Source organism: Candoia aspera, chromosome 3, assembly GCF_035149785.1.
Source record: "Candoia aspera isolate rCanAsp1 chromosome 3, rCanAsp1.hap2, whole genome shotgun sequence".
Lineage (NCBI taxonomy): Eukaryota > Metazoa > Chordata > Lepidosauria > Squamata > Boidae > Candoia > Candoia aspera.
The window spans coordinates 875,983-943,120 of record NC_086155.1 but is presented as its reverse complement, the minus strand read 5'-3'; the positions used below and the strand labels follow the sequence as shown (position 1 = coordinate 943,120).

The following is a 67,138-nucleotide window of genomic DNA, read 5'->3' as shown; positions in this document are numbered from 1 at the left end:
TTGCTGGCATCAAAGTGCCTCTCCAACTGGTTGGTCCACACCAAGGCAGGCAAGCAGGAGACCAAATTAAGCTTGTGCTTCCTGGCCGCATCACTGCTTCCTCCTTCTCCACTCTGCAGGGTTCGTTAGTTCCAACATCCAACCTGCTCACCTGGAATCCAGCGTGCCCACTCCACCCCCTGCTACTCTTGCCCAGCAGCTGCTCTCGGGTGGGCACCGGCCACCCCTTTGGCCCTCTCCGCATGCAGCAGGAGACCCAGGCTCAGAAACTCACGGCCTTGCTCTTCCAAGCCCTCCGTCAAAGACTTTGGTCCTCGGGGACACAGTAGAACAGGAAGCCCTTTCTCAACCCTCCTTCCCCATCTCAAACCCCACTTTGAAAAATGAGACCTGTCAGGAGGCCAACCATACCTGGGCCTGCAAAACTCTGGATCACCACTAGGTGGCAGCCAAGATGGATTTTGCAGCCAGGTCTGGTCACCCAGCCACCACCACCTCTCAGGGCAGCACCTGCCATTCTTTGTCCATTTTGAATCAGGGAGCTTCATGGATAACTGAAGATGCAAACTTGAGTTTTACATTCTTCCTCAGCCCCCTTCACTAGGTCTGCCCCCGAAGCTGCTGCTTCCAGCCAGGATCTCTGGCCTTTGGAAACACCGCCTGGCAACCTGTCAAAGCGAGGCTGAGCAAGAGGACAGGCGGCCGGGCAGTGGCGGCACTGGCGCCTTCCCGCTGAGCTGGCCTGGCAGTCTTGCTTGGGTTCCCTCGCTCACCGGGGCACTCTTTCTTTCCTCTGGTGTTTAATACTAGGTCTGCCTTTTTCGTTTTCTGCCCACCCAGCCACCCCTGGCTTGCCATTCAGCTGTATTGTAAGAGAGGTGATAAAAATGTCATCTGTTTAATGGCAATAGTCACTGGAAGCCCAGTGGTGAACAGATAAATAAAATAAAATAAATAAAATAGTAAAATAAAGTGAAATGAAATGAAATGAAATGAAATGAAATAATAAAATAAAAAATGAAGTAAAATAAAATAAAAGATAAAAGATAAAATAATATAAAAAATAAATAAAAATAAAATAAAAATATTCTCTTCCTGGCTGTTCAGGCTGGAGGCAAACCACGCAGCTAACTGGCAGGTTGATACCAGGGGGAGCATCACGGCTGCCTTTGACCCGTGCCCCAGCTTCTACGGGCTGGGCCTGGCCCACTCCAAGGCAAAGCCAAAATGAATGGGCAGAGCACGGTGGTATAATTATTCCTTTTAAATTGGTTTGCAAGGTTCCTTTCTGAAATTATTAGGAGTCTCTGTCAGCTAAACATTTGACTACTGTAGTTTGAGTGTGATCCTGGCAATCCTGCCTTCAGGGAGGACAAGGGAGCCGAAGAGCCGATGGACTGCTCCTAGGAGACTATCCCCAGAGTCTAGGTATTTCAAGGGTCATGTGGGATGTCCCAAATCCCCCTGCTCTGATGGGCCTTTTCGTCTCCTTAATTCCTTGATGGCTCTGTAATTGTCACCCTTCTGAGGTTCCCTCCAGGGCCCACTGTTCCTATGTGTACAGCCCCAAGTGGAGAGAATCTTGTCAGGGGTCACTTTGTCCTGGGCTACTTCCAGTGTCTCAGCAGACAGCTATGTCATGTCTCAGCCGGTGCCACACCTGAAACCCAGCTGGGCACATTCCTGAAAGGGCTACCCCCCCTTCTGGGCCAGCCAGGTCTCAGTGATACACGCCAGGTCTGCCCCCTCCTCTGTGATCAAGTCACATATGAGGGGGGGCTTGTTGTTGACTGACCTGGCATTAAGCAGCACCAGTCAGAGGCCGGGCCCTCAAGGATCCGCTGACCAGGGCCTGGGTCTGAACACGGAGGGCTTGAACATGCCACTGATAACAAACACCGGGGGCGTCTTCCCCAAAGATAGTCCGCCCTCTAGTTCCCGTCATAGCATCCCCAGCCCGTCACCACCTCAATGGGGTAACCTGCCCTGCAGCCCCCAGAGTTTCCGGGCCCAGGTGCCTCCATTCCCGGACCTCCGGAAACCCTGGATTGAAACAAGGGTCCCCTCCCCCATGCACACATCCTCCCGCACTCAGTCGACCTCGGGTAATGGCAGGGCCCCCAGCATGCCAGCTTCCGCTCTCGGCACTGTTAGGGCCTACCCCCCATCCACGCACTCACTGTGCCCCCCCTTAGCCTCACTGGTTGCAGGGGGGCACCCCACCCACTCCTACCCACCTCCTGTCTCTCATTCAGGGGTGGGTACTCTTACATACGACCATGCAATCCTGGGCTCCCTCCACATCTCTCACACCCAGAGGGAGGACCCGCACTCACCCCAAGGGCTCCCAATAACTCTCTGCCGCCTGTAAGTAAATTGGGGGGAGTGACCAGTCCTCCACTCCAAAACTCCCTTCTCCCTACCGCTGGGGCCTGCCCCATCTGCATCCCCTGGGTCCCCTGCGCTGTCAAGATCCACGGGGGTGTCGCACCAGACCACTCCACCGCCCGGATCACATGCACCATCAAGCTGGACCTCTGCCCCGACAAGCTCTACCGCACCTCCAAACCCCACTCCTGACTCGTTGCTGCTTCAAGGCCAGACCTCCATACAGGGGTTCACCGTCTCCCCAGGCCCCCAAACACTGTTGGAAACACCCAACAGCCCCCAGGGTCCACTGAGGTCCAAAGGGGATCCTCCGGAGTCTGCCGCCACAAGGCCCGCTGCTCCACCTCTCCAAACGGGGGGGCTCCACCCACAAGGCCCATCACGCTCCACTGCCTTGCCGAGACCGCCAGGGTCCATCAAGGCCACCAGGGTCCGCCGGGGTCTGCAGGGGTCCACCGGGGTCTGCAGGGGTCCACCGGGGTCTGCAGGGGTCCACCGGGGGGGGGGCCCTCAGCCGTCTCCGACACCAGCACAAGATGTCAAGGCTGGAGAACCCGCAAATTTGATTTAAAAAAAGTGTTATCCCATACAATCAGATTCAGTCCGTGAGTTATGCAGCCCACTGGGATGTTGGGGTAACCTTTGCATGTTTGGCCCACTCTTTTGGACCGTGTAGCCATGGTTGAGATGTGGCTGCCCAGACTGCCCATCTTGACCATGCAGCTGAGAGCCATCAGCCCTGCGAGCCGTGTCCAGTACCAGGGCCCTGCATAACCAGAAGTTGTAATGATTGCCCTACTCAATCCAAATCTAAGTTTAAGGTCTGGTTTTATTTAGAATAAGGTGCAAACAGAGAGAAAGCTGAGAATGAGAAAAGCGTGCCTAAACTCAAACTAAATAGCTCCGTTTCCAACAACGACCCCCCCCCCGCATACAGAACAATCCCACATTCCCAGGTGCTCCTAACGAGCTCTGCTGATCGACGGGCAAAAAGACCTTGACATTTAAGAGATAACCCAAACACATTCCTTCCTGGCACAGCCCCACACATCTCCCTGTACAAGGTTTATCAGCAGCACCCTCCCAGCCAGGAACAGGCATCAACACTCTGGCATGCGAACCGTTACGATGGAGCGAACATCGCAACGGTGACCATGACAAAAGTGCAAAGCTTTCAGTGGCAGACCGCCTCTCGTTCTCCTCCCACCATCATCAGGGCATTCATGGGAGAGGTCCGAGGCAGGCCCTCCCCCTCGGCTGGTCCAGTGCCTGAGATGAAGCGGGCAGGAGCACTGGTTCTCCACTTGCAGCAGAGCCCCCCACTTCCTCCCTGCATAAGTGACCCTGTGAAGGGGCACCTGCCTGCCAAAGGTAGTGCATGAGGCCATCTGGAAGCCTGATGTTGGCTGGCACTTCTTGCCCAAAACTGGAGCCAACCATCCCCCCACCTTCCTCAGCCAGCACAAAACTAAGTATAACCATTAACCTCAACTCGTCCTGAGATTTCACTTTCCTAAAACCTGCTCTACAGTTCCAAGTTCCCTGTCTGTCTGTCTGCTTCCTTTGTGACCTGGACATCTTCCCATTTCCTGCCTGTTCTTTTTTTGGTTTAAGTTCTTCACTAAGCCTTTTGTGTAGCCATATTGGCTTCTGGTGTCCTCACTTTTTTCTCCTCAATGGGACTGTTTGCAATTAAGTTTTTAACGTCTCCTTCTTCAGGAACTCCAACCTGAGATCCTTTTCCCATGACCTTCCTGTTGGAATTTCTTTGTTTTTGCTCGGACAAGCCATTAAGGTTACCACGGTAATTGAGTACTTCCTTAAGTATCGGCAGGGTGAAGAGGCCGAATTTAATTGTCCTCAGTTTGGGTGTTAATAGCTGCATTGCCTGGGGGAGGGCAGCTTGCTTGTTACTTGTTTAGTTTCGCTTTTGCAGCCGTCCATCTCAGTAAGCAGCCCAGTTCTTTCTGAGCACGTGTGTGAATGCACAAGCCTGTAAATATGTTTTTGTGCTTTCTGTAAATAAATTTATTTTTATAGAAATGCCTGGTGTGTGATTTTTCTGATCTCTCTGGGCCAAAGGGTTTCTAGCACTCTGACACTTCCTAGGCCAAGGGATCCTGCTTATCATTGCTCTATTAAAAGCCACTTAATACCCAAGAGGCATGTTTGACTACAAATGTAGTATTTAATTTAATTTATTATTTAATTAATAAAATTAATTAAAAAAGATTTTAAAGGAAACTAAAACCAAATGGTTTCCTTTAAAATCTTTTTTTAATTAATTTTATTACAATTTTAAAATACAAAGGTAAAACACTAATACAAACTACAAGAAATATAAAAAATAAAGAAAAAGACAAAGAAGTAAAAACAGATAGACAAAAGGAAGTGAGATAAAAAGAAAAGAAAAAAGAAAAAAAAGACAGATATATAAAAGATGACTGCCCCTTCCCTCCAGACAAGTAGACAGACACTGTAACTTAACACCTTCTCTAGTAATTCAATAAAAAAGCAGAAAAAAGGACTCTTCCTCCCATATCTCATCCCTTAACAATAATCAAATTATAAAAAATAATCTTTCAATCTTAATCAGCAAAAGTCTATTAAGGGCTACAAGAGATAGTAATACCCTGTTGGCTTTCGTAAGGCCGTGAAGACCTGGTTATGGGCCCTGAGCATGGTAATCGTCCTGTTTCTTGGTTGTATTAACATCTTACATTGTTTACATGTATACCGACATATACATGTCGGTATACCTTCGGAAGATGAGACCCCCAGGTCGGAAGACGGTCAAAATGCTACTGGGGAGGAACAGAGGATGAGCTCAACTAGCCCCAGACGTGATGACGCAGCTAGCTCAAAGCCGAAAGGACGGCTAGCGGCCGACGGTGCTGGTGGTGAACGGCGAACCCGATGTTCTAAGGATCAACACGCCATTGGAACCTGGAATGTAAGATCTACGAGCCAGGGCAAATTGGATGTGGTTCTTGGTGAGATGTCAAGATTAAAGATAGACATTTTGGGCGTCAGTGAACTGAAATGGACTGGAATGGGCCACTTCACATCAAATGACCACCAGATCTACTACTGTGGACAAGAGGACCACAGAAGAAATGGAGTAGCCTTCCTAATTAATAGTCAAGTGGCTAAAGCAGTGCTTGGATACAATCCAAAAAACGACAGAATGATCTCAATTCGAATTCAGGGCAAGCCATCTAACATCAAGTGATCCAAATATACGCCCCAACCACAGATGCTGAAGAAGCTGAAGTAGAGCAGTTCTATGATGATCTGCAGCACCTACTGGACAACACGCCTAAAAGAGATGTTATTTTCATCACAGGAGACTGGAATGCTAAGGTGGGCAGTCAGACGACACCTGGAATTACAGGTAAGCATGGCCTGGGAGAACAAAACGAAGCAGGACATAGGCTGATAGAATTTTGCCAAGACAACTCACTCTGCATAACAAACACTCTCTTCCAATAACCTAAGAGACAGCTTTATACATGGACTTCACCAGATGGACAACACTGAAATCAGATTGACTACATCCTTTGCAGCCAAAGGTGGCGGACATCTGTACAGTCGGTAAAAACAAGACCTGGAGCTGACTGTAGTTCAGATCACGAACTTCTTATTGCACAATTTAGGATCAGACTAAAGAGATTAGGGAAGACCCACAGATCAGCTAGATATGAGCTCACTAATATTCCTAAGGAATATGCAGTGGAGGTGAAGAATCGATTTAAGGGACTGGACTTAGTAGGTAGGGTCCCAGAAGAACTATGGACAGAAGTTCGCAACATTGTTCAGGAGGCGGCAACAAAATACATCCCAAAGAAAGAGAAAACCAAGAAGGCAAAATGGCTGTCTGCTGAGACACTAGAAGTAGCCCAAGAAAGAAGGAAAGCAAAAGGAAACAGTGATAGGGGGAGATATGCCCAATTAAATGCAAAATTCCAGAGGTTAGCCAGAAGAGACAAGGAATTATTTTTAAACAAGCAATGCGCAGAAGTGGAAGAAGACAATAGAATAGGAAGGACAAGAGACCTCTTCCAGAAAATTAGAAACATTGGAGGTAAATTCCAGGCCAAAATGGGTATGATCAAAAACAAAGATGGCAAGGACCTAACAGAAGAAGAAGAGGTCAAGAAAACGTGGCAAGAATATACAGAAGACCTGTATAGGCAGGATAACAATATCGGGGATAGCTTTGACGGTGTGGTCAGTGAGCTAGAGCCAGACATCCTGAAGAGTGAGGTTGAATCGGCCTTAAGAAGCATTGCTAATAAGAAGGCAGCAGGAGATGACGGCATCCCAGCTGAACTATTCAAAATCTTGCAAGATGATGCTGTCAAGGTAATGCATGCTATATGCCAGCAAATTTGGAAAACACAAGAATGGCCATCAGACTGGAAAAAATCAACTTATATCCCCATACCAAAAAAGGGGAACACTAAAGAATGTTCAAACTATCGAACAGTGGCACTCATTTCACATGCCAGTAAGGTAATGCTCAAGATCCTGCAAGGTAGACTTCAGCAATTCATGGAGTGAGAATTGCCAGATGTACAAGCTGGGTTTAGAAAAGGCAGAGGAACTAGGGACCAAATTGCCAATATCCGCTGAATAATGGAAAAAGCCAGGGAGTTTCAGAAAAACATCTATTTCTGTTTTATTGACTATTCTAAAGCCTTTGACTGTGTGGACCACAACAAATTGTGGCAAGTTCTTAGTGGTATGGGGATACCAAGTCATCTTGTCTGCCTCCTGAAGAATCTGTATAACGACCAAGTAGCAACAGTAAGGACAGACCATGGAACAACGGACTGGTTTAAGATTGGGAAAGGAGTACGGCAGGGCTGTATACTCTCACCCTACCTATTCAACTTGTACGCAGAACACATCATGCGACATGCTGGGCTTGAGGAATCCAAGGCTGGAGTTAAAATCGCTGGAAGAAACGTTAACAACCTCAGATATGCAGATGATACCACTTTGATGGCTGAAAGCGAAGAGGAACTGAGGAGCCTTATGATGAAGGTGAAAGGAGAAAGTGCAAAAGCTGGCTTGCAGCTAAACCTCAAAAAAACCAAGATTATGGCACCCAGCTTGATTGATAACTGGCAAATAGAGGGAGAAAATGTAGAAGCAGTGAAAGACTTTGTATTCCTAGGTGCAAAGATTACTGCAGATGCTGACTGCAGTCAGGAAATCAGAAGACGCTTAATCCTTGGGAGAAGAGCAATGACCAATCTCGATAAAATAGTTAAGAGCAGAGACATCACACTGACAACAAAGGTCCGCATAGTCAAAGCAATGGTGTTCCCCGTAGTAACATATGGCTGCGAGAGCTGGGCCATAAGGAAGGCTGAGCGAAGGAAGATCGATGCTTTTGAACTGTGGTGTTGGAGGAAAATTCTGAGAGTGCCTTGGACTGCCAGAAGATCAAACCAGTCCATCCTCCAGGAAATAAAGCCAGACTGCTCACTTGAGGGAATGATATTCAAGGCAAAACTGAAATACTTTGGCCACGCAATGAGAAGACAGGACACCCTGGAGAAGATGCTGATGCTGGGGAGAGTGGAGGGCAAAAGGAAGAGGGGCCGACCAAGGGCAAGGTGGATGGATGATATTCTAGAGGTGACGGACTTGTCCCTGGGGGAGCTGGGGGTGTTGACGACTGACAGGAAGCTCTGGCGTGGGCTGGTCCATGAAGTCACAAAGAGTCGGAAGCGACTGAATGAATAAACAACAACAAACCACTTTGATGGCTGAAAGCGAAGAGGAACTGAGGAGCCTTATGATGAAGGTGAAAGAAGAAAGTGCAAAAGCTGGCTTGCAGCTAAACCTCAAAAAAACCAAGATTATGGCAACCAGCTTGATTGACAACTGGCAAATAGAGGGAGAAAATGTAGAGGCAGTGAAAGACTTTGTGTTTCTAGGTGCAAAGATTACTGCAGATGCTGACTGCAGTCAGGAAATCAGAAGACGCTTAATCCTTGGGAGAAGAGCAATGACCAATCTCGATAAAATAGTCAAGAGCAGAGACATCACACTGACAACAAAGGTCCACATAGTCAAAGCAATGGTGTTCCCCGTAGTAACATATGGCTGCGAGAGCTGGACCATAAGGAAGGCTGAGCGAAGGAAGATAGATGCTTTTGAACTGTGGTGTTGGAGGAAAATTCTGAGAGTGCCTTGGACTGCCAGAAGATCAAACCAGTCCATCCTCCAGGAAATAAAGCCAGACTGCTCACTTGAGGGCATGATATTAAAGGCAAAACTGAAATACTTTGGCCACATAATGAGAAGACAGGACACCCTGGAGAAGATGCTGATGCTGGGGAGAGTGGAGGGCAAAAGGAAGAGGGGCCGACCAAGGGCAAGGTGGATGGATGATATTCTAGAGGTGTCGGACTCGTCCCTGGGGGAGCTGGGGGTGTTGATGACCGACAGGAAGCTCTGGCGTGGGCTGGTCCATGAAGTCACGAAGAGTCGGAAGTGACTAAATGAATAAACAACAACAATTGTTTACATGGCAGCCATGTATACTTATTTTGTATTGTAACTATTTTAATTGTAATTGTTGAATTGTTTTATGGCTTTTATCGTTGTAAGCCGCCCAGAGTCACTTGCTGAGATGCACAGCTATAGAAATCGAATAAATAAATAAATACTGTGGAGTCCTTGGTGCTTTCTGAGCTTGGTTATTTTCTTGCAGACATTTCGTTACCCAACTAGGCAACATCTTCAGTGCTAGAAAGGGGTTTGCTCCCTGTTTATGTACAGCAGCTTGCCCTGCCAGTGGTGGTGGGTGTTGTTTTCTCCTTGATAGTTCCTTGATTAGGCTGTTGTTTATTGCTTGTTTATTGCTTTCCTGGTGTTAATCCTGTGTTAATCTTCGCTTCTCTGGGTGTGGGCTGCTGGAGAGGACGTGTTCTGATCTTTCTGTTTCCTTTTTAGCTTTTTTACTGTCTCTTTCAAATGGTGTGTAAATGTTGTTTACCTCTGTGTGCCTGTTGATGGCTGAGTTGGCTGAGTGCCAAGCTGCCTTGTGTTTTTGGATTTAGCTTGGTCTAGGACAGTGTTTCTCAACCTTGGCAACTTTAAGCGGTGTGGACTTCAACTCCCAGAATTCCCCATTGCTGGCTGGGGAATTCTGGGAGTTGTCGTCCACACCGCTTAAAGTTGCCACGGTTGAGAAACACTGGTCTAGGATGCTGACAGTTTCCCAGCTGAAAGTATGGTTGAATGTGTCCTTGTGTTGTGAGATTAAGGAGTTGTCATCGTGTCTTCTGACTGCTAGTTGGTGTTCGTGGGTGTGCTCTGCTCGCCTTCTGCCCGCCTGTCCTACATAGTGGCTGCTACAGTCCTTACACTGTATATCAGGGTTTCTCAACCAGGGTTCCATGGCACCCTCGGTTCCAAGAGAAGTCATGAGGGGTTCCTTGTGAGATCACAATTTATTTCAAAAATTATTTCAAATTCAGGCAACTTCACGTGAAAGCAGTCAGTTTCATTCTTTATTTTCAGTTTAAGAACACTGCTAATGCATTTGGCTTACCCATGAAACGAATATATTAATCCTGTAACTCGTGGCCTGTATTGGAGTCTGAATGGGCAGGGATTCCCTGAGGCCTGAGAAATATTTCAAGGGCTCCTCCAGGGTCAAAAGTTTGAGAAAGGCTGCTGTATAGGCTGACCGTATTTCCTTGAGACAAAAACGGGACATTGGGATGGCAAAATGGGGCAGGGCTGGGCAATGGGCTGGATTGGCAGGCAGGAACTTCTCCAGTTTCCCGGACTGGGAATCTTCGGATTCCTTCATTTGCGAGAGGCAAGGCTAGGCTTGAGAGTCCAGTGAACGGTTGTCCCCAACAAGCCGTTCCTTCTCTGGCCATGCTTTTATATTCTTTTCTTCCCGCTGTTTCAAAGCAGGAGCCAATCAGCTCGACCTCTGATCACCGCCTATCAGCTGATCCTGTTTTTTTCTTTTCAGGTCTCCCACCGGGTTGAGCTTCACGGCTTTTTTTCCCTGCCGTTTCTGCTGAGTTCCCCTCCTTCCACTCAAAGTCAGACTGCATTCTGACAGGTTCGCAGGAACTTTCACATTTTTAAGTGAGGTTCTTAAGAAAACAGGGCAAAATGGACATTTATATTAAAATGACAGGATGGTCTGGAAATGTTAAAAAAATGGGACTGTCCCGTTCAAAACAGGACATATGGTCAGCCTACTGCTGTATATCGTAGATGACTCCTCTTTTTCCTTCTTGGGCTACAGGTCTTTTGGCTTGTTTAAGATGTTCTGGATGGCTTTGGTTGGTTGGTGTGCTAAGGTGATGCCGTGTGGTTGTACAGATGCTGTGTGGTTGTATGGTGATGCCGTGTGGCAACAAAACAACCAAGCTCAGAGTGCACCAAGGACTCCACAGTTCAACCCTGAGTTACAGATATTATCTTCTATAGTAATATACGTATTTTAAGCTTAATCAAAAAAATCCATTTGTATAAACCAACTTAGCCCTTACTCCAAAAAGTAAAACAAAAGAAATCACTCCCCATATTCAAATCCTTAGGACCTCATCATTCAATCCTGGCCAAATAAAAGTCCCATTAATGACTCCCAGGAACCACAACATATATTTGAACCCTGGTCGAATAAGTTCACTTTATAAATCATCGGTTTACTTTCAAAAGTAAAGTTCTTTAATCCTACCAGGGAAGGACCCACAGATTGATTTCTTGTCATTTTCTCTTTATCTGCTTTCAGGAACAGTAGTTTCCCTTTATCTCCTCTCAAAAAACATCTCCACTGATCTAAGACAGTCCTTTTGTAAATCCAAAATAGAAAGGTTTTCCAAGTCAGTCTTCTGATTTATTACTTGTATGTTCTTTTTGATTATTAAGGTATCAGCTCTTAATCAAATGGACTCTTTTTTAAGTCCATTTTAGCATCTTCTTCCAACTTGGACTCTGGCATTCTTACTCCATTTTGAAATCAACACCATCCGTTTCTGTCTCACTTTTGTAATCCAACTTTTTTGTGGCTCCAAATCCACATTCAAATCAGCTCCGATTTGCAAATCTAAGTTAGCATCCCTTCTGGTATCACTTTTGTAACCTAATTTCTTTAAATAGTTTCATTTGAGACCTCCAACATGACATCATCATTCCCAACATTTCTGATACTTCATTTCCTCTACTAAACTTCCTTATTGATTAGTGTCAAGTCAAGTCAAGCCTGTGCTTACATCTGTGCTCTGAAGGAACTGTCAGCGAGACAGGTCAGGAATTTCTAGGAAGGACCGTGCTTGGCAGAACTTGTTTTCTGACAAATGTCAAGGAAACTAAAGTCTCCCATCACTACAGCTAAATGCAGCCATGTCTGTAACAAGCTATGATGATGACAAATGAGGACTTGCCATCATCACACATGTCACAATTATGTACATCCATCACAACCTCTGATGCAAATATGTCAGTCACGGCATTTGCATGATCACATCATCATGCACGGGTCAGCATTTGCTCCCCTTTCCCCCCCTCCCCACACACCCATGACTTGTGTCTTTTTGGAAGATCTGCCAGCTGCTTTTGGGAGGCATCATCCATAATTTCTCCTTAGCTGAGCAGCTGATAGCTGGTATTAGCAACAACATGGTGTTCACCGGTTCCTCTGTACTTTTAACCTGGATGCTTTTTACAGGGTTGTCAAATTCTTTCATTCAGATTTCTGATATTTTTAGCAAACAGTAACTGCTCCTCCCTCATTATAAATTCTCTTTTAACCAGTTGTATCTGTCATTGCTATGTTTCCCTTAAGGGAATCACCTCACCAGTTCTTTGTTAAACCTATTAACGTTGTACGAAAGTTTGTGCCCTAACAGCGCAAGACCATGCTCTTTATCTCCCAAATTCTGAAGGCCATAAACTTTATGAGCCAGCATCCTTTCGTATTTTCACCGAATGGTTAAGCAACCCCATTTCATCAACATTCTCTCTGCCTTCACCAGCATCCTGGTCTTTCTCTGAGATCCTTCCTTCAGATTCCCATCTCCAATCTCAATTCAGTTTTAGGGCCTCATATTCAAGCTCACCACACTTTGGTTAAAAACAATTGTATCAGTCCTTGTGGGGAACATTTTGGGCCAACCGTCCATCATCCAGATAACTCAGTGCACAATCCCAGAAATTAAGTATCTCTTGCTAACACCACAGTGCAGCCAGTTTTCACTTGTGGTGCTGCTCTTTCACCCGCCAGGCTTCTTCCACTGATATCACCTGAGCCCCTGGGATCTCAGGATTCCTTCGTAGGTCTTGGTGATATGATTGTGGCTCTTCTTTCTATTCTCTTCTTTCCTCACAGGGATTAGCAGAAAGGGATAATTGCCAATGGACATGATATATGGTAGCATGGACATTCTTGTAATGTCATAGGTATTTGCTCTCAGCAGATGTAATACTTCATAGAGTCATACATTTGAAAGGGACCTTGGAGAACCTCTAGCCCAACCCCCTGCCAGGGCAGGGATCCTCAGTCCCTCCCAGACAATGGCTGCCCAAGCTTCCTCTGAGACCCTCCAGTGATGGATCCCTCGTGACTCCTCCAGGAGGCAGCCTGTTCCACTGCTTCATAGCTCTCAAGGACAGGAAATGCCATCTTATTTGGAGCTTGGACTTCCCTCTGTGAAGCTTCCCCTAGCTCTTGTCCTACCCTCAGGTGCCAAGAGAATAAATCGATCCTCTCTTCCTGGAACAGGAAAGCTTCTCTCTGTTGGCTGATCTAGGGGATCCCTTGGCTCCCTGAGGACCTCCAGCAGCAGAAGCAGGGCCAGGAGGCCTGGGGGAGGGAGCAGAAAAGGGCCAAGCAGGGGTTCAAGCTCACCTTCAACCTTCACCTGTGGTGACCACAGGGACAACCTCCCCATTCATGTTGCATCAGCGTGGTTTGCCACCCAACAGTTTTGCTTAAGGTTGCCCGGTCCCTGCGATGGGAAGGAAGAGCCGCCACTTGGCCTCTGTGGCCTGTTTGCATAACATTTGGCTAATGGAGTTGTTCACATTCACTGTGGTCTGAACTCTGGGTGGAGTCTGAAGCTGTGCCTGCAACAATGCCTCACCGTGTTATCTGGGCTTCCTTTTGGCCTGTGGACTGCACTGAAGTAGATCGGGTGCTGTCTGACGTGATCGCAGGGTTAGGGCCATGCCCATCTAGGCTCCTTCTGGTGCCTGGAAGTGGTGCATGTAGCTGGTTCTGGGAAGTCGCCAACACCTCTTTGAGGGATGGGGTGATGCTAGCCACCTTGAAGAAGCAGGGGTGTGTCCCTTCCTTAGGACCACAGCTGCTCCGAACTCCAGACACTTTCCGTAATTATCATTCCATTACCAACCTTCTCTTTGGTGGGAAGATTGTTCAGGAGACGGTGATGCACCAGTTACAGAGTGCCCAAAAGCAAGCGGATGATCAGTCTGGATGAAAAAAGGATGGGTCTCTCCGACCGATGAACTTCCTTGTAAGCTGAATGGGGCGAGATGTACTCATTGTGGCCCTATTGGGCCTCTCGCAGGCACTCAGCACAATCAACGAGGGTGTCCTTCTGGACCATCTGCGCTGGCGGTGCTGTAGTGGGCCGAGTGGTCAGGCATCTTTTGATACAAGTTGCGTGAGTGTCCATTTTGCTGGAAGATGCTGTATAGGCAGCCTGTTTCCTTTTTTCTGGTGTTGTGGGTTGCAGCAGTGCGTTTGTGCTCGTCTGGATAATGTTCTCACGCAGCTCCTCTTGTGGGAGGCTGGGTTGTTGCTTTGGGAATGGAGCACTTGGTTGGCGTGGGTTGTTTTTCGATGGACCTGTGTTCCTAGTTTGCCATCATTTCCTCTGCTGATGAGGATGTCCAGGAAGGGGAGTGTGGTGTTGTTTTCTCCTTCCCTTGTGAATTCCCAGCAATCAGCACCCAGATAAGCAGTGATTAACACCAGGATTAACACCAGACGGGCAATCAAGCAGCGACAATACCCCAATCAAGGAACTACCAACAAAGACAAACAAACAGTAAACTATTCCTTTTGGATTTTATATTTATTATCTTATTTATGTTTTTAAAGTGTGACTGAAGCTCAGGTGTTTTTATTATTGTTTTTATTGTAAACTGCCCAGAGTCCCCCATCGGGGGAGATGGGCAGCAATATAAATTTAATAAACAAACAAACCGCAGCCTAATCAAGGAACCACCAAGGAGAGAACCCCACCCCCGCCCAATGCTGGCAGGGCGAGCTGCTGTATACAAACAGGGAGCAAAACCCCACCCTCTCTCGCACGGATGATGTTCCCTAGTTGGGTAACAAAACATCTGCAAAGAAGCAACCAAGCTCAGAGGACGCCAAGGACTCCACAGTTCAACCCTGAGCTGCAGAGAATCTTCTTTATTGGTACAAATACAATAAGCAAAATGCTGGTACCTCTTTCTGTTTGCTCACTCAGTTCACTTGCTCTTTGGAAACTATCTGCATTATATTCCTCCCACAGTCCCACAGCAACCTCTGCTTACTCAACCGGAAGCATTTCTCAATCACTCACAATGGGCAATCAGCAGCTATTAGGGAGATGAGGGCTAAAAATTCATAGAATTCCAAGCCAGGATTGTATTAGCTCTTGCTAAGGTAGATTTATGAAACTAGTAAGGGAAAGGGGGCAGACAAGAAACTCTCTTTCATTGTTTTACATTCCTCAAATGCCCCATAGTTTGAAAACTGTCCACCATATCTTTGTCCTTTGACAATTTGCCTACTTTCAAAGGTGGGGCTGCAACTTGTAGCTTCAGTTCCATCCAAGTTGCTGCACCAGTTTCGGTGCTCCAGGTGACTTCTGACTTCTGAGCTCAGGTATCAGCCATGCTTGTAGGTTGGGCAGGAAGCAAAACAACAAATGAGGTGGATGAAATCTGTAGAACTGGAGGCAGGAGGGAGTAGTACTCTTCAAAGGAGTTGTTGCATAATTGCTAGAGGACAAAGACCTGGTGTCTGTCTTAGTGCAGGAGGAAAGAGTCCCCTTTCTTTCTGGAGCTGCCAAGGACAGAAGGAAGTATTGTCAGTACTGGCTCTCCAAGACCATGTTGAGGGTCTCCTTCAGATCAGTGAGTTGCTAAGATAAGATTTGCCCAATGCTCCAGCACTTCCTTCTGGGCAAAATTTTAAGATGGGTTTCCACTACAGTTTGTAAAAGCTGGAGCCTTCATGCCTGAAGCACAAAGCGCCCCCCCCCGCCCCCCTGTCCTGTTAGTCTGTTTCTGGGCCAAATTTACAAAGTCTGTAGAAAGAGGGGCACTTGGAATGGCTGTCACTGCCCACAGACACACTGTGAGGCTGTTCACCTTTTGTGGACCTTAGTAGCAAGCTGTGGAATGATGGGGAAGAAATTCGCCATAAAAAGGCTGTTGCTTGGCATCCTGGTCCTGTGTTTCACCATGCGAGGGCTGTATTCCCACTGGAAGGACTGCCTCACTCTCCCCACCTCCTTGTCAGACACCATCTCCTGCTTTCCTGGTGAGAACGACTCTCCTTTTGATGGCCTTCAGATGATATGCATGAAAAGTCAGCATTCTAAACTTCGCTGCATCTTTCATGAGTTAAATTATTATATTTTGACTAGGAGAAGGGGCCTTTCTGATGCAAATGCTTCACTGAGTCTTGCAGCCCCAGCCCCAGAAGGCTCCTTAAGCCCCCTCACTCCAGACGTTCTTACTTTGAAGGGACAATTTGGGCTCCTGTCCAGCCAGGAGGGTTGGGAAGGTCATTGTCCCGATCCGTTAAGCCCCTTGCAAGTTTGGAAATCGCTGAGGGCCAAACTGCCCTGTCCCATGAGGGATCTGGAACCCTTCCCAGCAAGATTTCAAGCGGGCCTTGAACGGGTTGAAGCCAAAGTACAGTTTGGCTAAGCTCATTCATTACCGGAATATGGTTGATAAGCTAGCAGCGTCCCCGGTCCGTTTTGCAACACTCAGCTGTCTCTAACTGACAATAAGTGACTTAAAATCAAATGCAAGGATAAGATGTGAGAGAAGGGATAAGCAGAAGGGGTCCGTTCGTAGATAAGATTAAGGGAATGGTATCATTTATTCCATGGCAAAAGTCATGTGACCAGAACTTTCTTTTGTATGTTCTGTCATGTTTAGATCAAAGTACTGAAGCTTGGAACAAAAAGCCATCTTGCATTTTGAGCTCACCCACTTTCTCCTCGCATCCCCCATAGGCAGTCCCAACATTTTCCATAAGGCACAAATGGCCCTTGAGCCAAAAATGATGGGCCATTCGTATTGTAGTCTGCTTGGAAAACTTGTTTCCTTTATGGCAATTAATGTTATGTTTCTCAGCACAACGTATAATTCGGTTTTAAAGCGCTCCTGATGCCTTGGGATTCCAAACAAAGCACACCACTTGCAAGGAACTTGTGATGACACAAAGTAACCTGGGCCAAGCCACAGCCTTACTGGAGAGGTTCCAGTTTCAGAAGTATTTCAGTTTTTATAATAGGGTAACTGCAAATTGCTATTTTCTTTGGGTTTTCCCTTGAAAATGATAGAGACTCCACCCATTTTGTGTAAGTATTATAACATTAAATGCAGCTCTCAAGACTCAAAAAGCAAAATAGACCCAAACATCTGTAACCACAAAAACTTTAGTTCCACCTTAGTTCTTCCTTGGCTATTGTGGATTGATGGCGGCAGCAAAATCCCCATAATTTACAAAACTCCAGATAGCAGCTGTGCTCCAGGAGGCACTTATAAAACCCATTTTCTGGGCTCACTCAATAGCATGGACTGGAAACAAACTGGCTTTGCACAGTCCGTTAAGGCACAAAGAGTGAATTAAAAGACCAAGCCAAGTTTAATACTAACCAAGCTTAGCAGGGAATGAGAATGCATCTGTTTGGTTAAGTGTGAGCTATCTGAGAGGATCCCAGGGCAAGTGGCATCAACCCCCGCCCCCCAAGGCCTAGATGAGGAACAAACCATGATGAAGTCTTCAGATGGAACAAGAAGACTTCACTTGCTCAGAAGCCTGAACTGATGTAACCACCAATGGTGGTTGATCACCAGATCATGTATTTGCACAAGAGAGAGTGTTCAGTCAAGCCCACCAAAGAGGGAGGCCCCATGATCCCTATTCAGGACTTTCCTTGGGGGTCAGAGAACAGCCTGGGCCAAGAAGGCTGTGCCCCACTAAAACTCATGGCCCCCGTTGCTGAGGGAGAAGAAGAGAAGGCAAAGTATGGCCAGATGTGCATAACCTCTTAGACTAGGCCAAGATGGGAAGTGGGTGGGGTAAGGTGGTCTTCCTGTCACTCACCCCACCGCCAGCCTTGCCCCACCCACCCAAGGCAACCAGCAGGGAACGCAGCAGTGACGGCTATCACCGAGTCCCCGGCCCCCACCTCCCCCGGCCATTTTCCTTCCCTCGGCCACGGGCATCACAGCCAGGCGGAAGGGGGGAAAGCAGAGCTGAGCTTCTGCTGATGAAAGTGAACCCAGTGCCCCTGCAGGAGCCTGGACCGGCTGAGGCATGGATCAAGATGACCACCCAAAGACCCCAAAGGGCACCCAAATGCCATCTAAAATGCTACTTCGCTCACCAAGACGCACTGCAGCAGAGGGAGACGTGGGAGGCGCCACCGGGCTGAGAGAGAAAGTTCTGAGCCTTCCAGAGGGAGCGCAAGCAGAGGGGAGGGCGGTCGACCCACCCAAGAGGCCGGGTGCCAAGAAGGCAGCTGTGAAAGAGGTCGGGCTCTAAGCGCATCCCAAACGGAATGGCCCATGTAAAGGGACACAGCCCTCTTTGCTTCCTGCCACAGCTAGGGGCCCGGTGTAATGGTTGCCTACCCCAAACACTCAGACTCACAAGAGGTTACTTAAATGAAATCTGGTTTATTAGGGAAATTATGGCAGATACAGAGAAAGCTGAGAATGACTAAAAGCGCGCCAAATACAAACTAAAAACCCTCGGCTCCAAACGTAATCCCTCCCCCCTACCAGCCATAGCACCCACCCCTCTCCCAGGTGCTGGTAACCGTTTTCCAGACATCCTGGGAAAGCAACCTTGAACACAAGAGATAACCCAAACACATTCCAACCCAGCAGCCAACAGATAACAACTCCCCGAAGAGGAATCTTCCTCCCTCCCGAGATCAAACACGTATCAGGCAAATGACATGTGAAACGTTACGATGTACCAAGCACATTGAAACGGTGAACATAACACCCGGGCAGGGCGGATTTTCTTTCTTGGATCCTGGAGGGCTTTGCCATGTTGATTGGGAGCAGGCTCCATCTTTCCCTCGTCCCTTGAGCCACGTCCTTTACTTTCCAGGAAGACGCGAAGATGAAAGCCTCAAGCAAGCTTCTTCAAGGCTGGTGTTCAGGCAGGAATGGAGCCCAATGTCCCCCTCAGGTTTCCCGATGACAGGTGAATACACTAGCATTGGCTGTCCTGAGCCAATGGGGCTTCAGGAGGTGTCCGTTACATTTGGGAACCCCGCCATTGCTTTAAATTGTGGCGTGAACTAAGCCATCAAATGAAGATGCTTTCTTTATTCGCGTCTCATATATTATACGGACACGGCAATTATGTGAATGTGGGGAAGATTAATGTGTGTTTATTCTCAAAGGCTGGGGGAACCAAGCTGAGTCCTGTCGGCAGCAGTTTTGTCTTTACACGGCTGGGCGTGTTGATTTTGTTGCCTGATGGAGCAGAAAGGGGGTCAGTCCGGAGCACCCTGCAATCGCTAGCCGTAGGTTCACACGGGCACCTTCCCAGTCTCCTGGTTGTGGAGGCCTCCCTGGAACCTTTCCCTAGACAGAGTCTCTAAGCTGCCCACAGGCAGCTCTTCCCAAAGGATCAGCCGGCTCTGCCCAGTCGTTGGAGGCTACCAGTGCTTTGCCCTCTGCTGCCCTCTGCTGCTGACAAGCCATACATTTTTATCCTGCTCTTTTGTGTCAGGGGCGAGGGTGGGGGTGTTAGTAATTGGGTGTTCTGTACATTTAATTGGCTCGCTGCTAATGGTTGAATCTTTTTTTTGATTGTGGTAAAGGAAAAAAAGAAAGTGCAAAAGCTGGCTTGCAGCTAAACCTCAAAAAAACCAAGATTATGGCAACCAGCTTGATTGATAACTGGCAAATAGAGGGAGAAAATGTAGAAGCAGTGAAAGACTTTGTATTTCTAGGTGCAAAGATTACTGCAGATGCTGACTGCAGTCAGGAAATCAGAAGACGCTTAATCCTTGGGAGAAGAGCAATGACCAATCTCGATAAAATAGTTAAGAGCAGAGACATCACACTGACAACAAAGGTCCGCATAGTTAAAGCAATGGTGTTCCCCATAGTAACATATGGCTGTGAGAGCTGGACCATAAAGAAGGCTGAAAGAAGGAAGATCGATGCTTTTGAACTGTGGTGTTGGAGGAAAATCCTGAGAGTGCCTTGGACTGCAAGGAGATCAAACCAGTCCATCCTCCAGGAAATAAAGCCAGACTGCTCACTTGAGGGAATGATATTAAAGGCAAAACTGAAATACTTCGGCCACATAATGAGAAGACAGGACAGCCTGGAGAAGGTGCTGATGCTAGGGAGAGTGGAGGGCAAAAGGAAGAGGGGCCGACCAAGGGCAAGGTGGATGGAGGATATTCTAGAGGTGACGGACTCGTCCCTGGGGGAGCTGGGGGTGTTGACGACCAACAGGAAGCGTTGGCGTGGGCTGGTCCATGAAGTCACGAAGAGTCGGAAGCGACTAAACGAATAAACAACAAAAAAAAGGAAAGCATAGGGTCATGCTCCCAGATCAAACGTTCTCAGGACACTTGATTGGACGCGCATGGATGTTTCAGTCAACACGTGTCTTCTTCTTGCGAGTTGAAGGAGAGGGAGGGGGAACACCGTTGGAGCATGAAATCATTTTGTTTGGACTATCTTGAACTGCCAAGGTCATTTGTAAGGAGCATTGGAGACAGCTGCACATGCGTTCATTAACTGGCACGAGAGGGAGGGGGCATACCTGAGATGGGGAGTGGGCGGGAATTTGAAGTCACTGAAGGGGTTTAATGGGGGGAAAGCGCGGGCTTTTCCATTTGCAACTTTTTCTTCTGTACTGAATGCTTTGCATCATTAAAGAGAATTCTAAGTAATTACTTACGAGTCAGATTTAATGGGAGGTTGAGCATTCCAGTCATCACACATAGCACAAATCATACAAATAAAAAGCATACAGATTTGTATTATACAGCTGCTGATTAAAACATCTGGAAATTCACTAGGAAGATACATGATCTCCAAGGACAGAACGTCCTCACTGCTCTTCATTCCCTGGAGCAGGGAGGAAGATTTGGCAGAGCGGGTGAAGAGAGGACCCCAGGCAACTTCACATGAAAGAGGCAAGTTTCATTCTTTATTTTCAGGTTAAGAACTGTTAATGCATACAGACAGGCCTACCCGTGAAAATAATATAATAATTCTGTAACTCCTGGCCTATATTTGAGCCTGAACATGCAGGGCTTCCCCGAGGCCTGAAAAATAGTTCAAGGGTTCCCCCAGGGTCAAAAGGTTGAGGAAGGCTGGTTTAGACAATTCCTTTGTCAAGCAGGAACCTGTAATCTGGAAAGGCAGCCGAAGGGCCTGTTTCCCCGAGGGGACCTGGAAAGCTTCCGTGGGGCCGATCCCAGGTGGGGCCAGCCCAGGCCCTCTGGCTGCGGTTCCATTACGCCCAACTTGGTTGACTGGCATGGGGAGGAGGGGAGGGGAGGAGGAAAAGGATAGAGAAAAATGTGAGAAGACACAGGAGGGCTTCAAGGAGAAGAAACCGAGGCCTGGCTCGGTACAACCTCATCTGAAAACACCTTGACGCCCAGTTTTATCTCCCTTTGGCTCGCTTTGCCCCTCCTGAAAAGTTTTGCAGGGGTTCCTCTGGCTGTGGCCAACTTGGCCTGTCTGACTGACTGTAACAAATCAAAGAGCTCCCCCCACCTAGCAATCCAGGCTGCCAGGGTCTAAAATATGCAGGTCATATTTTCAGAGTGCAAAGAGACTCAAGACTTGCCACCCCAGGGAAAGGAGGACCCAGGAGGGACATGTGGGGTGCCTCGTTCCCCCAGAAGGGGAGGAGCCTGGGCTGTCCCTTGAGCAGCACAGTCCGCCCTGGAAGGCGGGTGAGCACCCAGGGTGCCAAGAGGCCAGCTGCAGACCTGAACCCGGGGAAGATGCTTTGGCACAGCACGTACAGCAGCAGCTCTGAGAGCGTAGGATAATCCTTACGCTATTTTTATGGGCTTCCAGACCATCCATCCCACGGACAAGGCTGGGTTCTGCTAGGGAAAGGCTTCGTTATGCCAGCTCCTTCGTTCGCAACCCAAAGCGCCTTTCAGCTCGCCTTCCTCCTGGGAGATACGCAGGGCTGAAGCTTGGCTGAGCCTCCGCGGGACTTTCCAGAGGGCAGTTCCTTTGATGCTTTCACACTCTGCGGAAGGGAACGATTTCATCTTCCAACCCGTGCATCTCCCAAGAATATTTGCCTCCAGAAAGAGGCAGTAAGTACCACTTACTGTAGGAATTACCAGCACTGAAAAATGGGAGGAGGGCAGGGGAGCCTCACCACTGTTGTACAGGAAGAAGTCCATGCCCGGCAGCCCCAGCATGCTTCCTCTGGCTGAGATCTGCCCTCCTGGGAATACGCGCTCCGCTCCGTGGCTGCCCAGCCCAGCCGAGCAGCCTTCCTTCCTCCCGCCCCCCCCCCCTCCGTCTCCCACTGGCACGTGCCATGGGCTGTAAAGGTGGGCTGCTGCGTTTACAGTCACCAGCTGCGACGAGGCTTGAGGGGACCGAAACGGGGGAGGTGCAAAGTGCCAGAGGGGAAGGGCAGCTGGGAGATGGCGGGGGAGCAGCAGCAGACCCCCAGCAATGGAGCCGCTCCCAGGTGGCCTCACAGAGGCCAGAGCCAGGAAGTGGAGCCAGGTCCCCCTCTGCAGCCGGACTCGCCAGGAACAGCTGGCAGCATTTGCATGGACTTGTTAGGATCCAGCGGCCGCTCTTCTGCAGCTTTGACAGCTGAATTGTCAAGGGAGGAACAGTGGGAGGGCCACCCCAGGTGGTCCCCAGAGAGGTCTTGAGTTGCCCCCCTCAGAGGAGGAGCACCCCAGCCTCTGACCAGGAAGCTCAGCTATGCCCAGCGCTGATCACTTGAGTCCAACCAGTCAACACACACATCCCACACACACACACACAGAGTTCTATCTTCTCCAGGTTCCACGTACTCAGTTCCTTCCAATGTTCCTTGTAGAAATTGTTTTCCAGACTGCTAGATCTCTTTGTTACTATCCTCTGAACCAATTTGCCTACATTCCTCTAAAGGTGACCCCCAGGTGTAATCTGAGTAGCACCTGATAAACCAGCACTAGCCATTCCCATGACTTAGAAACTGCAGTGCGGTTAATGCAACTTAAAATCATACGAGGGAGTTTGGATCGGTTCCAGTTTTGCTCCTGAAGCACACAGTTGGATTGTGCTCAGACTGTAATCAACTGCAGACCAGGGAGCAAACCCTGGAATGAGACAGTTGGTGCTGAATATTGCATTTGCCTTCATTGGCTGTATTTGCTTTATTTTCAGGCCAATTTTCAATTTTGTCTTGGTTGTTCCTCACTTCTGAGGTGTTAGCTATTCTCCTCTGTTTTGGGTTAGCTGCAAGTTGATGGAAGTTTCCCCCACCTTTCATTTAAATCATTGATAAAAACATTGTAGGACCATTTGTCCACGGATGGGGCCCAGTTCCTCCTCTCCTTACAAGCTCCTTTCTATAAAGGGCGTGCTTAGGGCCCCACAGGCCTTTGATCCCTCCACCAGGACCCTGAAATGTGTACAGTGTCTTACATAAACCCTGAATTCCTTTGATGGCACTTTTCAGAGGGAAGGTTTTTCTGCATGGACAAGCTGTTCTTTTCCCTCCCTAATTGACCAATGTCCAAAGAATCCAGAGTTCCTGGCAGGGAACTTAGTTCCCCTAAGGCAGGAGTGTCCAACCCACGGCCTGCGGGCCACACGCAGCCCTGAGCAGCTAGTAATGAGGCCCCCCCAAATCGTAAACTTTTAACATTATTTTGTGATTTTTTTCGAACTGCCGGCACCTATGGTTGGAGCAAGAGCCAAGCGCAGCCCAAAAGTGGGAGGAAAAAAGAAAAGGAGGGGGAAAAGAGGGAAGGAAAAGGGGGTGGAAAGCAAAAACGAGATGCAAAGAGAGCAGAGCACAGAGGAAGCCGCTTCCTGGTGGGAGCAGGGGAGGCAAAGAGAGGCCGGCAGAGGGCAGCTGAGCCTCCTCCCCCTGGCGGGGAGCTGCTGCTGCTGCTCCACCAAGTGAGCGGAGGAAGAGGAAGGCAGGCATGCCGGTGGGGGGCTGGCCCAGGTGCGGGGCAGGTGGAGCGCGTGCCCTCCCTCCTTCCCTCCCTGGGAGGGAGCGTGCCCAACTGCGGCGACAGTCCCTCGAGCCCACGCCTGCCGCGCTGCACCACCTCGCCCTGCACACCCATCCTCAGAGAGAGGCGGCCTGTACCCGCTGCGTGGCTTGTGGGGCACGTGGGGGGCTGCATCTGGACGGTGGGAGCTGCACTCCCATGCATCAGGAGGCAGGGGCTCAAGCATTTTTGGGGGACGCTGCTGAGTTTGGCGGCGGAGGGGGCAGGAGAAGGTGGGGGGCCCAGGGTGGAGCAAAAGGCACGGTCCAGCTTGCATTTCAAAACTGAAAGGCAAAAGCCAAAACGGAAGTACTTTGGCCACATAATGAGAAGACAGGACACCCCGGAGAAGATGCTGATGCCGGGGAAAGGGGAAGGCAGAAGGAAGAGGGGCCGACCAAGGGCAAGATGGGTGGATGACATTCTAGAGGTGATGGACTCGTCCCTGGGGGAGCTGGGGGTGTTGACGACCGACAGGAAGCTCTGGCATGGGCTGGTCCATGAAGTCACGCATAAACAACAAACCCAAACCTGGCTTATATATTTTATGTGTGGCCCGAGACAATTCCTCTTCATTCCATGTGGCCCAGGGAAGCCAATAGGTTGGATATTGCTGCCCTAAGGGAATAGATAAGGACTGGGATATGAAAAAAAAGGTGAAAGGTCCCCTGTGTCTGACCCTTTGGGGGGGTGCCACTTTTGCGACATTTTCTTGGCAGACTATAGCAGGGTGGTTTGCCGTTGCCTTCCCCAGTCGTCACCTTCCCCAGCAAGCTGGGTCCTCATTTACCAACCTCGGAAGGATGGGAGGCTGAGTCGACCTGAGCCGGCTGCCCGAGAGAGAATCCAGCTTCGGTGGGGAGTTTCAGTTGCAATACTGCCGCCTACCCCTCTGTGCCACACGAGGCTGTATGGACTGGGATACTGTGGTCTTTTAACTTAAGCCATTTCATAGACAACCTGGAGGGAAGTGTCATAGCATCGAAGCAGTTCTGGCACCCATCTGCTCAAGACTTAAGGGGTGAATGTTGCAGTCCTTTGACTGCCAGAATCAAACAAAAACAGGGCTGCAAAAAAAACAACGGCAAAAGTTTTGGATTTTGAGAATGAATGTCACATGTACAGTTAAGATGGCAAAATTTGGCCATTGTTGAATGCTCAGGACTTCTGGTATCACTTCTGTCCTAGGAATTATTGACCGTAGAAGTAACACTGTGCGCTGATCCTTTGTTTAGTGACTCAGACCTCAGCCTGAACAAGATCTGGATTCTGTTCCACAGACTCAAGATGTTCATGGCCTTCCTCCCTCTCCAAGCTTTCCTGGTGCTCTGGGCCAACCTCTGCGTCATCGCTGGAGACCTTGGTGAGTGAAGTCAGCAGAGGGGGAGACTGAAAGGTAGGGCTCCCTCCCTCCCTCCTTTGCCCAGCCTTTGAACTCATGGCTTCCTTGATTTCCCTGCCATCCCTGTTCCCTTCTCTCCCTGTTTTACGCTCCCAGGAATATGCATCCTCCCTCCTGACGGAGGCCTCTGCTATATGATGCAAGAACGCTGGTACTACGACTACGAGAAGAAGAAATGCTTGCCCTTCTCCTGGACAGGGTGTGGAGGGAATGAAAACCATTTTGAAAGCCGGCCTGAATGCGAGAAAGCGTGCAGCCATTATGGTGAGCCTGGAGGAGTGGGTCTCCCCCGTGCTGAGGATCAAGCCATCTAGCCCAACCACCTACTGCACAGTGCCCAGCAGAGGCCGCCAGCAGGACAGGGCACGAGGCGCAGGTCTCCTGCTCCTCTTCCCCAGCAGCTGCCGGTGCTCGGAAGGCTACGGACTCCGATCCTGGAGATGGCACAGCAGCGTTTCTCAACCTTGGCCGCTTTCAGCTGTGTGGACTTCAACTCCCATAATTCCCCAGCCAGCATGGGGAGTTGAAGTCCACACAGCTGCAGTCAGTCTCTCTCCCTGTCTCTCCCTCTCTCTCTCTATATATATATATGTTAAGGTTTCCCTACTAACAGATTAAGCTACTTTTATACCTAATCATTTGGCCAGGTGAAGGGGTTGCATTTGATTGTCTCCTCTCACGTGCTTCATGCAAAATAGCCTGGGGGGAGGACCTGCCCGGACTTGTTCTTCACTTCCTCTTTTTCTCTCTGCTGGAAATGTAGCTCAGCAAGGCTTGCTCCAAACGGAGCTAAGTACTTTAAATGTTTTGCTTTTGTTTTCTGTAAATAAATTATTTTTATAGAAATGCTTGGTGTGTGACTTTTTTGACCTCTCCTGGGCTAAAGGCTTTCCCAGCATTCTGCAACAATATATACTGTATATATACAGTATCTATCTCTATTATCTATCTATCTATCTATCTATCATCTATCTGTCTATCTCTATCTCTATCTCTATCATCTCTATTTATTTATGTACTACTAAAACTCTCATGTCTGTTTGTAACCTTTAACTGGGCAAAATGGTGCATTGTAGGGTAACAGTTTTTGAGCCAAGGAACCTCAAACGCGCTAACTTACAGAATGCGTCCGAAATCTGGGACCCATCGCTGCCGTGGAATGGAAATGGGGCAAATCCTATAAAACATTTTATGACGTAATACAAAATGTCGTAACACATGTCCTGTGGTCAACTCCTGGTGTTTGACTGGGCCGTACAGTTCAGTATGAACGACACGGGCCACTTCCAAGGCAGATGCGTCGCTGAAGGTCTCCCTGAATTTTTGAGAACTTTTCCGGTGAAGGCCGTACATTAGAAGCTCTGCCGCTGCTGAAGGCACTGAGGAACCTGGGGAGGAAGCATCTCTGAAACGAAGACCCAGTGGGCCCCGGGCTGCCTAGTCGCACACCTTTTGGAAAACTTCCTAATATCGTGGGAGATGGTGAACTTTCCTTGGCTGGAGGCACTTAAACAGGGCTGTCAGAGAAGTCATCGCTGCTCCTTCCTCTGCAGGGTCAGACCACGCTCTTGGACTCGGCCCATGTTCCTTCAGCGCCAACCCTCCTTGACCTCATTTTGGTTTGCCACACATCCCTCTTGAGCACCCCACGCCCACTGTGTTCCACGTAAAAGTCAACGAAAGGGATGTAGGTCAACTGGGGAGCCTCCCTCCCCCATCACTACGATCAGACATCTTTTGGAAAAGATAGCCTATTGCTGAAAGGAGAAGCTCCATTTCGCCTTGGCAAAGGCATCGGAGAAGCCCTCCCTTATTCAAGCCCTGTCAAGATAGACTTGTGCTTCTCTGCCAGCCCCCCAGCCCCTCCCTCGTGATCTCTCTTAATGCTTCCGTTTTCTGCCCCCACAATAATATCTCGGTGGTTTCCCCAGATTCCTTAGCTGATAAGCATCTGCAGGTCAATCTGTAACCTGCCAGTTCTAGCTATCAAGTACCGGGTGTGATCATGGCGTATCCCACTAGCCTGAAGTATTCTTTGATGCATTTCTTACTTGTTAATTTTGTTTGTTTGTTTCACATGTGCACTTCTGGGATGCGCCTGCCTTTTATATCCAACAGAATTGGCACTGTGGATGGTCCCAGTTCACTTGCACCTTTTCCCCAACCCTGTTCTATATGCGTGTGTGGATGGGTGGAGAGGGGAGTTATACACACCAGGAAGGGCCTGTCTTCTGGAACTGGATCCTCTTGGGGGGGCAGGAAGAGGAGGCTACAACCCCCACCCATTTTAAAGTACACAGCCGTTGCACCCCTTCCCTCTGAACTGGCTTTATTGGTCAGACTGCTTCCTCTTCTATAGATGGATCTCCGGGCCACCAGGAGAAAAAGCCAGCCTGTTGCCACCGAGTCCATCCCGTGGGCCACCTAGGCTACACATGGAGGCCCCCTGGGTTGATTCTGCTCATTGCTAGGGGTTGGGTGGACAGGGGGAACTCCCGAATTCTTCTTCACACAATCATCTCTTTGCTCAACGCCCCCTGAGCTAGTCCCAAGCACAGTCTGGCTGTTCTTGGCTTCTGGTGTGAGAATTCTCAGCCCCGCTTGAGCAGGTGGCTTTCCCACCACCACCGCCACCCCTGAAAAGACTCTTCCAGGCCATAAGAGGGAGAACAGGAAGGCACAGATGTGGCCTTTCCCCCTTTTCCCCCCTGTCCTTCCCAGAGCCAAATTTGGGGAGATTCTGCAGAACAACCTTGCAAACTGAGGCCTGCAAGAATTTGGTCTTCAGAGTGTCCCAGGTAAGTCCCAGCTCAGCCTGGACGCAGAGAGCCTCTGGGATCCGAGTTCTGCACTCCAATGCTCACCTTTTTTCGCTGGCTAAACAGGACAGTGGCGAGAGAAGGTCTTTTGGGAACAAGCAGTGGAAAAAAACAACGGTGGCAGAATTCCATTCTATATGCGTGTGTGGATGGGTGGATGGGTGGAAGGAAACTCCCCAACTTCTGGTGGAGAGACAGGGAAACATTCAGCAAAGTCCACTCTTCGGGTGTGAGGAAGTCACCACCTTGCATGGTGGGAAACCTTGGGGTCAAGGGAAGCAAGGGGGCCATCAGAGGGCCCCATCAGTCAGGATGGGTGGAAGGAAAGAGAGAGAGAGAGAGGGAGGGAGACAGACAGACAGACAGACAGACAGACAGACAGACAGACATCTGGCTTGATGCAATCCCCTCCTCAGGAAGGAACTGATGGCCTGTGGTTCCTGGAAAGCTGGCCAAACTTCTGACTCATCCTCTGCGCAGAGCTCTGCCAGGTGGTCTCTCTGGCTGTTTGGCTGGGAAGGCCATTCCTCGCACCAGGAGTGCTGAATCAAGGGCTGAGTCATGGCCTGGCAAACCCCAGGCTCCAGTTGGGCCCCGGAACCACTGGGGCAAGAGTGGACAGACATGGGGGCCCCACGTACGAGGAAGCAACGGGCGCAGAGATTGCCGTTGGTGGTGAAGAAACTGGGACGTGTCTCCCTGGGCCACGCCTGATGACAGCCACAAGGAGAGGCCGGAAGAAGCACTAACTGAATAGGGAGGTAACACCAGACGTCAGTCCTCCACATGACTCTCTTGAGAACGCTGGATGGTGTCTGCGGCCTGGGGACAATCTGTCCCATAACAAGTTTTTTTATTTTATGTTTTTTTAATTCGTTCAAGAGTGTCCAATTCTCGGAAACTGCCTGGACAGGTCCCTGCAGTTTTCTCAGCAAGGTTCCCCAGCTCTTGGAACGCCCTCCCTGCCAGGTGGAGGGGCCTGGCATTTGTACTGGCTTCTTAAAGGGTCTTAAAAGGCATCTTAACAGTTAATTTTAACTTTTAATTCTACCTATTTTATTGTTTCCTTTTATTCCGATATTAACTTTTCTCAGTGTCTCAATTCTTAATTTGTTTTTCACGGCAAACTGCCAAGAGACCTCGGTGGTTGGTGAGATGCTAAATTTAATACATAAAGTAAATCAAAAAAGTAAGTTGGCTGAGCTATGAGGCTTAGCCTGGTTCGCCCGGGGCTAAGGCGGCCTCCCCATTAGCCTTGGTTCTTTCTCCTGGCCACCTTATGCAGGGAAGCCCGGAGTCTGCCCCATGGCTCCCCGTGGGCTGCATTCCCCCCCACCCCCGCAGCTTGAAATGGCCAGGAAGATAAGTGCCACAGAATTTAAACGGGGCCCCACCGAGCACCAGCGTCATGTTTGGCTCGTCCAAATAGCAAAAACACCTGGACTACTTCTGAGCAAGTGCAGAGTGCTTTCCCTCCAAGTGACTGGCGGCAGAGGGGCAGCTGCGCTGGCTGCTGCCGGGTCACTTGCGGGGCCGCCTCTCCCTGAGGGATCCGCCCGTCCCGCTTGCCCAGAGAGGGTGGGCCCACTCCGCCCCGCCCAAAGCTGCCACCGGGGGCCTGGGAAGCGAGCAAGCTTTCCGTGGCTGCCCCTGCCCGATGGGCGAGGCCCCCCAGGGAGACGGGGGTTCCCCTCCTTGCCCCCGGAAGTCCCCAAGAGGCGTTGGGGGGGCAAGGAGGGGAAGGCGCCGGGCAGGAAGGGAGCGGGCGGATGCTCCCCTCGAGAGGTTCTGTTGTGGCGCTGGTGACGCGCTGGGGTTTGAACCCCCCGCTTTGGGGATTTGTGTTCTTGGGGGTTAGCTGCCTGGGGGCTGTTTCAGCAGCGTGTGCGGGTGTGTGGGTGTGTGTCCGCCTGCCCACCCGCCCAGGCTGGTTCCCGGCAGCTGCCTGGAGCAGGCCTGCGGCGTCCTTGCCGGGCTTCCCGAGGAGGCTTCGCTTTCAGCCCTCCCCGGGCCCAGAGGAGGGGCCGGCCCAAGGCACCCGCTGGCGTCGCGCCCGGGCCGGACGAGGCCCCCGGTCTCCGCCGGCTGCTCGCCCGCCGCCTTCCCCGCCGCCGGGCCCGGCTGCCCCCGCAACGGGCCACGCGCTGTCTCGGGAGCGGGGGGGGGGCAGACGCGAGGAAAGCGCCCGGGCCGAGGAGGGCCTGCCGCCCGGGGGGACGCGCAGCCCGGCTCGTCGCCCCCACGCCCCCGCCGCGGAAATGGACCACTGAGACCGGCATCGGGCTGCACCGGCGTTTATCGGCGGGGAACGTTGCACAGCGAGGCCCCTGCCCCGGAGACGAGACGGACAGCCCAGGTCAGGGCTGGCAGTGAGGATGGGGGGAAGAAACGAAGCGGGAGAGTTGGGGGGGCGTGCAGGGGAGTGGAGGGGGGGAAGGAGAGAGGGGTCTTTCGGGTGGTCATCTCCGCCACGGGGGGCCAAGAAGCCAGAGCAGGGAGGAGGGAGCACTTCGCGAGCCGGACGGCGAGGAGGAGGAGGAGGAGGGGGAAGGCTTCCAGCACGGCCGCGTCTTTGCCTGGGTTGGGCCCAAGGGACCGTCCCAAGAGCCGGACCTTCCGCCCGGGGGGGATCACGGCCTCTGCAAAGGAAAGAGAGGCGCTCAGCTGGGGAAGCGACAGAGAGGCTCCCTGGGGAGGGCGGGGGCTGCCCCCCCCGCGCACCGGCCCTGCGCTTGACCGAGTGGCAGCAGGGCCCGTCCAGCAAGAAGAGCCAGGCCGGGCCTCCGTGGGTCGGCCACGAGGGAAGGGGACGGTCTGCGGCCGATCGGGATTCCTCCCCTTCGGACAAGCCGCTTCACACACACACACACAGACAGAGCTCCGGCTCTGAGAAAGGCACCTGCCGTCCAGGGAGCCCCAGGCCATCCCCCCCCCGGGGGGGCGGCAGTCAGGACAGGGCCTTCAATGTCTGTCTGAGGCCGACTGAATATTTGTAGCTGAGGTCGAGCGTCGCCCTCCTCCTGAGCCTGCGGGAACGTCCTTCCAAGCCCAAAGAACCAACTGGGAAACTGAGGGACCCTGGAAAGGGGGAGCAGGATCTGCAGAGGCGGCATGGGGCGGAGCAGATGCCCTTCTAGCTAGTCTCGGGGGAGTCTGCTCCCCGAAGTCTCTTTTCCCCCAACCAAGAGCATCCTGGCTCTGCCATCTTCCACATGAGCCAGACCCTCAAACCTAATTTTTCCACAACTTAGCTGGAATCGGAACTAGGTATAAAAATCCACTGAGTTTAAGATTAAGGCTGCAGGGTGAATCCAGCAGGGGGGTCATTGTGGGGTGGGACGGGCCCCATCCCCAGCAGCTCAGCAAGATGCAAAGGGGGACAACCCATCAGGTGGGGAACGGTGATGGAGACAGCGAGAACAGGCAAGACCACCGGACACAGGGGGAGGGCAGCACCTCATCCTCCTTGGCTGGGCCTGAACACCCAAAGCAGGGCTGGGCCAGGGCAGCTGTGGATGTGGGACCAGCAGGAAGTCAGGGGTCTGCAATCCAAAACTGTGCCTGAAGGCCGCCATATTGCTGCCAATGTCTGTGACATCCCCCAAACTCCCCCCCCATGCATATCCCCATTCCTCCCCATGCCACCCCCAACTCATGGGCCCAAAGGACACAGTCCCTTCTCCCGAGGGAGGGAGGACCAGAGGCTACAGCGGGGAGATGCCCAGTTCCTTGGCAAGTGAGATGGAGGCTCCCCCGGGTGCTCCTGCCCGTCCTGAGGCTGCCTCTCAGGGCCCCAAGCCTCTTCCCGCAGGCCCAGCCTCCCCCCGCCCCCAGCCAGCCAAGAGCCCCCCAGCCAAGGGACTGGAGGGGCAGCGGCTGAGCCTGCCTTCTGCAGCCAAGGCAACCGGGCACCCTGTGGTCCCACAAGGAGGCCTCTGGGACACCAACAAAGGGGGGCAGCAGCTGGACCACGAGGAAGGGTCTCCCTCTGGCCGAGCTGGGGTCCCTCAGCTGCAAGTACGCAAGCAAATGGAGGAGGGAAGCTGCGGAGGAGCACCGGAGCAAACGTTGCAGGGGAGGGGGGGTTCCCTGCAGCTCCCAGGGGAGGAGGTGGCCGAAATTCCTGGCCAGGCGGGACCCATGGGGTGGTGGGGAGTGCGTGTTGAGGTTTTCCTACTAATGATTAAGACTGCTATTGTACCTAATCATTTTGGCCGGGTGAAGAGGTTGTATTTGATTGTCTCCTTTCACGTGCTTGATGCAAATCGCCTGGGGGGAGGAAACGTGCCCGGACTTGTTTCACTTCCTCTTTTTTCTCTCGGCCGATATGTAGCAAGCCAGGAGAGCTAAGTCCTTTAAATATGTTTTGCTTTTGTTTTGCTTTTTGTAATTAAATTATTTTTATAGAAATGCCTGGTGTGTGACTTTTCTGATCTCTCCTGGGCTAAAGGCGTTCCCAGCATTCTGCAACAGCGCGTGCTCGCCAGGGCCCTGGGGGCGGGGGGGGGGGAAGGGGGGCACCCCCGTTTTCTCTCAGGCAAGGACAGGCTTGGTGGCCCTGCTCCAGAGGGGGGATCCGGGGGATGCTGTCCGTGCCGGTGCGCGAATGGCCGAGAAGTGGAAAAGCGGCGAGGAAGGACAGCCCCCCCCCCCCGCGTCGCTGTGTGAGGGAGGGGAAGGGGCGGGTGGGGGACTGTGGGGGACGCGCGGAGGCGGCGCTCCTGGGAACACGCTTGGGGGGCCTAAATGGCTCTCTCCTGGGGAGGGGTCGTTGCAGAAGCCGTTCATTCAGCTTCCGGACGGGGGTTGACCCCCCGCCCCGGATGCCCACGTGCTCTTCTTCTGTGGCGCTTTCTGTAGTGGAAACGGGCGGGTGGAGAATGGAAAGGGGGACTTTTCTCAGCTTTTCCCGCTGCCGAGAGATGAACCGCTCCAGTGGAAGAGACGAAGTTATCGGACACTTGTGAGCAGGTGGCGTGCAAAGGAGATTTCGGTGGACAGTTACAATGACACACGTGGAAAACAGGCGCGTATCTCCATGCAAAAGAAGCCCTCGTATGTCTGATCCTCGCTCTGCTCTGCTCTTTTCCCCCGTTTCTTTTTCTGCTCAGCTTGATTACAGGCAAACAACTCTGCTGATTTGCCTCGTTGTCTCCCGCCGGGCCATCCGTGCTGAGCCCGCGCAGGAGAGCAGAGTCTCCCTCTCCCTCCCAGACTTACTCTGAAGTAAGCCCGTCGTGCGGACTGTTTCGGGCCAAGGGGGGGGGGACTCCGAACCCCCCAACCTCCGGCTCCGAGAGGGCCTTTCCTGCGCATCCCCTCTGGAAGTCACATCATGCAACGATGCGCTGCCTCTCAGCTCGTCTTTCTCGGACGTGGGGAGGACCCGTGTCAAGGTGGGGGGGAAGCCTCGGGGGGGGGGGCAGAAGAAAAGACACCTGAGACAGGGAGAGGGAAAGACCCAGCGCCTTTATTGGGGGAAAAGGAGGAATGAACCGGTGTGTGTGTTTTGTGGGGAGGGTCTCCGGGGTGGCCAAGGATGGAAGGAAGGCCTTTGGGTGAAGTCGGTGTGCTGGACACAATTTGGAAAGGCCGAGCTCCCGTTCAGAAAAGCCAGTCACCACTGAGCGGGTCCTGTGGAGACAAACAGCGCCGGGCATGTGGGTCCTGCCCAGAACGGTCTTCGACACGCCCCAGTGTTAGGTGGGCCCCTGGATCAGCCCTGGGCCATCTCCCCCAACCAGGGAGAATTCAAAAGATTTCTCTTCGGAGCACACGCAGGGCTGTAATCAAATGAGGACCCCCGCCGATTGGGGTGGAGACCCTCTCTGACCCTCCGAAACCAGGGTTTGCAGTTGGCCCACCGGATCCAGCCACGGGTTTTCATGTCTGCAGGGCCGGCTGTCCCTGGCGGTGTCTGCCCATCCAGCAGAGGGGGGGGGCACGCTGCAGGTCCCTCCCCGTAAACACTGCCACCCTGCGGGTCCTCGGAAGCGTGCCCTTTCCATTGCAGCCCCTGCCCTACGGAACAGCCTCCCCCTGAGATTCAACAGGCCCCCACCCTTTCAACCTTCCGGAGGGCCCTTCAGACCCGGCCCTCCCCCATGCAAGCCATGGATCGTGAGGGAGACTAATGGCTACTCCACAGCCAGGCAGCTCCTCACCTCGGTGGAGAGTGAGCTGAACCCAGTGGGCAGGGTCCCCTGCTCCACCCTGTCCGCCTCTCAAAAGTGCCTGTTATCAGAAGCGGTCAGTTGGGTGACCACCGCTCAAGCAGCAGCAGAGACACTTTCAGGAGGAGGAGAAGCAGAAGGGGGTGGGAGGAAGGACCTGGAAGGGTTGGCCACCAGGAGAGAGCTGGGGCCACCTTCCAGGAAGAAGGGACCCCGCACAGCACGGCCAAGGACACTTGGCTTGCTCCTTTGGGCGTGGAGCATGACCTGGTGCTCCTGATGGATAAGGCTGGCCATGGATTAACACGTAAATGAGTCAGTGGTGCTAGGACTGTGCAGGTAAACCTGTGCTGATTCCCACAGATGGAGGAGAGTCCTGGCAGATCCTTGCACCCCCAAACACTTTGCCCTCCGTTGGCAGACGCTGGCCTTGTGCTGTCAGGAGCCTTCTGACCTTTCACCCCACGCCCGTCTCTTTCCTTCTGGCCTCCCTGCGGGGGAGGGGCATCCCGGGGGCATCAGACGCCTGCGCTGAGGCTGTTGGCCCATACTGGCATGCAGGAAACTCCACACAGGACGGTTTGGCCAGGGAGTGAAACGGGGGGAGAACACCACGTTCTTACCTTAGGCAGGATTTATGCAGGCAGCCGTGGAAGCATAGTCACACCGCCTCTGCTTCCCAGCACATTCCCAGTCACTTCCAGGCCTTGAGATGGCGGTCGCACCTGGAGGTGGCGGGGGACACCTGAAAAATGGAGCATCCCTGGGCTGTGAGATTCCCTTTGGAACCGGAATCCCAAGCAGGCGGGATCCCGTCTGTGCATTTCAGCAGCCCAGACCTCCCTACGAGCCATTTCCTTACCATACAAGACTTTATGCTATAGAATTCACACACACACACACATTTCATATTTAGTGTTTGCACACATACATATTCTCTCATATTTAGACTTCCCTTAAGGATCTTTGAATCCTGCCTCAGTCTTGTCTTCAGGTGTGTAAGCTTGGAGACCCTTTTCCTTGGGAGAGAAGGAAAACCTTACCTTGGAGGAAGGGAGGGAGGAAAGGAGGGGGGGGGAAGGAAGGCGGGCCCTAACGTGGAATGGTGCGGGGTCCGGGTAATGGAGCAAGGGGCGGCATTCTGAAGGGGGGGCTGAATACTATGTGCTGTCAGGAGGGGGTCCTGTTGCTTTTGCCCTTGGGTGGAGCACACAGAACTTCATTTCATGCAACTGCCTGTCTCTTTGGTCCCGGCTCAGAAGCAAACCTGGTAAGACATAAAGTTCTAACAGGGTCAGGTCCAGCAAGCACGAGGCCTCTCGGGACACCGGGCAGGCCTCTCCCTTGACCTGGGATCCTGGGGGGGAAATGTGTACACCCGGCTTCCGCCAAGGAGGAAGGTGGTTCTCCTAGTGGGTGTGCTGGGGCCCATCTCGATCTGCCTGCCCACCAGGAAGGGATTCCAGGGAACAGGAGGCAGAGCCCTTCTCTGCTGGTTCCACACACCCCTGGCTTTTCTGCAAAACAGGACATCCCAAGGCAGAGAGATTCCCCCAGAACTGGAATCCCAGAGCAAGCAAGATCCCTTCTCCGGGCATTTCAGCAGCCAAAGCCCCTCCACAGGTCGAGGATGAGATGTGCCGGCCGGAGCAGGGCACCACCTCCCCCCCCCCCCCGCCCCGCCGCCGCCGCCGCCGCCGCCTTCCCCACAAAGCGCCACCATTTCCTTCTGGGTCAGGTCCAGCAAGCGTGAGGCCTCTCGGGACACCGGGCAGGACTTAAGAACGGGGCTCCTCTCCCTTGACCTGGGATCCTGGGGGGGAAATGTGCACACCCGGCGTCCGCCAAGGAGGAAGCTTCTTATGTTTTCCATCTGGGCATAGGAAGGATTTCTGAAGGCCACGGGGAGTTACGGGACAAGCGGCAGGCTCAGGGGCAAGGCAGGAGGAACGTCCTCACCCTAAGAGGAGGCCAACCGTATGGCCACTGGTCTGGTGACGGCCGGGGCCGCGCCCCCTTCCCCCCGCCCGGATGTCCTCGCCGGGGCCGGCCCAGCCCCAGAGCCGCTTCGCCCTTTACCTTCACAGGTGAACCGGCATTCCTGGAGAGTCTTAAAATTGTTGGCGTTTCCACGACAGCCGCCGTAGATGAACCGCCCACACCGGCGAGAAGCCCGGTTGTAGAAAAAGCGCCGCTTGTAGGCTCTGCACGGTCCAGTGACCGCCGGGAGGAGGCACCTTCCTGGGGCAAAAAGAGGCTTCGTCGGCTGGCGGGGAGGGCAGCGGGGGTCGTCTCTTCTTGGAGCAGCTGGCCTGGAGACCCCCAAGGCGCTTCCCCAGCCGCGTGCCGGCCTGGGATTCCCGCCTGTGATATGTCCCCCCCACATCTGAGCGCCCCCCCGCCTGCCAACCCTGAGGTCCTCCCGGCAAAGTGGGGCAAGCGAACGCGGGACGAGCGTGTCTCTCCACGCAATCCTCTCTCCTTCGGCAGACCCGGGTTCACGCGCCACCGGGGAATGTGGAAGGCACTGCAGGACATGCAGCGGGGTGGGGAGAGGCCTGGCAGCCGATGCTAAGGGTGAAGGGTTAGACCCCAAATTTAGCTGCGTTCAGGGAGACTAAATCATCTGTCTGATCAGAATGATTTAGTCTCCCTGAACGTAGCTAAGTTTTGCTATACTGCCTGCAAATTAAGCAGACCTCGACTGCCCACTGACAATTCTATCAATTTGTAAATGTATTATCATGTTTTGTTCATTTCATTTAATGTATTTTTAATGTATCTCAATGCATTACAATGTTTTTTTTATTTGTAATTCTGGTCTGTGACCGTAATAATAAAGTCTAGAAGGTTAGACCCACGCCGGGGACAGGAAGTGACAACCAATCAGAGAAATAAGAGGGGCAAAAAGAGAGACAGGCTTGCCTTTTACCTTTACCTTTGTAATTAACTCACTTTTACTTTTGGATTACAGATAGAAGAACGGCAAGGAAAGCGGCAAAATTGGTTGAAGGAAGAGGAGGATCATTAGCGCAGCCGGCAGAAAAGGGATTACTCCAGAGATATCACAAAAAATGTTTGAAGAGATGGGGAGGGAAGCATCTGCATCTGTTACCAGCGACCTGGCTGCATTTGAGGGAAGAACGGGACGAAGATTTGCAAAGATGAAAGTGGAAATGAAAGAAGCTCTAAAAATTGAAGCATCTGTAGGACTATTGACTAGAGAAGTAAAAGAAATTAATGATAAAGTGGAAATTTTAGAAAGTAAGATAGAAATAATAAGCAGAGAGATGGGAAAGGATTTGGACAATTGAATTGAGAGATAAAGAATCTGCTTGAGATTCAGCTCAGTTCCAGAACCTCTAAGAAAGACGTTAAGAGAACACAAGGTAAGTTACCAGAATATTTTTTGATTGTTGTTATTTGTTCAGTCGCTTCCAATTCTTCGTGATTTCATGGACCAGCCCACGCCAGAGCTTCCTGTCGGTCGTCAACACCCCCAGCTCCCCCAGGGACGAGTCCAGAATATCATCCATCCACCTTGCCCTTGGTCGGCCCCTCTTCCTTTTGCCCTCCACTCTCCCCAGCATCAGCATCTTCTCCAGGGTGTCCTGTCTTCTCATGATGTGGCCAAAGTATTTCAGTTTTGCCTTTCATATCATTCCCTCAAGTGAGCAGTCTGGCTTTATTTCCTGGAGGATGGACTGGTTTGATCTTCTTGCAGTCCAAGGCACTCTCAGAATTTTCCTCCAACACCACACTTCAAAAGCATCGATCTTCCTTCGCTCAGCCTTCCTTATGGTCCAGCTCTCGCAGCCATATGTTACTACGGGGAACACCATTGCTTTAACTATGCAGACCTTTGTTGTCAGTGTGAGGTCTCTGCTCTTAACTATTTTATCGAGATTGGTCATTGCTCTTCTCCCAAGGATTAAGCATCTTCTGATTTCCTGACTGCAGTCAGCATCTGCAGTAATCTTTGCACCTAGAAATACAAAGTCTTTCACTGCCTCTACATTTTCTCCCTCTATTTGCCAGTTGTCAATCAAGCTGGGTGCCATAATCTTGGTTTTGTTGAGGTTTAGTTGCAAGCCAGCTTTTGCACTTTCTTCTTTCACCTTCACCAGAAGGCTCCTCAGTTCCTCTTCGCTTTCAGCCATCAAAGTGGTATCATCTGCATATCTGAGACTGTTAATGTTTCTTCCAGCGATTTTAACTCCATCCTTGGATTCCTCAAGCCCAGCACGTTGCATGATGTGTTCTGCGTACAAGTTGAATAGGTAGGGTGAGAGTATACAGCCCTGCCGTACTCCTTTCCCAATCTTAAACCAGTCCGTTGTTCCATGGTCTGTTCTTACTGTTGCTACTTGGTTGTTATACAGTTTCTTCAGGAGGCAGACAAGATGACTTGGTATCCCCATACCGCTAAGAACTTGCCACAATTTGTTATGGTCCACACAGTCAAAGGCTTTAGAATAGTCAATAAAACAGAAATAGATGTTTTTCTGAAACTCCCTGGCTTTTTCCATTATCCAGCAGATATTGGCAATTTGGTCCCTAGTTCCTCTGCCTTTTCTAAACCCAGCTTGTACATCTGGCAATTCTCGCTCCATGAATTGCTGAAGTCTACCTTGCAGGATCTTGAGCATTACCTTACTGGCATGTGAAATGAGTGCCACTGTTCGATAGTTTGAACATTCTTAGTGTTTCCCTTTTTTGGTATGGGGATATAAGTTGATTTTTTCCGATCTGATGGCCATTCTTGTGTTTTCCAAATTTGCTGGCATATGGCATGCATCACCTTGACAGCATCAACTTGCAAGAGGAGGCAGACTAGACCCTCACAATCAGGGACAATCTCCCTCTCCCCCCCTCTCAGAAGGCTCAGAATGTAAAACAGAGGAAACTGTGTGCATCCATTTTGTGGCAAGAGAAACTCCTTCCCCATTCCTTAGGTGGAGACTTCTGTTCCAGCTCCTCTGTCTCGGCTGTTGAAGAACAGCCCTCCAGCCTTTCTGACTTGTCCACGGGACATTCCAGCTGGTCCACCTGAAGCCAGCAGGCTCTTCCTCCCCCTGGGAGGACCGGGCTGCCCATCGCCCGTGTTCCGGGTGGCCCCAGCATAGAGGCCACGCTCCCTGGCGGTCCAGAGGCTCTTCCCTGCGCGACAACAGCACACCCTCCTTGTCTTGTAGTTTCACAGCAAACAGGTCCATACATCAAGCAGGTACAGAATGCACCAGCTAGACAAGAGGCAGGGAATGTGCTTACGGAACAGCCGCAACGAGTCGAAAGTTAAAATCCAACCTGCGCTTTTCACCCAAGAATGTAGGAGGTGAACCTCAAGACCTTCTCCTGCCAAGAGGTCCAAGGGAAAGGGTGCAAGACTGGTTGGAAGATCCCAATTCACTCCTGTGACCACCATCTATAGAGCGCTTCTGTGCATCCCCTGGCCAGCTTTGAGTCTGAGTCTTTCTCATGCGTCACTGATAAAGCTTTCGTAGAGGAGCAAAGACCCTCTGCGTGCTCTACGTTCTCTTGCACGTGCTATTCCTGCATAAGATCCCAAAGTTCAAGTCTGCAGCAGTGCGCCTGGGCACAAACACCACAGTCTGGGAAGGAGGGGGAGAAGCGGGGCACACCGGTGGGGTGGTCTTCACTCCTTCCTATCCAAGGATGAGGCTCAAGAAGAGAGGGACCTCTGGCAACAGATGGGCTATTCTTCCTGAGAGCTGGAAAATGGGCCCAGAGGCCTTGAGACTAAACCCCAAGGCTTGGGAGCAGAACTGGGTGGAATCGGCCCCAGTCGGAAGCCCCCAATAATGAGCACAGCCTAACAGGGAGGAAGTGATTAGAGATCAAGTGGCGAGACCCTGAGTGCAAATGATCGAGCTTGGTAAAAACCAGACTATTCAAAACACAGAGGGTTAAAAGGCCAATTTTAGCAAGCTGAGAGAAATCGTTAAGACGATTCCATAGGAAGACAGTCTGAAAGGCCAAGAGAGTCCTTGAGGAGGGAATGAAAGATAGCTGAGCCTCAAACAGTGCTGGGCATGACTCTGGGCACCACAGTTCCAGAAAGGTTTTCAAAGGTTATAACCGGCTGAGAGGAGGGCAACAAAGATGACCCGGAGTCTTCAGAACAGGCTGAAGAACCTGGAGTGGTCATTCTGAGGAGAAGGACATTGAGCATTCACGTACATTAAAAGGTGTGCTAAGGAACCATTTTCCACTGCCACTGAAATGAGGACCAGAAAAAAATGGGTATAAGTTGCAGCCATCTAGATTTCATTTAAACATAAAGCAAAACATCCAGATGGAAGGATACCAATGGGCCATCTTCCTACAGAGGTTGGGGTTCTTAAGAAGAGGTTGAACCGTCACCTCTTGAACATGCTTTAATTGGCTTCCCTCCACATTGCAGATGGCTGGACAAGATATTCCTTGTGGTCCCTTCCAGGTTCACCATTCTGTGACTTATTCCCAAGGAAGAGAAACGGGGAGGAGGACCAGGTGTGTATGAAATGCACCCAAACCTCCAGAGATGTAGGAATCTGGAGACAAGGGCCGTGCCCAGATTTAAGGGACAAGTTGAGTACAGGGGCCCTGTGGAGAGCATTTCAGTAAGACTAGAAGGAAGGGGAAACCCGAAAGGTGTTCTTGTGGGGCAGTGCTAGGCGCCCCTGGGCCGGATAGGGGGTCCCGATAACGCTCTCCTCAAGCAGGGTACTGAACGCGCAGGCTGGAGAGACGTAGAAGAAATGGGAGGCTTCAACAACCTGGGCTGAGATGAGACGGAACGTGGGCAACCAGTTGGCACCTGGCTTGGCAGGAATCCCGGGAGGGACTCTGGGGCTCAGCACGAGCCCTTCTGTTAGGGCCTTCTTGTTATCTATTGGCCCGCATCTTGCCATTCCGCCCTGCAAGGGCCCTCGAGGCACTGGTAGGAGAAAGGAGGAGAAGCCCCCCTTACCTGCCCTTTATTGATTTCATTGAATTTGCCAGTCTGTATGCCATCTCTTCCTTAATGGGCCCGGGCAATTTGCAAAGCAGCCCCCTTACCTCGTTGCCCCCCTTTCTGTCCCCCGGAAAGGGGCAGCTCAGCCAGGAGGGTGAGGAGACCCAGGAGCAGGAGGAGGCCGCGCACAGCCTTCATGGTGCTGCTGCCCCAGCGGGATCGCGAGGCTGGGCTGGGTGCACCTTTAAGGCCTGCGCTAGGGTGGCGCAAGGAAGGGCCCTGGCAGGAGCAAGAGGAAGTGGAAAGGTGCCGAGGTCTCTTTCTCAACCAAAGAGGCCGTTGGCGTTTCCCCTGGGGGGAGGGGGGCAGATAACCGCCATCTTCGCCAGCAGAGGCTCGTCCTGGTCGCAGCCGGGCTTTGTGCAGGGCGAGCTGGCACGCCTCGGGGCTGCTGCTCTTCCTGGATCCCGGGTTGCAACGTATGTGGGAATGTCAAAGGGTGCCGTGACCGGAGGCAGCGGAGGTGGGGTCCGGAGAGGGTCCCGCTCCCGGGTCCTTGTCCTGGCTGTGTCTCAGCAGGTTCCGGCCACATCTGGCCACGTCAAGGGCAGGGCTTGATACTGACCACCAGACGAGGGAACATGGAGGTGTCCAAGAAAGTCAGTCTGTTCAGGATATGCTCCATGTGGTCCTAGGGAAGTAGAACTGCCCCGGCATCAGCTGGGAGTCAACCTCTTCCACAAGGGGGGCGCCAGGGAGTCCTCCACAGGCCTTGTAGGCAACTTGGTTGTCCAAAAGGTGGAGGTGGGAATTTGGGAACTGCTGTACTGGACTTCATGTTCACTAACAGGGAAGAAATGGTTGGGGAAGTGGAAGTTTTAGGAATCCTGTGGACGGGAATCATGTGCTTCTAAAATGTGCAATACCAAACACAATAATGGGAAGAATTACGGCCTAGATCTATACAATTGGTTCAAAATGTTCTACAGGTGGTATACAACTCCATCAATAATATCCAAGACAGAGAAATCGTTCAGTAATAAATGTTGGAAATGCCACAAAACAGACGGAAAGTTTTACCACATGTGGAGGACATGTATAACCCCCCCCCCCGCAAGTACTCAAAAGATATACATAGAACAATGCAGAAGAAATTTGCATTTAAATTTGAAATGAAACCACAGCTTTTCCTACTACTGTCGGTACAATCTCAGAAAGAATCGACAAGAACCATCACCATTTAATGAGACTCCGTTTAATGTGCTCAATGAAATACAGTTCTGGTCCTCCCGTGGAGTCGGTGTGCTGATCTGGTCTGCCGCGAAGGGCTGGCATCAATCTTGCCTCGCTCTGTTTCCAGGGAGGCCAAAGATCTTTCCTTCGTGGGTGGAGATGGTGCCCGACTCTCCGGGCACTCCACCGTCCACTGCGTGCCTCGCGGCAGCCTTGCTGCAACAACACGCCAGGGCAGCGATCGCCAACTGGCACGATGCCGTAATGCGACTGCCATAGTTGGGGCAGGACCAATGGCACAGGACCCTGCAGCACGGCCCGGGTTTCTGTGTTCTCAGGGGAGCTTGCCAAAAAGTTTGGAGGAGACCCGGACCGATTCCTGATATGAACATTTACAGTCTGGCTTTTAAGTCGGCCAAAATGTTTATGAATACTGCAAATTAGCAGATGGACAAAAAGGGGGAAGTTAGAAACTGAATAGCCAGTTTTAAAACATGGAAAGAGGGGCCTGTAACAAAAGCTGCGTACCAGGGAATAGCCCGAATCTGTAACGTGGGGTCCGGAAGGCTAACACCTCAGAACGAGCTGAGGCTCCCAAGGATTCCACAAGTAAAAAAGGGTGCTTGGGCCAGAAGAAAAGGCGATTCCAGGAGAGCAATGGACCACTAGCAGAAGACGTCGGTGAGACGGTGGAGGCGGCAGGGAGAAGGCTGAACTGCTTAATCCCTATTTTGCCAATCGGTCTTTGCCAAAGGAAAAAGCGGTCCAACCTGTTAGAAGGTGCACAGGGCGGGGCAGGGGGGGGGCAGAAGAGAAATACAGGTCGAGAAAGGCGAGGAAGTGGCGAGAAGTTCAGGCTGCCTTGCAGGGACTCCGGTTGCCCGGGCCAGATGGATTGTCTCCCAGGGCGCTAAAGAAACGGGGCGACGGGGTCTCAGAACCACGGACCACTGTTTAAAAACTCCTGGAGTGCAGGGGAAATGCCAGAAAAGTGAGGAGGAGCCAATATTGTCCCCATCTCCTTCCCACGGCTGAGACCTGATGCCCCGCTGCCTCCCCTCTGAGCCTGCAGCAGGAGTCTGGTGCCAGCTCTGGCGAGGTTGGTGGGAAAGTGGGGAGGGGCTCTGGCCCAGGGGAAGAGCCCCCTTGGGAAGAACCCGTCCATCCGGCAGCCCCAAGGAGAGGAGGGGCCAGGGCAGCACAGGGCGACACCGGATTCTGGCGGCCTTGGAAGGTCTGCCCCTCCCAGGGCCCCCCCAAGCTGTGGCCTCCGGTGGGTCATCTCCGCTCCAGTGGCTTCTGGGCTGGGCGGGGAGCGTGGTTCCTGCGGAGGGAGGAGCCCCACGGGCAACGAGGAGGGCCTGGTGTTTGGCCAAGCAGCTAGGCAGTCCTAGGAGAAATCTCTCTCCCCCTCTCCAGTTTTCAGGTGGGAGGGTCTCTGTGGCAATCACAGAATCTAAGAGTTTCTGCTGCAGAAAATAATGCAGAATAGAACAACATACAATAAACCATCTTCAGTCCATGTCAGAACCCAGGATCAAGGAAGGATAGTGTATACAGGTAGTCCTCGCTTAATGACCACAATTGGGACCAGTATTTTGGTTGCTAAGTGAAGCAGTCATTCAGTGAATCTGACCTGATTTTATTTTATGACCTTTTTTTGTGGCAGTCGTTAAGCAAATCACATGGTTCCCCATTGATTTTGCTTGCCAGAAGCCATCTGGGAAGGTCAAAAATGGTGATCACACGACCGTGGGACACTGCAACAGTCGTAAATGCAAACCGGTTGCCGAGCACCCGAATTGCGATCATGTGACTGTGGGGATGCGACAATGGTCATAGGTGCAAGGACCAGTCGCAAGTTGATTTTTTCAGTACCGTCATAAGTCTGAACCATCACTGAACAAATGGTTGTTAAGCAAGGACTACCTGTAGTGATATTGGACAGACAAGGATGTGGCATTTTGAGCAAACATTAAAACTGGCATCGCATCTGAAGTGGGTGCCCAAACTGATGGGTTCCCTGCCAACATTTTGGGTGTCAGTGGCCCGCCTGAGGCCCTGCCATGGCCCCAAGGATGCCTGTTGTCGAGGGCAAATGTCCTGCATTTCAGACTTTTCTGGGCATGATGGTGGGTGACAATGAAGGAGAGGGTGCTTCCCCCGTTGGGGGTGGGGAGGGGAACCTGGCACTAGCAAAGCTGCCTGAGGAGACAGGCAGTCCCCCCCTCTGCCCACGCATGACCAAGCATCTCACCTCAGCCTGTGGCGGAAGGAAAACCGGCTTGCTGCCTCCCTCGCTCCCCCTTGCATAACCCCAGGCCTGGCCAACCGCTCCTGTTCCCCTCTTCTGCCTGGGAGGCTGGCCTGGTTCAGGCTGGGCGCTCTCCCTGCTGGAAGCACCATGGGCACAGGCGGCACCAGAACCCTCCTCCTTGGGCTCCTGCTCCTCTCAGCAGACCTGCCGCCCACGAGGGCCAGAGGTAAGCCTGGGGCTGGAAGGGGGCTGCTGGACTCTGAGCTCCTTCTGCCCTGCCCTGCCCTGCCCTGCCCTGCCCACAGAGAGGGGACCAGCAGCCAAGCAGGGTTCGGTCCCCCATTTCTCTAGCCACGGGCCCTTCCACCATTCTGGGGTGGCCTCCTTGTCCTTCTCCCTGACCCAAAGGGAGCTTCTTAGGGTTTCCTGTGCAGCAGGAAGAGGATCTTGGCATCAACAGGTCTGCCTGAGGGACTGTGCCCATGGCAGGCCAGCAGGAGCACCTCCCCACTTCCAGCCTCCAGCCCTTCTTCTGGGGTGCCAGGGGCCCTCCTGGGCGGCCCAGGGCAATGGCGTGGGCTGCTCTTCTGGCCGCCCCAAAGCCAAGCAGCTCTGCTCACTAGGCCCCTTGTCCAGCCGAGCAAAGCCCTGACTGGAGCGTGGTGGCTGGGTGACTTCGGCGTCAGGGCCGGGGCAAGGCCAAGGAAGGGGGCAAGGAGGGGCTGGCTGTGCAGACCAAGCGGCAGCTTTCTTCCCGCTGCAGGGCTGGACCGGACGAGACCTCCCTCCTTCTCCAACCAAGGTGGCTACTGCCGGCACTTGCCCAGGCTCCCCGGGAGCCCCGGTGGAGGAGGGGGCTGCGGCGAGTGCAACAGGGATGCTGACTGCTCCCTCGGGAAGAAGTGCTGCTGGTCGGAATGTGGGAACACGTGCCAGACGCCCGAGCCCAGTGAGACCCACAGGCTGCTTCCTCTTTCCAGGCAGGGTTGGGGAAGGGGGATGCCAACTGCATCGTGTGCCTTTCCCCATGCCTGGGGCTGGCAATTGGGGACGGCTCTCGGAGGGAGGATTCGGGGAGCTGGAACTGCCGGGGGGGGGGGGGGAATGTCTGCCGGTGGTCCAGGGAGGGGAGAAGGCACCCACTGTTCCTCTGGGCACTCCAGAGCTTGCCCTGTGGGCACCCGGCTGCCAAGGCTCAGCCCAGCCCGCTCTCCTTCGTGGTGCCTCGGAAGGACACATTTGGGGGGGGAGGAACTGCCTGCCTTTCCAAGCCAAGGAAGAGGGAAACGCCCCCCGCCCCAAGAAAGGGATCCCCGAGCAGATCTCTGAGAAAGGTGGCAGGCCCTTGCAGGTGGGTGACCCCTCAGGGTGAAGCGCTGCCATCTGTGGGCACCGGGGCAACAGTGCAGAGTAACCCTTGGCCCCCCAAGCCTCCCCTGAGCCCCCCCCCCCCGTCCTCTCGGCTTCCTCTTCCAGACCGCTGCAGGCTTCCCCGTGACCCGGGGCCCTGCAAGGCCTCTCTGCCCCAGGTGTTCTACAACTGGCAGGCCAAGAGGTGCCAGGAGTTCATCTACGGGGGCTGCCACGGGAACCTGAACCGTTTCAACACCATGGAGCTGTGCCAGCTTGCATGTGGGGGTCAAGGTAAGCGGTCTGAAGCGCCCCCCTCCCAGGACTGCTAAGACCATGCTCCTGCCCTCCTCCGCAGCCGTGCCCAGGGAGCGGGTGGGAAGGTGGGCAGGGGGAGCCCTACCCCTTGAGGCACAAGGGCCCGGAAGGAGGCCCGGGTCCACCTCCACGCAGCCTCCCTGTGTCGCCCCAGTCGCGCAACTGTGAGGTCGGGAGAGACCCAGCAGATACCTCCAGCCCTGAGGTTATGTGTGTTGTCTGAACGTAGAGCGTGGGTGGTGTTGCAGGACCGGCGTTGAAGGGAAACCAAGGCTTTGGAGAGGCTCTGCTCAAGACGTCCCAGTGTGGGCGAGGGCCTGAGGGCCAGGCCAGAGAAGAAGCAGTGAACTAGGATGCATTTTAAACAACTTCAGGCAGCTCATATGCTGTACCACAAAGACAGCTAGAACGACACGTAAGACAGAATAAGGGTGTCCTTCGGTGTCCATTCAAAGAGGCTCCACCTCTTTATGATCTGCTCTAGGACCTTCCCAGCAATCAGTGTCAGACTGACAGGTCTGCAGTTTGCTGGATCTTCCAGTCCCCCTTTCAGAAAGTAGGGATTACTTTTGCTCTCCCTGGTCATTTCACACGTCACCGGGCAGGACCCAGGTTTTCCAGGCAGAGACGAGACCTAACGGTTTGGCCAGACCCTCGGTTGCTTTTCCAGGACCACGGAGGCTGTTCATCTGGCCTGGAGATTCCAACTCCCGATAAAAAGAGATGCTCTGGGCATGTTCTTCTCTGTCTGTTTGTCTGACCTTGGAGATTCCAAGTGAGAATCTTAGAGGGGAACATTGGGGCCCTTAACTGCCACTCTGGCCCCATGCAGGAATCCAGAGAGAACCCTCCCCCCCCCACGGGCAATGGAGGCCATCCAGAAGGATCTCCTGTCAATGTTCCTGGCAGGGTCGGGGTCTGATGCTGCCCTTCCCTCTTGCTCCACAGGATGTCCTGGCAGAACTCATCCTGTCAGGTGGGTGAAGGTGAAGCCAAAGAGGAGCTGAGCAGCCCTGGGTTCCCTCTGTTTTCTCTTAGCATGTTTTTGTCTTCCTGGAGCAGCTGGTCTGCCGAGACTTTTGTCTTCATTTCATTTTGCGAAGCCTGTTACTGAGCAACAGGGAGGGGTGTGGACCCCAGACAAGCATGCTGGATGTGCGCTTGGGTTAAAGGAGAGGCAGAGGAGGCAGGTCAACTAGAAATGGGTCCCCTTGAAATCTTGCTTGGCCTGCAGATGCTGAGAAGTCAGTCCTTCTAGCTGTTTCTATGCCAACAGCGGGTCAAAGGAAGAGACAGTGTGGCCTCTGGGTAGCTTGGGCGGCCAAGAAGATGGGAATTGTAGTCCAACGCTCTCCGCATGTTTTAACTTAAACCATAGGCACCTGCGATAGACTAAAGTATTGAAACAATCAGTAGATCAAATTAATCAAGTAAAAGCACTTTAATTATCCAGAACTCTCTTGTCTCCAAAGTGCCTGGTGCATGACAGAGACGAGAAGGTATGCTGAAGGTATGCAGGGCTTCCTGAGTCAGCCGCCATCTGGGGCAGCGTTTGTCCCAGCGTCCCGGCTGGCTGTGTTCCCCATATGCCACGGGAGCCCTCCTTTCAGATGTTCTCCTGGCTGCTGACAAGGATGCTGGAAGGCCACTTCCAGGTCATTCTGTTTTTTTCTTCTCCTGAATGGGGAGTTTTTAATATATTTTTTAAAAATCATATAAACAGAGAGTTGGAAGGGATGTTGGAGGCCTTCTAGTCCAACTCCTTCCCAGGTGGGACTCTCAGACCATCCCAGGCAAATGGCTGTCCAATCTTGGCTTGAAAATCTTAGTGATGGTGCCCAAGTAACTCCAGGAGGCAGGCTGTCCCCCTGTTTAAAGCTCTAATGATCAGGACCTTTCTCCTTATTCTGAGTTTGGATCTTGCTCTGTAAAGCTTCTACCCACTGTTTCTTGTCCTACTATCTTCAGGCCCTGCAGAGAGTCGGCCCACACCCTCTTCATCCAAAGGGGGATGGAGCCAGTGCAGCATGCAGCATGTGGGCAGTTCGGGGGGCATCTCAGCGGGAGCATGGGGCCCCTCTGCTCTGTGAGTCCCCCTGCACTGCTTGCCAGTCTGCTCCTGGGTGCAATTCAAGGTGCTGGCTGTCACCTAGAAAACCCTTCATGGCACAGGGTTACGTTTTGGCGGGACTGCCTCCCCTGTCGTTTCTGCCTGTCCCGTTGGATCCAGCAGGAAAGGCGTGCTGGGGCTCCCGTCGGCCAAAGACTGTTGTCTTGTGGGACCCTGGAAGTGGGCCTTTAAGTTGCTGCCCCCACCCTACAGAACACAGTTCCCCTAAGATTTAAGTGGCCCTGGCCCTGCCAGCCTTCTGGAAGGCCCCTAAGGAATGGCTGTGTGCCCGTGCCCCCCCCCGGGAGGGCGTCAGAGGGCTGGTGGAAGCCTGCCGTGTGCTGTGTTCTTTAGATCGGCTCGGTCTCCCAGCCGCTGCCGGTGTGGTCATGTCTTATGCTTTGTACTATTTTTATCCTCTGTGAGCTGCCCAGAGTCGCTCTGTGAGAGAGGCGGCTCTAGAAATTGAAGAGACCAAATTGGAACCGAATCCTCCAGGAATCCCCTTGTGTCTTTCTAAGGGCTTGCACACCCCCTGGTTGATGATCTTTTCTGGGATGTTCCCAGGTACTGATGTCAGACTGACCAGTCTTTAGTTTCTTGGATCTCTGTTTTTCTCTTTTGAAGAGATGGGGACAATATTAGCTCCTCCTCAGTTTTCTGGCATTTCCCCTGCACTTCAGGAGTTTTTAAACAGCGGTCTGTGGTTCTGAGACCCCATCGCCCAGTTTCTTTAGCGCCCTGGGAGACAATCCATCTGGCCCTGGCAACCGGAGTCCCTGCAAAGAGCCGGTGCTCAGCCTGGGGGGTCCTGCTGGAGTCAAGCCATGGCCAGGAGGGCCTTTGCACAAATACAGCTTGTCTGCCAGTTGTGCCCTTCCCTAGATAGGGGGTGCTGCTCATGGTCACTCCTGCCTTGGTCCCTTCCCAACAGGGCTACTGCAATGCACTCTATGTAGGGCTACCCTTGAAGAGCATTCGGAAGCTGCAGCTGGCCCGGAATGCAGGCCACAGGCAGTAGCGGGGGCACCTCTCACGCCCAGGTAGCACCACTGCTGGGTGAGCTGCACTGGCTCCCAGTGGGCTTCCGGGTGCACTTCAAGGTGCCGGTCATCACCTTCAAAGCCCTGCGTTGTTTATTCATTTAGTCACTTCTGACTCTTCATGACTTCATGGACCACCCCACGCCAGAGCTTCCTGTCGGTCGTCAACACCCCCAGCTCCCCCAGGGACGAGTCCGTCACCTCTAGAATGTCATCCATCCACCTTGCCCTTGGTCGGCCCCGCTTCCTTTTGCCCTCCACTCTCCCTAGCATCAGCATCTTCTCCAGGGTGTCCTGTCTTCTCATTATGTGGCCAAAGTATTTCAGTTTTGCCTTTAATATCATTCCCTCAAGTGAGCAGTCTGGCTTTACTTCCTGGAGGATGGACTGGTTTGATCTCCTTGCAGTCCAAGGCACTCTCAGAATTTTCCTCCAACACAACAGTTCAAAAGCATCGATCTTCCTTCTCTCAGCCTTCCTTATGGTCCAGCTCTCGCAGCCATATGTTACTACAGGGAACACCATTGCTTTAACTATGCGGACCTTTGTTGTCACTGTGATGTCTCTGCTCTTAACTATTTTATCGAGATTGGTCATTGCTCTTCTCCCAAGGATTAAGCGTCTTCTGATTTCCTGACTGCAGTCAGCATCTGCAGTAATCTTTGCACCTAGGAATACAAAGTCTTTCACTGCTTCTACATTTTCTCCCTCTATTTGCCAGTTATCAATCAAGCTGGGTGCCATAATCTTGGTTTTTTTGAGGTTTAGCTGCAAGCCAGCTTTTGCACTTTCTTCTTTCACTATCATAAGGCTCCTCAGTTCCTCTTCGCTTTCAGCCATCAAAGTGGTATCATCTGCATCTCTGAGATTGTTAATGTTTCTTCCAGCGATTTTAACTCCAGCCTTGGATTCCTCAAGCCCAGCATGTTGCATGATGTGTTCTGCGTACAAGTTGAATAGGTAGGGTGAGAGTATACAGCCCTGCCGTACTCCTTTCCCAATCTTAAACCAGTCCGTTGTTCCGTGGTCTGTTCTTACTGTTGCTACTTGGTCGTTATACAGATTCTTCAGGAGGCAGACAAGATGACTTGGTATCCCCATACCGCTAAGAACTTGCCACAATTTGTTATGGTCCACACAGTCAAAGGCTTTAGAATAGTCAATAAAACAGAAATAGATGTTTTTCTGAAACTCCCTGGCTTTTTCCATTATCCAGCGGATATTGGCAATTTGGTCCCTAGTTCCTCTGCCTTTTCTAAACCCAGCTTGTACATCTGGCAATTCTCGCTCCATGAATTGCTGAAGTCTACCTTGCAGAATCTTGAGCATTACCTTGCTGGCATGTGAGATGAGTGCCACTGTTTGATAGTTTGAACATTCTTTAGTGTTCCCCTTTTTTGGTATGGGGATATAAGTTGATTTTTTCCAGTCTGATGGCCATTCTTGTGTTTTCCAAATTTGCTGGCATATAGCATGCATTACCTTGACAGCATCATCTTGCAAGATTTTGAACAGTTCAGCTGGGATGCCATCGTCTCCTGCTGCCTTGTTATCAGCAATGCTTCTTAAGGCCCACTCAACCTCACTCTTCAGGATGTCTGGCTCTAGCTCACTGACCACACCGTCAAAGCTATCCCCGATATTGTTATCCTTCCTATACAGGTCTTCCGTATATTCTTGCCACCTTTTCTTGATCTCTTCTTCTTCTGTTAGGTCCTTGCCATCTTTGTGTTTGATCATACCCATTTTTGCCTGGAATTTACCTCCGATGGTTCTAATTTTCTGGAAGAGGTCTCTTGTCCTTCCTATTCTATTGTCTTCTTCCACTTCCGCCCATTGCTTGTTTAAAAATAATTCCTTATCTCTTCTGGCTAACCTCCGGAATTTTGCATTTAATTGGGCATATCTCCCCCTATCACTGTTGCCTTTTGCTTTCCTTCTTTCTTGGGCTACTTCTAGTGTCTCAGCAGACAGCCATTTTGCCTTCTTGGTTTTCTCTTTCTTTGGGATGTATTTTGTTGCCGCCTCCTGAACAATGCTGCCAACTTCTGTCCAGAGTTCTTCCGGGACCCTATCTACTAAGTCCAGTCCCTTAAATCGATTCTTCACCTCCACTGCATATTCCTTAGGAATATTAGTGAGCTCATATCTAGCTGATCTGTGGGTCTTCCCTAATCTCTTTAGTCTGATCCTAAATTGTGCAATAAGAAGTTCATGATCGGAACTACAGTCAGCTCCAGGTCTTGTTTTTACCGACTGTACAGATGTCCACCACCTTTGGCTGCAAAGTATGTAGTCAATCTGATTTCGGTGTTGTCCATCTGGTGAAGTCCACGTATAAAGCCGTCTCTTAGGTTGTTGGAAGAGAGTGTTTGTTATGCAGAGTGAGTTGTCTTGGCAAAATTCTATCAGCCTATGTCCTGCTTCGTTTTGTTCTCCCAGGCCATACTTACCTGTAATTTGAGGTGTCATTTGACTGCCCACCTTAGCATTCCAGTCTCCTGTGATGAAAATAACATCTCTTTTAGGCGTGTTGTCCAGTAGGTGCTGCAGATCCTCATAGAACTGCTCTACTTCAGCTTCTTCAGCATCTGTGGTTGGGGCGTATATTTGGATCACTGTGATGTTAGATGGCTTGCCCTGAATTCGAATTGAGATCATTCTGTCGTTTTTTGGATTGTATCCAAGCACTGCTTTAGCCACTTGACTATTAATTATGAAGGCTACTCCATTTCTTTTGTGGTCCTCTTGTCCACAGTAGTAGATCTGGTGGTCATTTGATGTGAAGTGGCCCATTCCAGTCCATTTCAGTTCACTGACTCCCAAAATGTCTATTTTTAATCTTGACATCTCACCAATAACCACATCCAATTTGCCCTGGCTCATAGATCTTACATTCCAGGTTCCAGTGGTGTGTTGATCCTTAGAACATCGGATTTGCCGTTCACCACCAGCACCGTCGGCCGCTAGCCATCCTTTCGGCTTTGAGCTAGCTGTGCCATCACGTCTGGGGCTAGTTGAGCTCATCCTCTGTTCCTCCCCAGTAGCATTTTGACCATCTTCTGACCTTGGGGTCTCATCTTCCAATGGTATACCGACATATCTCTGGTTGTACTGATCCATTTAGTTTTCACGGCAAGAATACTGGGGTGGGTTGCCATTACCTTCCCCAGGGATCGCATTTAGTCTGACCTCTCTGTCACGACCTTCCCGTCTTGGGTGGCCCTTCACGGTTTAGCTCATGGCATCATTGAGGTGCTCAAGCTCCAGCACCACGACAAGGTAACGATCCTTTGCTGAAGTTAGTTTGATTAGTTCAGCATAATAAGCTAACAAAGAATGCCCCCCCCCCATGAACCCTAAAGCATCCAGCTCAGAATTAGCCCAGGTGCGTGTGTGGTGAGCAGGCCGGCTCCGAGGACAACAGTGAGCAGGATGGGGCATCCCTAGAACTTGAGCCTCACTCCCTGCAGCTCCTCCCTGTTTAATCTAAGAACTTCAGGGCAATTTCCAGGAAAGGAGACTTCGCTGGTTGTCCAGAGGGAGAGTGTTATCCTGCCCCCTCTGTATTTGGGGAGGGGGCTGCAGGAGTGTGTGGAACCAGCAGAGAAGGGCTCTGCCTCCTGTTCCCTGGAATCCCTTCCTGGTGGGCAGGCAGATCGAGATGGGCCCCAGCACACCCACTAGGAGAACCACCTTCCTCCTTGGCGGAAGCCGGGTGTGCACACTTCCCCCCCAGGATCCCAGGTCAAGGGAGAGGCCTGCCCGGTGTCCCGAGAGGCCTCGCGCTTGCTGGACCTGACCCTGTTAGAATTTTATGTCTTACCAGGTTCACTTCTGAGCCGGGACCAAAGAGACAGGCAGTTGCATGAAATGGAGTTCTGTGTGCTCCACCCAAGGGCAAAAGCAACAGGACCCCCTCCTGACAGCACATAGTATTCAGCCCCCCCTTCAGAATGCCGCCCCTTGCTCCATTACCCGGACCCCGCACCATTCCACGTTAGGGCCCGCCTTCCTTCCCCCTCCCTCCTTTCCTCCCTCCCTTCCTCCAAGGTAAGGTTTTCCTTCTCTCCCAAGGAAAAGGGTCTCCAAGCTTACACACCTGAAGACAAGACTGAGGCAGGATTCAAAGATCCTTAAGGGAAGTCTAAATATGAGAGAATATGTATGTGTGCAAACACCAAATATGAAATGTTTGTGTGTGTGTGAATTCTATAGCATAAAGTCTTGTATGGTAAGGAAATGGCTCGTTGTAATGAATGCCTGTTCTAAGTTACACTCAGACTGACAAGCAGAGCTTGAAACAAATCTGGTTTATTTAAGAATAGTGTACAAGTACAAAGAAAGCTGAGAATGAGCAAAAGCGCGCCAAATACAAACTAAAAACCCTCGGTGCAAATGTCAGCCCTCCCCCCGTACAACCGTTTCAAATTCCCCATCCCAGGTGCTCCTAATGAGTTCTGCTAATCAATGGGCAAAAAGACCTTGAATACAAACGATAACCCAAACACATTCCATCCCCATGAAAACATACAGACAGCCTGGTACAAGGTCTCCCAGCAGCTCCCTCCCAACCGGAACGCACGTCAGCACCATGGCATGTGAAACGTTACGATGGACAGCAACCATCGCAACAGCGAACATGACATACCGCCCACCCCAAAACAAAGCAAACACATGAAAGCGAAAACAGTCAAGCCGCAGGCTTCAAAGGATAAGCTAGGTGAAAGCGGCAAATTAAATCAGGAGCATTGACGTGGCGAGCAGGCACCCACTCAGGGTGGGGGAAGTGCTTCCAGTGAACTAGGTACTGCGGGGAGTTGCGAAGCTTGCGGGAGTCGACCTCCTTGATTTCAAAGTGTTGCTGGCTGTCAATCATGATCAGAGCAGGCGGAAGAGGCTGGGGGTGCCAGTGAGCAGAGGGCTGGGCTGGTTTGAGCAAGCTGCAATGGAAAACAGGGTGCAAACATTTTAACTTGTGAGGCAAGTCGAGTTTCACAGTAATGGGGTTGATAAGAGTGACAACAGGGAAAGGTCCCACAAACTTGGGGGCAAGCTTCCTTGAAGGTTGAGAGGATTTGATGAATTTAGTAGAAAGATAAACCTGATCCCCAATTTTAAAGGTGTGGGGAGAGCGGTGCTTGTCAGTGTGGCATTTGTAGGCAGCCTGGGCATCGCACAGGGCTTGCTGAATGACCGGCCAGGAGCCAGCCAGCTGCGCAGCCCAATCAGAAGCCGAACAGGAGGTAGAGGGGGGTTGAGGCAACTCAGGGATGAGAACGAAGTCCTGGCCAAAAACAACCCGGAAAGGGGTCTGCCCAGTACTCTGGTGAACGGCGTTGTTGTAAGCCACCTCTGCGAAAGGCAGGAGCTCGACCCAATTGTCCTGATGGTAGTTGGTGTAGGAGCGAAGAAACTGCTCCAGGGTGGAGTTAAGAATCTCAGTAGATCCGTCCGTCTCCGGATGCGACGCCGTGGACAAGGCCTGTTTGGTGCCAATCAGTTTCAAAAACGACCACCAAAATTGGGAGGTGAACTGTGTCCCTCGGTCAGTCACCAAACGGGAGGGGCAGCCATGGAGATGGTAGATGTGGCATAGAAAGGCGAGCCAACTGCTGAGCAGATGGCAAAGAGGCGCACAGAATGAAATGTGCCTGTTTTGAAAAGAAGCCCTTCACCACCCAAATGACAGTTTTCTTTTGACTGAGGGGGAGGTCAACGATAAAGTCCATAGAGATCTCGGCCCAGGGACAAGATGGGTTAGCAACAGGCTAGAGAAGTCCTTGTGGCTTCCCCACTTTTCGTTTAGACGTTGCACAGACAGGGCAAGAGGCAACATAGTTTTTAACATCCCGCCTTAGCGAGGGCCACCAAAATTGGCGGTGCACCAAATGCAGGGTCTTGACGAAACCAAAATGGCCCGCCAATTTATCGTCATGGGAGCAGTGCAAGATTGAAGCACGTAAAGTTTCAGGCACATAAAGGCGATGGCCAACCCATGCAAGATCATCCTTAAAGGAAACTTTGTCTCGATTAGCTAGCAACCAAGTGTCAGATTTCACAGCCTGCAGAAAGTCTGATTGTAACTGACAAGGGAGCGGCTGGCTGCGGGTTGGGGTGGAGGCGGTGCTCTGCCCTGGCAGAGCACGAGTTTGGCTTCTGGTGACAGCAGCCAGTCCCAATTGCGGCAAAGAGAGAACAGTGCCAATCACTTGAGGGGTCTGGTCAAAGTCTTGCAGCAATCAGGACAAAGCATCTGCGAGGAAGTTTTTCTTGCCCGGTATGAACTTCAGTTGGAAATTGAACCGACTGAAAAATTGAGCCCAGCAAATTTGTTTGGGGCTGAGGCAGCAGGGGGTGCGAAGAGCCTCTAAGTTCCTGTGATCCGTCCAAACCTCAAACGGGTGAGCAGCCCCCTTGAGGTGGCGCCAAGTCTCTAATGCAGCCTTAACAGCAAAAGCCTCCTTTTCCCAAACATGCCACCGGCGCTCAGTCTCAGAAAATTTCCTGGACAGATAAGCGCACGGTTTCAGGATGTTGTCAGAGTCTTTTTGCAACAGTATAGCCCCAATGGAGAAGTCAGAGGCGTCTACTTGGACCACAAAGGGGTGTTCAGGATCAGGGTGTTGCAGAATGGGTTCCGCAGTAAAGAAAGTCTTTAGTTTCTCGAATGCAGCCTGGCATTCTGGAGTCCAATTCAGCACTGCTCCGGGGTGTTTTACTTTGCGTGTTTTCCCCAACCCTTTTGTGCGAAGCAGGTCTGTGAGGGGCAGGGCAATTTCAGCGAACCCCTGGATGAACCGGCAGTAGTAATTGCTGAACCCGAGGAAACTTTGCAGCTGCCTTTGGGTGCGAGGGCATTCCCAAGCTAGGATGGCCCTAATTTTCTCAGGGTCCATCTCGACCCCCTTGTCAGAGACTCAATAGCCCAGATAGTCCAGTTGGGTTTTGTGGAATTCACATTTGGACAGTTTGGCATACAACTTGGCTGCCCATAGTTTTTTTAACACCTGCCTCAGGAGGCATTCATGCTCCTCCTCAGTTTCAGAGTAGATAAGTACATCGTCCAAATAGACCAAGACCCCCTTAAATAAGTGATAATGTTAAGACTTCATTAATCAATTGCATGAAAACGCCAGGCACGCCGGCTAAGCCGAACAGGAGGACTTTGTACTGGAAGGAGCCCAGGGGACAATTAAAAGCGGTTTTCCACTCATCTCCAGCCCTTATGCGTATGCGAAAATAGGCTTCATGGAGGTCGAGCTTAGAGAAAATTTTCCCTTTTGACAGGTGGGCTAACATGTCTTTCATTAGAGGCAGAGGATATTTGTTACATAGGGAGACTGAATTTAACCCCCGATAGTCCGTACAGAGTCTGAGCGTGCCGTCTTTCTTTTCCTGAAAGAGCACAGGCGCGCCTACTGGGGAATTGGCAGTTTCAATGAACCCCCGTACTAGGTTTTTATCAATGAAGTCATGCAATGCCTCTAGTTCTTTTTTAGTCATTGGGTAAATTTTCGGCTTAGGCAGTTGCGTGTTAGGGAGCAATTCGATTGCACAGTCAGTTTTGCGATGGGGTGGCAGTTGGTCTGCCTCCATTTCCCCAAAAACATCTGCGAAGTCTTGGTAGCGGTCCGGCAGCCCTTCGAGCTGCGGTAAGTTGGGGCACGGTGCTGCAATTGCGGACCTGTCCCCCCCCCCCACTTAAGGGTCTCCCGATTGGAGGGGCTTGGTGAAACCCATTGCTAAAGGTAATGGTTCAGTGCTGCCAGTTTATGTAGGGGTTTCGCCAAGTTAACCAAGGGATCCCTAGGATTACCATGGGATCGCCAACCGGCGCAACAATGAATTTTAAAGCCTCTTTGTGGCTGCCCATCTGCATTGCCACAGTCCCAGTAAAATGAGTTGCTGGACCCGCCCCCCCCCCCCCCCCGCGCTGTTGACCCGTCTAGCTGGGTGAAGATCAAAGACTGCTGGAGAGGGAAGCTGGGTAGGTCTAGTGCAGCCACTAGATCCGGGTGGATGAGGCATCTCGAACACCCAGAGTCAACCAAAGCCCAAACTTCCGTAGTTCGGGTGCGGGAGCCCAGCTTTACTTTCACTGCCAGGGTGGGGCAATCAGCACTCACCATAGCGTCCTCATGCCCATCTTCTTCCACCTGCCCCAGGGCGCAGTTCAAGGCAGGTGGCTGGTGTTTCCCGCCGGCTCTTTTGCAGCCTCCTCAACCTCTACGTAGAGATACGGGTCATCTTCCAGGTCAGTGGCACCCTTGGCTGCGGTCGTTTGGTGCGACATCTGTGGCAATTTAGCCGGGGCTTTCGTTGCTCACTCTCCGGACTTGAGCTTCGGGCACTCGGCGGCTCGATGGCCTCCTTTCCCACAATGGAGGCACTGCCCTCATGCATAGCGGCGATCCTTCTCCTCGTCTCCTGCCCGGTGGCTCGGCGGGGCCGCTGTTGTTCCACTTCGGGGTCCTCGTGTCATGGTTGTTGTTTTCTCAGTCCGTCGAGTCTGCATGTAGGTGCGCTGGGCATGCTCAGCCTTTCTAGCCAAACAGATCCATTCGTACAGTGACTCCAGGTCATCCCTGCCCAGCACCCAACAGAGAATGTCCCGGTTAAGTCCCTCTTTAAACTTCTCGATGAGAGTTGATTGGGACCGGTCGGGAACCTTGCCCGTCAAAGCTTTAAATTCTAGGGCATAATTGGCTACCGACCTGGGTCCTTGGGTGAGCTCTTTGAGTGCCTCCTTAGCCCTGGCTTTGGCTAGGGGGTCCTCAAAAAACAGCTTCAAGGCGAACATGAAGTCGTCGAACGACCCAAGTTCAGGAGCGTCAGCTTCCGTCAGCTGGACATACCAGTCCGCTGCTCTGCCTTTCAGCTTAGGGGTAATGGCCAATATTTTAGCCTCCTCAGAGGTGAAAAATGAGCCATATTGCTTCATGTAATTCTTCGCGTTGGTTATGAAAAAGGAAAGTTTGGTGGGGTCCCCATCGAATTTGACAGCGAAGTCCTTCGCTACCATCCTGGTTGAAGGGGAACCAGTTGCGGGCTGAGTGGTAGGGCCCCAGGACACCCCAGAGGATCCCCTTCATGGTGAGGCTCCGTCGCGATGTCATCTTCTGCCTCGAACCACCTGCTGTCCGCCCGGAGGAGGGGAAGATGGTTGCGGTGAGTGAGGACTCTCATCACGGCTCCCCAGTTCAACCAGCGTGACCGACAGGGTTTTCAACAGGTCCTCTAGCGACTCCACCTTCTCCAACTTTTTCATCCTCTCAGGGGTCACCGATTCTTCCTCTCTTTGGGTGTCAGGTCTTTTCTCAGGGCACACTTTGGTCAATTCTCCCTCAGGGGTCAAGGGGAACTGATACTTTCAGGAAGTCCCAGCCACCTCTTCCTTACGTTCTCCCTCATCGCTGGACCTCCCCAGCTCAGGGCTTGAGCTAGAGCCCCTCGGGTAGAATGAGATGTCAGGGGGAAGGGGGCTCCTCAGCCTTCCAGATGTTGATCTTGGTTCAGTCATCGCTAACTATTTTCCTCACAAGGAATATGCTTGGAAGGAGTTAGCGGGAAATACGATGATTCTCAGCTTTATGTAATGAATGCCTATTCTAAGTTACACTCAGACTGACCAGCAGAGCTTGAAACAAATCTGGTTTATTTAAGAATAGTGTACAAGTACAAAGAAAGCTGAGAATGAGCAAAAATGCGCCAAATACAAACTAAAAACCCTCGGTGCAAATGTCAGCCCTCCCCCCGTACAACCGTTTCAAATTCCCCATCCCAGGTGCTCCTAACAAGTTCTGTTAATCAACAGGTAAAAAGGCCTTGAATACAAACGATAACCCAAACACATTCCATCCCCATGAAAATACAGACAGCCTGGTACAAGGTCTCCCAGCAGCTCCCTCCCAACCGGAACGCGCGTCAGCACCATGGCATGCGAAACGTTAGGATGGACAGCAACCATCGCAATGGCGAACATGACACTCGTAGGGAGGTCTGGGCTACTGAAATGCACAGACGGGATCCCACCTGCTTGGGATTCCGGTTCCAAAGGGAATCTCACAGCCCAGGGATGCTCCATTTTTCAGGTGTCCCCCGCCACCTCCAGGTGCGACCGCCATCTCAAGGCCTGGAAGTGACTGGGAATGTGCTGGGAAGCAGAGGCGGTGTGACTATGCTTCCACGGTTGCCTGCATAAATCCTGCCTAAGGTAAGAACGTGTTGTTCTCCCCCTGTTTCACTCCCTGGTCAAACCGTCCTGTGTGGAGTTTCCTGCATGCCAGTATGGGCCAACAGCCTCAGCGCAGGTGTCTGATGCCCCCAGGATGCCCCCCCCCCCGCAGGGAGGCCAGAAGGAAAGAGACGGGCGTGGGGTGAAAGGTCAGAAGGCTCCTGACAGCACAAGGCCAGCGTCTGCCAACGGAGGGCAAAGTGTTCGGGGGTGCAAGGATCTGCAAGAACTCTCCTCCATCCGTGGGAATCAGCATAGGTTTACCTGCACAGTCCTAGCACCACTGACTCATTCACGTGTTAATCCACAGCCAGCATTATCCATCAGGAGCACCAGGTCATGCTCCACGCCCAAAGGAGCAAGCCAAGTGTCCTTGGCCGTGCTGTGCGGGGTCCCTTCTTCCTGGAAGGTGGCCCCAGCTCTCTTCTGGTGGCCAACCCTTCCAGGTCCTTCCTCCCACCCCCTTCTGCTTCTCCTCCTCCTGAAAGTGTCTCTGCTGCTGCTTGAGCGGTGGTCACCCAACTGACCGCTTCTGATAACAGGCACTTTTGAGAGGCGGACAGGGTGGAGCAGGGGACCCTGCCCACTGGGTTCAGCTCACTCTCCACCGAGGTGAGGAGCTGCCTGGCTGTGGAGTAGCCATTAGTCTCCCTCACGATCCATGGCTTGCATGGGGGAGGGCCGGGTCTGAAGGGCCCTCCGGAAGGTTGAAAGGGTGGGGGCCTGTTGAATCTCAGGGGGAGGCTGTTCCGTAGGGCAGGGGCTGCAATGGAAAGGGCACGCTTCCGAGGACCCGCAGGGTGGCAGTGTTTACGGGAAGGGACCTGCAGCGTGGCCCCCCCCCTCTGCTGGATGGGTAGACACCGCCAGGGACAGCCGGCCCTGCAGACATGAAAACCCGTGGCTGGATCCGGTGGGCCAACTGCAAACCCTGGTTTCGGAGGGTCAGAGAGGGTCTCCACCCCAATCGGCGGGGGTCCTCATTTGATTACAGCCCTGCATGTGCTCCGAGGAGAAATCTTTTGAATTCTCCCTGGTTGGGGGAGATGGCCCAGGGCTGTTCCAGGGGCCCACCTAACACTGGGGCGTGTCGAAGACCGTTCTGGGCAGGACCCACATGCCCGGCGCTGTTTGTCTCCACAGGACCCGCTCAGTGGTGACTGGCCTTTCTGAACGGGAGCTCGGCCTTTCCAAATTGTGTCCAGCGCACCGACTTCACCCAAAGTCCTTCCTTCCATCCTTGGCCACCCCGGAGACCCTCCCCACAAAACACACACACCGGTTCATTCCTCCTTTTCCCCCAATAAAGGCGCTGGGTCTTTCCCTCTCCCTGTCTCAGGTGTCTTTTCTTCTGCCCCCCTCCCGAGGCTTCCCCCCCACCTTGACATGGGTCCTCCCCACGTCCGAGAAAGACGAGCTGAGAGGCAGCGCATCGTTGCATGATGTGACTTCCAGAGGGGATGCGCAGGAAAGGCCCTCTCGGAGCCGGAGGTTGGGGGGTTCGGAGTCCCCCCCCCTCTCCCCGAAACTCAGTCCGCACGACGGGCTTACTTCAGAGTAAGTCTGGGAGGGAGACGGAGACTCTGCTCTCCTGCGCGGGCTCAGCACGGATGGCCCGGCGGGAGACAACGAGGCAAATCAGCAGAGTTGTTTGCCTGTAATCAAGCTGAGCAGAAAAAGAAACGGGGGAAAAGAGCAGAGCAGAGCAGAGCGAGGATCAGACATACGAGGGCTTCTTTTGCATGGAGATATGCACCTGTTTTCCACGTGTGTCATTGTAACTGTCCACCGACAGTGGCTGGTCTCTGGGTTGCTCTTCTCTCCATTCTGTGCTCTGGGCAGCAAACGGGTTCTGTGTACCCCTTTCTGCAACAGCACTAAGTGCCAGCCCCTGGTGAGCCCCTGCATACAGCCACCTAAAGTGTGAACGTCCGCACGTTCAGTTCCCAGCCGAAGGTTCAAACCACACGGAGAAACTTCTGGCTGCCTATGCCTGATGAGTCCCAAGGACGGATGAAGCCAGTCAGGTGCTGCCTCCTGGTAGTCCCCATAACTGGAAATGAAAAGCTCAGAGTTTGGAAGTGGAAGAACCTTTCCATGGGATCCCCAGCCCCAACCCTAACCCATCCTTGGGTGGACATTTATTTATTTATTTATTTATTTAAATTTATCAGCTGTCCAATTCCAGTGGACTCTGGGCAGCATACAAAAACGAGAGAAAACATATCCTTATCTCGGGGGGGTGGGGGCGCTGTTCTGGGAGGTGGGGGCTGCAACAGAGAAGGCCCGGTTCCTCGGTCCCACAAAATGGCGACAGTTAACGAAGGGGACACGGAGCGCAGTCGCTCTGCTGGAATGTCCTGGGTGGGCAGAAGCAGTGGGAGACCAGCGGCCTCTCAGGCATCCAGGCCCGCTGCCTCACAGGGCTTGATCGGTAATGCCATGGCATTAATGAGGACAGTGGACGTCATGACCAGACGATGCTGGGGAAAGCAAGGCCTTCAACCTGCTGTTCATCTGAGGTTTGAGGTGCCCCTCCAGAAGTATCAGCTCTGGCACATTTTATCCTCTTGACTATGAAGGGCATGGGGTGGGGACGGACTCCCTCCTGGATCTTGGTCTGCTTTTCCCTGAGTGTCAGAGTCTTTCTCTCTGGCTCTGCCCTTCCCGGTCCCCGTAGGAAGAGCCCTTCCTTCTCGCCCCCCCCCCCCGCCCCCCCCAGGAAGAGGAGATTCGGAAAGGCACTTTTGCTCTCAGGGCATGGCAGGGCCTCAGCCACCGTCGCTGGCCCTTCCCCATCATCTGCCTGGACTTGGTTCCATCATAGATGGAGGCTCTTGAGTCACTGGAGGAGTCCAGTCAAGAGCTGACCACTTTTCCCCTACACCTGAGACGTTTCCGAGCACAACCTCCCATTCCAACAGAGAAGATGGGGGTGGAAAAGCGGGCAGGGAAGGGCCCCGGTCCTCCCCCCCCCCCGCCCCCGTGGCCACAGCTCAGTGGAGGAGGGGCCCTGCCTGCCCACGGGAAGGGAGGCAAAGCAGTCAGCACAAAGGCAGAGGAGTTGGAGGCTGCTGTGTGAATGAGAGCTTTACTGCAAAGGGGAGGGGAGGGGGGTCTCCAGCAGGGGGGGAGGACCGGGCGCTAGGCGGGGAGGAGCTCAAGGCTCGTCAGGGTCGGTCGTTTCTTCGGAGTCCGGTTCTGCGGAGGCCGCGGTTCCCCAGGCGGAGCTGCTCTGCCGGACGGTCCCAGCGGCGTCTGCAGGGCAAAGGAGAGAAAAGCGGGGCTGTGCGTGGGAGTGTCGCCCCCTCCTCAGCGCTGCGGAGGGGAAGGGCGCGGCTCGGGACCCGCCTGCGCGAGGCGTAAAGCCCAGTGAAAGGGGCCGGGCGAGCGCCCCGCGATGCGCCGCTCCCCAAGAAGCCAGAGGCGAAAAAAGATTATGGGGGAGAACCGCCCAGCCTTGCGATCCTGCCCAGGGTTTCGTTGGGGAAGCTGAAGGGAGGCAGCCCTTGGCCAGCCCTGCGCAAGGTGCCCAAAGCGGGTTCCTTCCCCCGTGGCGGATTACCCTCCGGCGGGGAGGGGAGGGGAGGGGAGGGGGGAGCACAGCAAGGGGGAGGATTTGGGGGGGGGAAGCGGCCGGAGAGCAGGTGGGGAACCAGGGCGGGGCTGATGCCTTGACTGCAGGCTGCGCGGTGAGCCGTTGTTAAGGAAAGAGGCGCAGGCGCCTGGGTTCAGGGGGACACGCACCCCCATCTATCAATCCGGCCTTTTCATTCTCGCTGGTGGAGAGGCCGAGCGTGAGTGGGTTTCCTCGGGTGTAACACAGCTGCTGCTGCTGCTGCTGCTGCAAATACGCCTTCGGCTTGGTGCGCCTTGGAGCTTTGGACCCACCTGCCTCACCCCCTTTCTACGTTCAGCTGACCAGTCCAGCAGGGGGTGTCCCAGGCTTCCCTCCTCCCTCACCCTCTTTTCCCTTGTGGGGGGCGCCTTCTTCTGCACCCCATGGCCCATCCTGCATTCTGCTGGGGGGGCAGGCCTGGGGTGGGTGTCCATCCATAGCACCTTGTCCGGGGAGAGGAGCAGAGCTTCTGCTGGGCCCGGCCAGGGCGCAGCCTGCCTGGAAGGGCCACCCTCTACTCTGGCATGGCAGCATTTTTCACCCTGAGACATCCCCTTCCACACCGGGCCCGTGTCCAAAAGGTGCTTACCTCAAGCAGGAATTGCGCAAGTCATATTTCCACAGCCATTTCTGCAGCACTTCCTATTATCTGGGCAGTGCGAATCTGTTCTACACATGTCTCTGCAAAGGCCCAGTGGTTGGATGGGCCCTGGGTAAACTGGGCAGGACCCAGATTTATCTGCAAGGAGAGGAGGGCAGATGGTGAGCAGACAGGCCCCTGCTGAGAGGGGGCATCGGGGAAAGCCGAGGAAGCCCTCAAAGGCCCTTGGGGGGACCTCCTGGCCGTGCTCCGGGTGGGACCTCGTGGGCTTGGCTGCTGTGGGCATGGCCAGCAGTCAGGCTGAGTGGGAGGAGCTGCACCCGCTGTTTCAGGATTTCCCCTGAGGATCCTGCAAACACCCAGGCCAGGAAAAACCAGGAGCACCTTGATCCGAAGGAGCTGCAGTGGCAGAATGGCCAAGTGGGATTTATAAGGAGCACATTTGAGGTCTGGCACCAGCTCTTTTGACCCAGAGCTGTTCCTGCCTGCTCCCTGCAGTGGCTGCTTTGCTGTGGGCTCCAGGGGCCAAGAAGTCACGCAGGCTGGCCCAGGCTCAGGGCACTGGCTTTAGTGTGCCTTAAGCAGCCCCCACAGCCTGACCATTTGTTCAAAAGTGGGGCTGGGGCAGCCGGGCAACTTCTTACTATCAGAGCAAAAGGGCTGTCTGGACCCGCAAGGCCACCCGGCCTGCTTCTTCCCCATTCGGCCTCTGTGGTGGCACTCGAGGCCTCGCCCGTGGCTCTGCGTAATGTCCAGATGGGGAGGGAGGGGGGCCCCTCAAACCACCAGGCCCTGAGCCATGTAGGGCTTTCTAGCCTGGTGAGCATGTGCTGGAAAGGCCCTGGCAACCAACACAGGTCACTCCAGAGAGGCCATGTGTGATCCTTGGACTGCCCTGCAAGCAGCTGCTTGTTGCATGAATCTGCAACTTCCAGTGTTCAAGAGGTGCCAGGTTGGCATAGACAAGACCGGCTGAAGCCAAGGTGTGGAGAAGCGTCACTGAGTCAGGCCAGCTCAGGAGGGGGCACAGCTGGTGCACTAGACCCACTTGCAAAAGGCCGCCTTGCCACAGCTGCCACCAGCTCTCCCTGGGTCCAGTCACACTGGACTACTCTTCCTAGGGAAGGTTGTTCAGGCAACTGTGGGGCACCCCAGGGGAAGCAGAATGCCTGGGGCCCTTTCAGTCAGAGTTTGGCCTCGATATGGGAAAGAAGTCAGTGTGGTCTCACGGGCTGATGACGGGGGCAGTAGATCCCTTCTCCTCTCATAAGATCTCTTGGTGGCCTTTGTACCGTTGATCACGGTATCCTTCTTGATGCTCTGCTGGGTCAGGGGCCGTGTGCTACAGTGATTCCACTCCCCCCTCAGTGGATGTCTCCACTCGATGGTTGTAGGGGAGGACAGATCAGCCTAATGGCCTCTCCCTTGGACTTTGGTTCTCTCCCCCCCCCACCCCTTCGTTTTAACAGTGACATGAAAACACCCAGGAAGGCCAGCCTTTGGTGCAGAGTGCGATACCCTCAATATATGTTGAAGATACCCAACTGAACGTCACACCCCGGGCTGCCCTGGCAGTGGGTGGAAGTCCTGAGTCAGGGTCCGAAGGCTCTCGGGGTCGGGATGGGAAGAAACGGGCTGGACTCAAGCAAGACAGAGTTGCTGTTGTTCTCCCAGGCCCGCTACCTGCTCTGGTATTGTCTTCCAAAGAGAACGGAACGCATCGCGTCTCCTGAGCATCTCCTCCCCAAGCCACAGAGGGAACCGCGGCCCCAAAGAATTCACAGAAGACCCTGGAGTGGTGCTGACAAGGTCAGGGCCCCTTGCGCGAAGAAGCCCCTCCACCCTAGAAGGGCCCTGCAGCCTCTGCACCTTCCCACAATTCCAAAGGCCCATCCGGGGACATTTCAAGAGTCTGCCCTTTGACTGCAGAAATACGAACAAAGGGTTGCGAGCCCAGGATCGAAAGGCGCAGCTGCAGCCTCCTCCAGCACGAGGCAAGGGCTGTGAAGCAGCACATCCCGGTATGCTCAGGAATGTCGCTGTATATTCAGGAGAACCTGCGGGACTGGGGAATGTTGATTTGCCTCAAGCAGCAGAGTCCTCCTCCATTTCCCTGCAAGCCCAGTCAAGACACCTTCAAGGTACCCTTCCCTTGGTTGGTGGGCTGGGGGGGCAACTCCTGGAGAGAGGCAGTCTGTGGTGCCTGGGGGCTTTGCTCCACCGTCTGCCTTTCTGGCCGGGGCTGCCGTTCGTAATCGCCGTGGTGTCTCTCGGTCCCACCCAGGGAGCCAAAAGATGGTCTGCAAGTGGACCTTCTCCAACCCTGTAGCTGCCGGGCCACTCCTCTCTGGGTGTCCTGGCTGCAGTTTGTGCTTGGCATCAGGTGGGTCAGGAAAGCCACCCTGAGGTGGGTGGGTGCTCTTCCCAGGAACTTTCCGGGCACCTTCGCTCCGAGCCTTCCTCCTCTCTTCTGGAGACTGCCTGACATCTCTGGATGGTGTGTGGAGGATCGAGGAAAGCGATCCAGGTGGGGTGATCCTCTGGGGATGCAAGCTTCATCTGCCGCTGTGGCACTCAAGGCCCTGCCAATGCTTTGGACGTGTGTGTGTGTGTGTGTGTGTGTGTGTACATTCCGCCTGCTTCACCCCCCCCCCCCTCACCTTCTCGGCTGGCTGACTGAGGGCTTCTTCGCTGCTTTCCGAATTGGCAGACGGTGGAACATTCCCACGTTTCCTCCTCCTCTGCAGATCTGTGGCATGTGATTCAGCACTGTTTCCTGCTTCTGGCAGTGGCTTCCTCCGTGCCAGAGGAAAGTATTCAGGGCAAAGGCCCAACAGTGGATGGTTTCCTTCCTGATCACCTTCCTAGAAAAATCTAAGTGCTTCCTGATGCACCTGGAACAGGAGCGCAGCCTCCGCTGTTTAGATGCCTCCCCCCCCAGCCCCAGTGTTGCTGTCCTCCTGCCAGGCCCTGTTGGGGCTCCTTCCACCCCCACCCCCACCCCCCGGCCACGTTTTTCCCTTTCTTCTCGCCGGGATAGCGATGCAGGTGAAATCGGACACACAGAGCAACGCGCCCAGGAGAAGCATGGGTCTGGAGACAATCCAGAGGCTGCGCTGCCCTCAGCTCAGCTCTGACT

The 67,138-nt window shown here is 52.7% G+C and overlaps 2 protein-coding genes across 2 annotated transcripts; one reads left to right on the top strand and one right to left on the bottom strand.

Annotated features, from left to right (window-relative positions):
* Positions 1-34,369: 34,369 nt before the first annotated feature.
* LOC134493464 (protease inhibitor 1-like) lies at positions 34,370-41,429 on the bottom strand. Its single transcript, XM_063298021.1, has 4 exons — positions 41,349-41,429; positions 36,353-36,518; positions 35,541-35,630; positions 34,370-34,467 (listed from the first exon to the last, which is right to left on the bottom strand). The coding sequence occupies exons 1-4, from the start codon at positions 41,427-41,429 to the stop codon at positions 34,370-34,372; spliced, it is 435 nt and encodes a 144-aa protein (XP_063154091.1).
* Positions 41,430-44,838: 3,409 nt separating this feature from the next.
* Positions 44,839-46,403, top strand: LOC134493455 (kunitz-type serine protease inhibitor 5-like). Its single transcript, XM_063298008.1, has 3 exons — positions 44,839-44,947; positions 45,485-45,670; positions 46,198-46,403. Exons 1-3 carry the CDS (start codon positions 44,869-44,871, stop codon positions 46,401-46,403), a joined length of 471 nt encoding a protein of 156 aa, XP_063154078.1. The 5' UTR covers positions 44,839-44,868.
* Positions 46,404-67,138: the final 20,735 nt, after the last annotated feature.

Excerpts from the sequence above, each read along its gene's own strand:
- LOC134493455 (XM_063298008.1), top strand. The coding sequence starts at position 44,869 with ATGGGCACAGGCGGCACCAGAACCCTCCTCCTTGGGCTCCTGCTCCTC. Across the intron at positions 44,948-45,484 it reads GCCGCCCACGAGGGCCAGAG|GGCTGGACCGGACGAGACCT; the intron begins GTAAGCCTGGGG and ends TTCCCGCTGCAG. Across the intron at positions 45,671-46,197 it reads GTGCCAGACGCCCGAGCCCA|ACCGCTGCAGGCTTCCCCGT; the intron begins GTGAGACCCACA and ends TTCCTCTTCCAG.
- LOC134493464 (XM_063298021.1), bottom strand. The coding sequence starts at position 41,429 with ATGAAGGCTGTGCGCGGCCTCCTCCTGCTCCTGGGTCTCCTCACCCTC. Across the intron at positions 36,519-41,348 it reads CCCTTTCCGGGGGACAGAAA|CCAGGAAGGTGCCTCCTCCC; the intron begins GGGGGGCAACGA and ends CCTCTTTTTGCC. Across the intron at positions 35,631-36,352 it reads ATGCCGGTTCACCTGTGAAG|GATCCCAGGTCAAGGGAGAG; the intron begins GTAAAGGGCGAA and ends TTTCCCCCCCAG.